The sequence below is a fragment of the Alligator mississippiensis genome, chromosome 14 (assembly GCF_030867095.1).
Source record: "Alligator mississippiensis isolate rAllMis1 chromosome 14, rAllMis1, whole genome shotgun sequence".
In the NCBI taxonomy this organism is placed as follows: Eukaryota; Metazoa; Chordata; order Crocodylia; family Alligatoridae; genus Alligator; species Alligator mississippiensis.
In genome coordinates, this window is record NC_081837.1 from 16,789,972 (window position 1) to 16,860,840 (window position 70,869).

The 70,869-nt window shown below is 50.2% G+C and overlaps 1 protein-coding gene and 1 long non-coding RNA gene across 2 annotated transcripts; one reads left to right on the plus strand and one right to left on the minus strand.

Annotated features, from left to right (window-relative positions):
- Nucleotides 1–8,130: 8,130 nt before the first annotated feature.
- On the minus strand, nucleotides 8,131–11,446 carry LOC102576195 (uncharacterized). Its single transcript, XR_362791.4, has 3 exons — nucleotides 11,290–11,446; nucleotides 10,627–10,738; nucleotides 8,131–9,177 (listed from the first exon to the last, which is right to left on the minus strand). It is a non-coding gene; the product is annotated as an uncharacterized LOC102576195 (long non-coding RNA).
- Nucleotides 11,447–22,210: 10,764 nt separating this feature from the next.
- SSC4D (scavenger receptor cysteine rich family member with 4 domains) lies at nucleotides 22,211–50,289 on the plus strand. Its single transcript, XM_019493253.2, has 10 exons — nucleotides 22,211–22,351; nucleotides 23,167–23,472; nucleotides 38,070–38,141; nucleotides 38,860–39,174; nucleotides 42,729–42,809; nucleotides 43,458–43,532; nucleotides 44,038–44,349; nucleotides 45,204–45,281; nucleotides 46,260–46,606; nucleotides 49,236–50,289. Exons 1-9 carry the CDS (start codon nucleotides 22,282–22,284, stop codon nucleotides 46,574–46,576), a joined length of 1,626 nt encoding a protein of 541 aa, XP_019348798.2. The 5' UTR covers nucleotides 22,211–22,281; the 3' UTR covers nucleotides 46,577–46,606; nucleotides 49,236–50,289.
- The last annotated feature ends 20,580 nt before the right edge of the window (nucleotides 50,290–70,869 follow it).

Sequence of the window (70,869 nt, forward strand, 5' to 3'; positions counted from 1 at the left end):
AGATCAGCATGGTTGGCAGGCAGCCAGACTACAGCCCAGGATCCTTTAATTCTGTTCTTGACTCTGCTGCAAAGTCAATAGGGGAGTTGGCCAGGCTGAAAATGTCAAACATGGTTTCTGCATCATGAAGGTGCTAGGTGCCAGTATTGAAATGCTTGGGAGCTGGTTTTTAGAGGTGCTTGGCCCCTGTCACTCCAGCTACCATCAATGGGAGCTTCAGTGGGCTCTGCCACCACTTTAAAGAAAGCCCAAATGACACCAGGCACACAAAAACTGAGACAACCAGACAATCCTGGTGTAAGTGACTGGACAAGGCCATATGTCAAGTCGGGGGTGGTCCCAGGCTGAGAGACAAGGCCGCCTGATCCTATGCACTCTGTGCCTCGGTTTCCCACTCATACCATAGGGTAATGATACAGGATTTGGAGGTGTTTGGGTGAGAAGTGTTAAGTGCAGTGTTTGGGGGACATATATGATCAGCTGGCACAAATTTGCCCCTGCTGCCTTCGAGGTTTGAGTCAATGCTGGTTCTGGAGTCGTGTTCCAATTCAAAAGTGCTTTCTCTACTTTCTTTTCCCTGTCTCAGTGCTTTTCCCCCCCATCTCTGTTGTCTTAATTTCCTTTCTTGTTTGCTGCTTTGTGGCTGACTAATGGCAAATATCCCTGAGTTTGCATTGTGTGTGTTTTGCCTATTCCTTTAATTACCCAGAAGCATGCAGGCTGTTGTGTCAGTCCTCTTTGGAGTGGGGGCTGGGAACAACTTGGATTTTAGCTGAGGTTTGATCTCTTATCCAAACTAAATCCTGCCAGAGCTGTTTCAGCTGTGTCTTGCTGAAAATGCCTGCCATCTAGTGTGCAGAGAGCTGCACTGCTGCTCAGTGTGCAAGCCCCATGAAAGCAGGTTGTAGAGCAGTGGTTCTCAGCCTTGTTAGATCAAGGCACCTGCAGAAAAAGCAGCTCTTGGCTTTTACTTGTTTTTTGACTACAGAAAAATTATAAAGCAATTATTCTGTTATAGGGAGCTTAGAAAGACCACAACAGGGCAGGATGGTTTTTGACACTATGGATTCCTATTTGAAATCTTTAGATTTATCTGGTCAGTCATGTGTAGGCGTTTGCATGCCTAAATAGTGCTACTATTGCGTGGCACCCTATAACACTGTTAAAAGGATCTCATGGTACACTGGCTAAGAATCAGTGCCTTAGAGCCAGGCTGATGCGAGGAGCAGAGGAAGGCCAGCATGTTCCAGTTAGACACTAGTGAGGGATCATGCAAACCTTCTGATTTTCTTTTACCGTAGGTCTGCTTACAACCCATAGCATTTTCATAGGTGGGTTCAGTTGAAGGCATTTTGCTGCATCTCAGGAGGTAGCAATTCAAGCCTCACTCAGGCTCTCCCCACCAGCACAAGTCCAGAGCCTCCCTATATTTGCTTATCACCTCACACTTCCTAGGGCATGCTTCAAAGGATCTCATGGCACCCCAGGGTGTCCTGGCACCCTGATTGATAGTTACTACTCCACTGCTGGAGCTGAAATAGATGATCTGAAGGTTATAGGAGGTTTATCAACCTTGATATATGGCTAGAGAGAAGCAGGAGTGAGGAATATGCTGAGCCATGGACACATCTGTTCTGCAAAAAAAAAGATGAACTCTCTTGGGGTGTTTGTTCTTCCCTACAGCTCACTGGTAAGCAAAAGCAACATGCTCACAGTAAAGGAAAACACAGCTCAAGATAAGCTTTTGCTTTCCAGTGTTTTGATCCTCCTATAAACACAAGGAACACTTTGGTAGCAGGAAGCTGCTTGGTCCCGGCTTTCACCCCTGGTCACATGCTCCTGAAGGGAAGCACCACAGGTGCAGAGTGAGCCCGGTCAGACCTGCTGGGTAAGAGCAACTGATCCCCAGAAGGCAGTAGCTCTTAGTTCAGCCCAAGAGCAGGACTGGGAATTCCTTGTCAGCAGGGGAAAGGCACGAATTGGTGCAGTCATGAAGCCCAGGGAGGGCACAGAGGTACAGCTAGCCCTGGCACCAGGTCAGGTGACATATGGACAAAAGTAAGAGGGGGCTGGGCTATGGTCCCTAGGCAGCAGAGGCCTCTCTCATGATGTCCCAAAGCACCAGCCAAGATGATGGGAGCTCGGTCTCTCTCGGATGCCCTTGGGGAACAACTGAGAATCCTGCACTGCTGTTGGGCTAGAGATGGGGAAGGGAAAGTGCTGAAATCCTCCCCAGCTTGCCTGGTATCAGATGAAACTGCAGCTGCCAGTGGTAAGCTCCTTTCAGTGCTCAGGTTCCACATGGGCAGGACCTTAGGAGTGGGGGGAGAGAGAGGGAGAGACCCCTGTGCGTAGTCAGAGCCTGCTGCAGAGAGCAAGATGGGAGGTCAAGTCCCTCATTTATGCTAGACCTTGACCTCTGGCTCAGACCAGAGCAGAGCAGCATAAATGGCTGCTCTGCCTTCCTCCGCTGCTGTGGGACAGCCTATGGGCTGTTACATCATGGCCCGCTAGGAGGGGGCCCAGCATGGCTGCTGTGCCAGGCAAGCAGATTACAGCAGCTTTGTGCCAGACTACTCCTTGCTACTTTGAACAATGAACAGCTCCAGCTCAGGTTTCTCTGGAGTGTTTAGACCTCCGGTGTCTTCTTTTCCATGAAGTGTCTACTTAAGAGGATGCCGCAGCCAGGAGCAGTCTATAGAGCAGTCTTCCTCCAGCTTCCCCTTGGGATCCTGGATGTTTCCAGCCCCTCGTCTTACCCCATCTCCTGTTCCACCCTGCAGCTGGCACCCGAGATCACAGCCTGGCACACCTGACCATCCCATCCAGGCAGCCCCTTTTCAACAAGGCGTCCTTGGGCTGCTCTCACTCACCTGCCCAGAGTGGTTTCTGAAGCACATTCCTGTCGGGAAGCAGATTACCAGGAGCAAACAAAGGGGATTTTGTTTAGGAAGGGGATGGGCACCTCTCACCGAACTCCTTCTGGCTGTCCCATGCGCAAGTGCTGCTTCATTCCAGAGCCTCTACCTGCTGCTCAGATTTGCTTCTTTGCTCAGTCTCTCCTTCCATCTATGAACTAAAAACCTCCAGAAAAGGCACAAGGATGCAAGTACTTCCATTTATTTGTGACACACAAGGCTAAATTCTTGGGGCTAAATTCCCAGCTTCTAGGTGTTTACTTAACCCAGAGGGACAGCCTTTCATCTTCAGCTCCCTCTGTGCAAAAATGAAGCAGTTTATTTCCTACCTATGGGGACTCTTTACCATCTTGTACCATCTATAATTTTTCTAGACCCTGACAAAGGGACTTTGATCGAAAAGGTGGCAGAAAAGGACACATTTCCTTGCAATTTCCGAGTTGGTCTAATAAAAGGTATCATTTTGGAACCAAGAGTTCTAGTTTTTTTTTGTACAGCTTCTAGGTAATTTTCAGCATGTTTGAGCAATGGGGGGGGGGGGGGGGGCATACATGGCTTCATGCCACCTTTCTGCCTCCTTCCCCTCTATCCTAGGAAACTGATGCGAGCCCAGTCAGTCCCAGGTGCACGCTGAAACAGAGCAGCCTCAGGGTTAACTTGAAACAAGAGCTAATGGATCCTAAGGAACTGGTCTCACTGGTCAGGATTGCCACAGTGCATTGGCCTGTAGCTTATGGGCACTTGTACATGTGACAGGTTTTTAGTCCGTAGGGTTGCATTCTATGCCCCCTGAATTGAAACAGTGGATTTTATTTTTCCGGCACTGTGTATATGTTATTGTCCTGGTGGCCACAGGCACTTGCTGAAGGCAGAAGTGGGGAAGGGCTCAATCCTTTCCCCTCTGCCCTGTGTTGGGGAAGGAAGGGGAAAAAGGGAGCTTGCCCATCTTTCCCACAGCCCCGGGGTGGGGGGGGGTAGTGGGAGAGCATTATTTTGTGCCATTAATCTATCAGCTCACCCCCTGGCTGCCAGAGAGGCTGGAATGTTCCCCAGAAAAAACAATCTGCCTTCAGCAGGCTCCTGCGGCCAGCAGGATGCCTGAGAACAGGTTGGATTGCCTCTGGGGCAATGCAGGAAGAGGGCAGGAGGGCAGCTGGGTGTGCTAGCAGCTATAGAAGGTGGTGGGGATGGTACATGGGGCCCTGGAAGCTTGGGCAAATCTGCTAGCTTCCCTGAGCCAGGGGAACATCCAGCTGCCCTCCTGCCACTTCCCTGCACTGCCCTAGGGGCAAGCCAGCCCATTCCTGGGTGGCCCCAGGTGTCCTGCTGTCTGCAGGAACCTGCTGAAGGCAGAAGCAGTGAAGGGCCCAATCCTTTTTTTCTGTGGAGCCTGCCTGCCTCTCCTGCAGTGGGAAGGTGAGCTGACTAATGACTGCAATATTGCAACTTGCAACATTGCAGTCAAACTCATTTAAAACACCTAAAACTCACATAAAAGTGTAATGTGTGATGCCATTAAGCCACATGTAACAAGTGGGAACTCCCTGACCAGCATTGTGCTGGTCACCTACCTGCCTTTGGCCCACCACCCACCTACCATGCCTCGACCAAAGATAATTATGTTGGTAATTAGGTGGCAGGCTGCCCTTCAAGGGCCCTGATGTCTAAGGGCCAAAATACATATTCTGGCCATCTCTACACATATCCCATGCCTCGCAGATGTTGCTTACAGCCATGCTAAGCTCTTGTCATAGTATTGAGTCTCTCACATGCTGCCCTGCTAGGGCCACACTCATACTGCCTCCATCTTACTGAGGCCTCTCATACTCCACCAGCTCTCACCCAGTCTCTTGCATCCCACCCTTCCTGGGTCTCACTCATAGCGCCTCTTCTCTCCCAGGGACCACACTCACCCTGCCCTCTCCCAGAGGGTCTTTAGGCTTGCTACTCTTCACTCCCCAGCCAGAAAGCATGCATCCTTTTGGGCATCTCCTGTTATCCTCATCTGTATGAGTACTGGGCAGTTCACAAAATACTGTGTTGCCAGGTAACTCCCACAGCTGCTCTCCAAAAAAGGCCGGATGACTTGCCCCCCATTCTCCCCATGGCTCCTCCTCTGCCACCCTCCAAATGGCTTCTTGCCCACCTGCAGCCTCAGGTCCCAGAGGCTTACCTGTACCTAACTCCGGCCCCCACTCAAGCCCTTCACTTACAGGGCTCCACAACTGCCACTCTCTATTCCAGCCCCACACTCTGGGGTCAAACACCCCCACAGACTTAGGTGCCACTCGTTGGCATCCCTGGTTCACTCCTCGCTCCCTCAGTGGTGACGCCTAAGGGATGCACAGGGGTACATGTGCACCCTGAGAGCACTGACGCACCTCCTGACAGGCAGCATTCCCCACTTAGGCAATGGGGGCAGATGAGAGCACTGGTACCCCCCTGAGTGAACCAGCCAGGGAGCACAGGTGCCAGAAATGATCCCCGTGGTGCCCCCCTATGGCTGACACTTCCAGGTTGGCATGATCAGCCATGGGGGTGGGGGGGCAAGTGCCTCTTCTAACTCAGGAGACACCGGTCACCCACGTGCTTCCTCTCACAAGGGCTTCAACTGCTCCTTTTACAGGATCTTCCACCCCTCCAGGCTTAGGCACGTCTCAAAGCTTACCTAGCTTCCACCACACCCCTTTGGGGTCTTGCAGCATAGTGAGCTCAGGTGTCCCCTATGGACATCACCAGCCCCACTCCCCCCTCCAGTGTTATTACTGTAACCCACCAGGTGGTGGGGGCAGGAGTTTAGGCACCCCAAGCCACCTTTCACCAGGATGGTCCTCAAGCCTGGCATTTAAGTGACCCTGCCCTACCACAGGCAGGACCACAAGGCCTCCCTATCCTGGCAGGGTGCAGTTTTAGGTCATACCCAGGACCAATGAAGCCTCCTCCTTCCCCATAGTCTCAGCCTTCTCTCCAAGCTGGTCTCAAAGCAGCAGCAGCTCCTCCAGAAGATGTTGCTTCCACAGTGTCTGGCAGCAAACTGCTACCTCCAGTCCTGCTGGCCTGGGACTTAAAATAGCCACTCATCAGGGCTGAGCCGCACCTGCCTGCTGCCTGATCCAGGTTTTAAAGTGGCAGGGCACTTAAGGTGCTCTGACACCCACCTTCCCCCTTACAATTTTTACCCCAGAAGGCTTTTCCCTGCTGCTGCCAAAAACAGGCTCTCCCAAAGCCTGTGATAGCCCTAAAGTGGCGAGCACCCCACTGGTGCTCCGCCACACCACACAATGGGAAATTTTTGTCACATGCATCATGACAGCAGCATCGCCACATGTACAAGCACCCTATAGCTACATCTTAGCCTACCTTGGACCACCCCTTCTGTCTCCTCAGGATTTTTCTGCTCTAGGGGAAGCCTTGTTTGCTGCTATAGTTTGACAATGAAGGGGCTGAGGATCTGGCTGACTATGTGGAGAACACTGTTTCCAGGCAGAAAAAGTGACAGGGATGGAAAGAAAATGATCTGGAAAAAGTTATAATGGGATTGGAAAACCCACCCAAGCAAAGGGGAGATCCAAGAACATGTCAATCCTTCATTCCCTATGGCTGCCAGACACCTGCTGTGCTAAACAATGACATCCAACCCCTACTCACACACTGACCATGGGACTGGACCCTGCTTCCTTCTACCAAGTCAGTCCATTGGAAGATTGCCCGGGCATCAGATTATAGTCTGCTCCTGGGACATGGTGGAAATCCAGGCAACTAACACCCTATTTCTCATCTGGATAAATGTAAAGGTCTCCTTCTGGACATAATAATTTGGGCTGGTTCTTAATACTGGGTGCATGATTGTAATGCCACTGTACCAGTTCAGTCTTTCTGGTCCTTTCAGGCATTGCCCTGTTACTGAGATTGCCCGCATTCATTGGGATGGTAGTCCTGGTTTGTATCTGTTTTGCTAGCTACAGGCTTGAGCCTGCTACAAACACCTCCAGACTTTGGAATGGGGACAAAAGCTAGATTTAAATGATGTACAGCATGCCCCTCTCTATGGATCTCTAACTCATTCCATATGAGCCCGTTTGTGGTGTCTGATGGGAGACCTTGTGGTCCATCGTGACTCAGCCTGGGTTTGAATTGGTGACAGCTCTACAACAAGTTCCCAGAGCCACACAGTCTCCCAACCACAGTGATTCTCAGCCATTTCTCTTCTGCTGCAAGCACAGCACCATTTCTGCATGCTAGACTTTCCAAACTGCATACGACAGCCAGAAATAAACTCATAAACTCTAGATGATTTAGCTCAGCAAACAAAAGGGGAAGCCTATAGCTCATTATAACAACTCAAGTAAATGGCTCACAAGAGCAACCGCTGCCCTGAGAATCCGATCAGCCCCTATTTGTTTTCTCCAGTCAGCAAAAAACATGCCTGTTTGTTGGCTGGCAGCTTTTTGTATTGCACTGTTCCCTTCCTATAAATCACCAAGATAGTTCCTGGCAGTGTTGTATCAGCTACAGATTGCTTTCTCTTATTCTCTTGTTGTTTTCCCAGCTAATTAAAGAGGAAAGTCTCTTTTTGCAGAGGCACCGCTTTTCTTGAGATCACATGGCCCATGGCCTTTCTTCACCATGGTGTTGACTGCTCCTGGCTCTGGACATGGTCTGGACACAGCTGCCCTCAACCCCATTCTCCTTGCTTCATGAGTCATCCATAACAGTTGCCTGACAATTTAGCATGAAGCTTATTCCCCCAGTTGGTTGGGGACATCTGTTACCAGCCTGACATGAGAATTGACTTGATTGTTCATAGAATCCTATTACACCCAGAGATTCACCTTGCTGTTGGGTGCCTTGGTTATTATCAGAGGCCAAGGTATTTCCAGGCAGCAGGGTCAATATACGAGTCAAAAAGGTTTTTCTTTCTCCTAGCAAGTAAGAGCAAAACAGTTTTCCCTGTGTGATTCCACAGATTGCATATCTTATACCAGTGGTGCTCAACCTTTTAGTCCCATGGGCCAGATGATTGGGGCAGGGCTGGTCCAGAGGCCAGATCCCTCACAGTGTTGGGCCCCATACACCCAGATCAGGCCCTGTGCTGCCCTGACCAGGCCCCATGTGCCCTATCTAGTTTCAGGGCCACACTATCTGCCTTGCTAGGCTCCCCATGAGTCTGGAAATCTGGCAGCAGGGGAGTAGCAATTAACACTGCCACCACTCCCTCAGCACCACATTATCAGACCCCTGGGGGCCAGTTACATGACATGGCTTGTGGGTTGGGGTTGAGCACCCCTGTCTTGTACAGTAGCTGCTTATATATGCCCTGTCCTATACGTGCTACCTGCTGATCCAAAACTATGGTGGGCATGTCCACCTATCAGTTTCAGTGCATGGCCTGGTGTTGCCAGATTAACCAGCACCAGCACAATGGAAATAAAGAGATTAAAACCAGTGCAGTCATGATCCACTATAAATGACCATAGAAATTCTTTCACGGGTCCTTAAGTGACTGATGGCCCCAGGAGTGCCGACTGTTTCAGAGTGCTAGATCAAGTCCAGTACTTCTGGATTTAAAAAGAATTGGTTAAGGGTGTTCAAAATCTGATCCTCAGTCTAATTTTCATGTGGGATATTTGTAGCCCTCAGGCTCCCTGCAAAGGGCAAGTAGGACCAGGAATGTATTTATTTATTTATTTGTGTGTGCATGTATGTATATATTTATCTGTGCAATTTATATGCCACCTTCCCAACAAAGGTTTAAACAAAACAGACACAAAATGCACCTCCAAAGCTCTTACATTTCTGAGCTGCCTAATTACAGCTCTTGCGCTCCTAGGAAACAAAATTAAAAGCCTAATTGCTAATTACCAAGTCCACAGATAAAAGTAATAACAGAGGGGTAGCAGTGCAATTAGTGGCTCTTGCATTCTTTTAGTCTCCTTTCTATGGCAGAAGAAAACAAAGACAAGGAATTTAAAGGGAAGAACAAACTGGGTATTGGTGGCCATGAGGCCATTCCTATATCTCTTGAAGATAGTGGCAAAACTCCCACTGAAGGCAATAGGTAGGATCAATCTCATGGACCATATGAAGAGCAGATTTTCTTTTTAGGTGCAGTCAGTTTGGCATCTGTTGGGCTCATATCTCACAGATCTTGGCTGTCTCCAGCATTCTCTGGTTCCTTATTTCAGAGTTTCCACATCAGGATGTGAGATATTCTGCACCTGTCTTTGAACATCAGGTCACTTCAAAGCTGCTTCTCCCTCTGAGGATAAAGTTTAGATTAGATCAGTTGTGTACCAGGTTTAACTCTTTTCTCTGTTACATACCTCTTGCTGAATAAGCAATGTGTTTGCTTTGCAGAGGCTGTTTGTGAGTGACTGAAATCAGCTACTAGCCTCAGGCTCCTGGAGAGAAGATTTTTTTTGTGGGTGCCAAACCCAGCTGAGTTATCAGGGTTGGGCACAGGGGAAGGGGACAGTAACAGGGCCCCTACCTTATTACTGAGAAGGGGGAGAAAACCCTGGGGCCTGGCAAGCCCCCAGGTGCAGATTTAAGGGTGGAAACATCTCAAGTGAACACGTACCACAGAGCCAGCAGTGACAGAAACATCAGGGTTGGGGGGTTGCACAGAAACATCACAGGGTCCAGCAGCAAGTGGCCTCCGAGCCTGCTCCAGCAAGCCCACAGCGGCAGCCCACCCTCGCCCTGCACACAGATCTTGGGGGCATGAGCCCCCCATGCTTGCCCAGGAGTGCACAGAGCAGCAGGAGCCACCCTCCCCCCATGCCTGTGCCCCCCTCAAACAAGCCACTCGCGGCTCCACCCCCCCAACCACTGCTGACTGGGCAGTGCCTATTGGCGCTCCTTCACTTCTGCGGTGGGGGGGAGCAGCTGCCCCACTCGCCACCCCCCCTTGCTATGGCACTGAGTCCCAACAAGCATCTATAGGTCCATCCCCCACACCCCAAACACATAATTAGCCTGCAAGATGGGCCTTGTACCTGGCCAATCGCGCATTGCCCATTAGCAGTCAGAAGAGCCACATGTGCAACTGGCCTTGGGAAAGCAGTGTGTGGCAGTGTGGCGGATGGCGGCGGCAGCTGCCACGTGCAAGCTCCCCATCCCCCCTGTGTCCACCCAGCTGGGCAGTACCTATGTAGCCTGCAGAGGGGCGCTGCTGCCCTTGCCCCCCGGTCCTGCTCTTAGGAGGTGGCAGTGGGTGGCAGTGCTCTGTCCCTGTCTGCCCATGCATACCCCCTAGGACTTTTCCAAGTGTACCCCTATGGTACACGTACACCCAGCTGACAACCCTTGCAATAGGTTACTAGCACCTTGGATATCTAGTACATTGGTGTCTTCCCCATGTGGTTCCAGCACTTCACACAGATGTGTGAGCCAGGTTGAACTTGGCCCAATACCTCTAACACAAAAAAAAGAACATTAGTTAAGGTGTCCCCATCGCCTGAGAAGATGGTCAGGGGGCTCTACAGATACTTAAAGTATAAGTAGTGCTAATAAAGCACACTAGCCGTATTAAAGAAAGGGCCCAAAAAGAGTCCACGGAAATATGCTGGAAAATATACTGGAATTTTCTATACACCTTTTGAAAAGATTCTGCATTTTCCATTGAAAGCTGTTCCCATTTTCACAAAATAATCTAATGGAAAAGCCAGTCTTTCCAGAGAAAAAAATTGTGATAGAGAATTCCCACCTTGCTCTGCTTCTCAAATGCTGCTTGAACCACATGCCTCCAGCAGCTCCAGAAACAGCCTACTCGGGAGACTTGGAGGCTGGCTACTGGTAAATTTGCTCCCAGAGTGTTGCTGAAAGAAAGCATGTATGAAGACAGAATGAGGTGTGTGAGAAAAGGACATAACTGAATGTACACAAGGGTAGGCCCGACTTACTTCACTCAAATAAAACACAATTGGCCAAGAAATTCAACAGTGTCCAGCCTAGCAGCCAGAACCAATATGCTGCAGCACAAAACTCAGTCTGGGGAACATACTGATTTTAAGCCACCTCTGCATCCTCCTAGTCCTGAGCTGAGTAGTGTGACTGATGGTGGATCACTAAAGGCTCCAGCCCCAGGCACTGACTTTGAGGGGGTGCCAGAATGGAAGCTGCTGCCAGCCTGGCCACCTGGTACCCGGAGCCTGCCTGTTATGTCTCCGCTTGGGCTGTCATGTAGGGCGGAGAGGCCTCTGGTACAGGTAGCTCTCACAATGCTGCATGGGCCATAGCACTGTCCAGAATCACTTTACTGCTGTGGCTATACACCCAGCATCCCCTGTGACCCTCATCCCACCTCAGCAGGGCTCCTGTACAAAGGACTGCCCATCTTTCACAGGTGCTAGGGTGGAGGGAAACTTACCTCGCTCAAACGGTGGCTTTTCGAGCCCCTTTTCTCCATTCTGTCCCTTCTGTTCTATGTAAAGAGGCGGGAGGTGGAGACGAAGAGCTCACCCAGGAATTTGCTGTGTAGTGGGCCCACTGACCAGGTAGCCCATAAGCCACCTGCAGAAGGCAAGAGGCTGTTAAACCCTCCCCTCCTACAGCATCCCAGCTGCTGGCTACTTGGAGGGGAGGTGGCCAAAATACTTGCAGCAAAGCATTTACTGCAGATTGCCTCCCAACGGAGGGGCTTTGGAGGGGTGGAACTCACCTAATTCCCCAAAATCTCTTCAGGAAATGTCTCCCCCCAATTAAAACGGTGCATCAGTCTCCACTTGCCATCACCAGAAGCACTGAGTGAGAGCCCAAATTAAGAGTGTATCTCTTGCCTGTCGAGCTGAAACCTGAGCCACTCCCCATCCCATTATGTCTCCTTAACGGTATCCCTTTTTCCCTCTCTCTCTCTCTTCTTCTTTCTCTTCTCTTTTTCTTTTTTTTTTCTTCCTCCTCTTCTTTTTCTTTGGTGCTAATCTATCCCAGGATGCGGCACCCTGGGACTATTTTCATATCATAACCAACTTCATATCCAACAGCAGTAACTTCCATTCCCCAAAGGTGGCAGAGATGACAGACTGGAGCTCTTCGGTGGATGGATGAGACTTTGTTCCTCTTCCTTCCTATTTTTTTTTTAAGTTTCAAAAAATTTCCTGTCTTTCCCCCCATTTTCTGTTTTTCTCAGTGTCAGAGGGAACTAGTGGCTACTTCTAGTTCCTTTTTTATCCCTTTAATGCAATAATCAGCTCTTTATTTCAAAAGAAAAGATTTATTTATCGGATTAATATATCCATCATTATACTGGAAAGAGAATCCCAAACAGGTATGTGGCTTTATGGCATGTTTCTTTTCTCAGTGTGATAATTACAAGTACCTAGTGATCTGGCAGGGAAACAGTTCAAAAGGATTTTGGGTTTTCCTAAGCTGGCTTCACTTGTTTAAAAACAGAAGAGGCATGGCTACTGAGTGGAATAAATCCTAGTACAGTGAAGCACAGGTTTGTTCCTGTACCAAATATGTTTCAAATTAAAATCAGAGGGGAAGATTTTTTACATCAGCTGCTTTACAACTGTTCTGGCATGATGAGTGGCGAATGATATTTATGAATTGGTGTAACAACTGTGATGGGACTTTGATGGGACACTGTGCAGTGTCGATGGTGCTTTGCTGGTGTGTACCTGCAGATGCAGTGTATAGGATTCATGTGAGGCTCTGTAGGTTGCGCTACTCCATAGACTGTATAGCCATGTTTTTGAGCATTCAAAGTCATTACCAAGGGGAAAAGACTTTCATTTAAAGGTATGTTCCTTTTTCAGTTCTGTAATGCATGAGGTTCATAAAACATCCAAAACAAATTGGCAGTGTCATGATAACCTGTAACTGGATGAAGCTGGTTTTCAGTACACAGGGATCCAGAAAAACAGCCCCCTCCTGGTTTAAAGATCAGTATATGAGGGATGTAATATGGAATTTGGGACTCAAGGGGTGGGGGGGGGGGTTGTGGCAGATGAGGGAGTGGGGGCAAAGGGTAAGAAAGGTGTAGTGCTGTATCCATGAAGTTAATTGCTGTTTTGTCACTTGTGTGGCATTTTAATGGTTAAAACTGGCCACTGCCACTGCCAAGCGCAGTTGATCTGCCTGGCTCTTTCCCAACAATCACCTATAATACAGAATGGCAGGGGAACCAGAGAGGGCTGGGTGCCTTACAAATGCCTGCTCCTCCTCCTTGGTCAACCTGCATTGGAGGGAGGGAAGGCTGGTGGATCTGGAAGCCAGCGGTCTGTGGGAGGGGGAGAAGGAAAGCCTGGGATGATTCCTTCTGAGCACCCAGCCTTGCGAGGGAACAGGTATGTGCCACTGGCCCATCGCACGTTCATCTGCCATCTCTCAGCCACTTGCAGCGTGAGGATGGGGAGGGCCCAGCAAGACAAAAGGAGACATTATTCAGAATGGAGCCTCTCTGCATTGAGGATGAATGGAGTATTGAAAGCACAGCATTATGGACTAGATTATTTTTCATCCCTTCATAACTGAGCTATTTGTCTGCTGGCAGGTTTCCGCCAGAGCTTGGTCAGCAGGAGACGAACAGCAAGAGTGGGACAAATCAGCAGGTCTCAATGGTGGCACATCCCATAGGTTACAAACATGCACTTAATTGCTTATGCTGCCATCAGAGCAGCTAGGATCAGGCCCATGCACTGTTCGTAGCAAGATCTGGCCTGGGCCCTTCAAATGAAAGGGGTGAGGAGGTGGAAGGTCTACTATTAAAGGCTGCAGGACTCAATCCCATGCCTGGGAATGGTCATCACACCTGCTGGGGTCACTGGGCCTTTGGCCAGGCCTGGTTCTCAGGTGGCTGCTTTGGAGCTGTGTAGCCAACAGCTGTTGGCTATGGATGCCCCATGGACTCCAGTACAGTGTCTGAGGCCACATTTAACCTACTGTAACCCACTATAACTCTTATAAGATTTGCCTGGACATACAGGAAAATAGGGCTGGACTTGGGGCTTCAGAATCTAAAAAGCCCAAGCACCTACTGCCTGAGCTAACAGGTCACCTTAGATCCGGAAGCAGACTCCAGTGCTTGTGGGGGACAAGGCACCATACTAAACTAGCATAGGTTACACATGCTCTTAGGACAGAAGAGACAACAGTCATCTTGGTGGCTAGTGCAGGGAGCTGCCAGTGGGTCATTCCCTGCAGTATGGTGCAGAAGAGGTGGGTTTGCAAATGAAATCATGATGACAGGGAAGGTGAGCAGGCACTTCCTTCTGCCAGCCACAATAGCTGCCTAGTTCTGCCTCAGGCAAAAGAGACGAGAGGCAGTAGGATTGAGGGGAGCCCAGGCCTGGTACAGTGGGTATAGGATGAGCTGAGTCTCAGAACTGGACAGGGACATAGTGAACAGCCTGGAGGCCCAGCCAGTGGAGGGTGTTGGATGGCACAGAGCCCCTGATGTGCTCGGTGCTGGGCATGCACAGGACCCAGTGTCAGAAGAGATCAGCTGTGTAAACAATGTCACCAGCTTGTCATCTTCCATGTGCTGGGGAGTCACAAAGGTACAAGGCCCACTTCTTGTCTTAGCCAGTATAAATCAACTGAGCCCAGTATAAATCAACTGCAGTAGAGCTCATTCAGAGTAACTGTGAGCAGAGCCTGGCCCCCCTTCCATTACAGGGCTTTAGCAGAGCTGTAGCAAACTGGCATTGCTTGCAAGCTAGCAGGTGCCCTCCTTGACAGTAATTTATAAGGAGAGAGCAGCACACAGGGGAAATAGCATCTAATTATCTTTAATATCTCCCTCATTTTCTCTCTGACATTTTTCTTCTTCCCTCTTGATCCTGTCCCACTTGGATCTGCTTTGGCTTCTGTCCACTGGTGTATAACTGTCATATCAGTTCCATGCTCCTATCTGCTCCTGTCTTCTTCTGCATTGCTGAGGTGAGTTTATTCACAAGAGAAGAAAGCATGTCTGGTGGCTGGAGCCTACTTTGACTAGATCTTAAGGGAGAGTGGCTAGAGCAGGACAGGTTGGGGAGCCAGGACTCGAGCAGGAAAGGTTGGGGAGCCAGGATTCCTGGGTTCTCTTAGATCTTCAAGGAGAGGGAAACAAAGTCTCTGGTGAAGTGGATGAGGACACTTTGGATGCATTAGCTAATCACAGGGTGACTAAAGACATAAGCTAACTTCCTCCGGGTTGTGTGTGGGAGGGCTTCAGTGCAACATACACCATCCACTCGCCTACTCTGCATATGCTTGCTCTACCAAATGAGGCAACATAGAGGCACCTTAGAGTAGTGCTGAACATAAGCCCTGCACTGTTCGTGGACTCCTTGTCTTGGGATGCTTATTGACTCAGGGCCAATCAAAGGTACCATTACTGTTCCCTTTTGGGGATCAGGCACATATGGAGCAGCATGAGCAGATGGAGTGACTCCTGGTGGTCCTCCCAGGCACGAGGGAAGCAGAGTGGATGTGCCCTAAGGGCCAACAGCACAATTCAGCTGTGAAACAGGATGGGTAGGAAGGAGGGGAAGAGCCCAGTTTGCATAGCTCAGCACCAAGATAGCTGAGAGGGGTCAGGGACACATCAGGGAGTAAAAATCGGGAGCTACAAAGGTTTTAAACCCTTAGAAGAATGGAGCCCTGGAACAGCCTCCCCGGAGGAGCAGTGGATTCAAACCATCTTACTGGTCAGTGCTCAGCTGCTATATGTTTGCAGGCTCTTGGGCCCCATGATAGCAGGAGTTGGGCTCAGTGGCCAAGAAGGCCCCTTCAATCCTGTGCTTATTTGGCATAGAGGTCTGGGCCCTTGTGCTCTACTCTTGACTCTGCTTTGACTTTAAACAAGTCATTTAAGTTCTTCATGCCTCAGCTTCCCTGCAGCATCAAATATACATTAGCAGGACTTGTATGCCAGAGCCAGGAAACACCTGAGCAACGTGCTCCTTAGAAAGGTTGTGTTGTTATCATGGGTGTGCAGAGCTGTGCCAGAAGGCCTTGCAGATGGGCACTAATCTGCAATGTTTGTCACATAGACTGTGAGCTCTGGGGAGCAGTGGATCCTGCAGCTGTGCAGAGGGGCTAACTGGGCAACCCTTGAGGTCCCTTCTTTCCCCGTGATTCTATGGGGGAAGAGAACATGAACATTGCTCTGCTCTGTACAGTGCCCAGCACAATGGAGGCCTCGTCCGTGCATGGGGCTGCAAGGCTTTGCCATCACAGTTGCTAATGTTTGTACTGAATGTTCCAGGTGTGGCCTCTCATCTTCTTGAGAGACAGTCGGACGATTGCCTGTGGGACGAGGGAGAAGCAGAAATGAGAATTGGTCCCTGCCCAGTTCACAAGCACAGAGTGTGGAGACCAGGCCTTTGGGTACTGACCACTTTCCTGATCTCTGCAGCACTGCTCCTCCTCCTCGGCCCCCGTGGTGAGCCATTTCATGGTATGGGGCTGGGAGGCAAGGTAGGAAGAGAGCTTTGTCCACCAATAAGAAGTTGATCCTATGGCTGGAGGATTGGGTGGGAAATGCAATTCCCTCCATCAGCATCAGGAGCCTCCCGCCAGCTGCTCTGGGTCTGAGAGGTGCAAGCTGAGGGAGTTGGTGGGAGTGCTGTGATCCCACTTAAGTGAAGGAAAGTGCTTAGTACACCTTCCTTGAAGACGAATAAATGTGTATGGGAAGCTTAGCCAAGCTTCTGGACTCAGCCACCCCAGAATGGAACTGGGGCACAGCGTGGCCTTGTGGAGAGAGCCCTCAGCAGGGACATGGAAACCCTGGCTCTGCCATTGGCTTGCTGGGCAAACTTCAGTCAGTCACTTTCTCTCTTCAGACCTCAGTTTCCCAATTGGTAAAATGGGGATAATGATACTGAGCTGTGTGGTAAGGGGCTGTGAGATCTACTGATGGAAAAGGATCCTGAGAGAGACAGATCCAGACTGGCTGACTGAGGGAAAGCGTGAGCTATCTAATCCTCCCTGAAGTGATTGAGGGAGGCAAAGAATGGGGTGGGGGAACAAGTAGGCAGTATGCAAGCAGGTAAAAGAGTACAAAGGAGACTTCCAAGATGCCAAAAGTAGCTGGATCCTCAATTTCCCAGTAATGGGAATGAGAACTGTGCATCTCAGTCCCCTAGTTGCATCCTAGTCAAGGTGGGTGGTAGAAAGCAAGGGGCTCTTCTACCAGCATTTGCACAGCTTGTTCAGATTTACAGCAAGAGGGGACAGCTCAGCTTGAGCCACAGGTGTAGGTATGAAATGTGCCAGTTTCCCTCCATCAAAGTATATGGAGGCTATCACTGGCTTTTGCTCATCCATTGTTTAGCACCCTGCATGGGTGTAGATCTCAGTGAAAAAAGTGTCCTTGGGCAGAAGGCAGCATTAGATCCATGCACCTTGAAAGGGTTTAAACAGGACTCCAGTGGTGCTTAGACTCTTTGAGGAACCAGGACTGAATTTCAGCAGGAATTAAGGCAGGTTGGCTTGGATTTGTTTAGAGATGGGCAGAAACCAGTATCCAGACATTCCCAAACTCTGTAGGAAGGAGATCAAAATCCAAGTCTGAAATGTGCCACCCTGAGCCTATTTCCAGTCTAGGTGCCCAGGTACTTCAGTGATAAGCACAAACTAAAAACAAAGGTTTACTTACCCAGGTAGTTTGCACCAGCATAAGCTATGGTGTGAATTTCAATACAGTTATACCATGATAATTTCCTTGTGGGGGTTGGGGGGTGGTACATTAATTAGAACAGCTTCAAGAGATGCCCTAATTAAAGCTCTGCAGTGTCTTGTGTATCAGCATCCCTGCATTTCAAAATGGTAGTGGAGGTGCTTGAATTAAAGCTTGTTCAACAAGCTTTAGTTCAAACATCCCTGCCACCATTTTGAAGCATGGGGACACTGATACATGAGACATGGAAGGCTGCTGGAGCACAGTAATTACCACACTCCAGCAAACTCAGTTGACCAAGTCTGCTCCACAGCACTGTAATTCCAGTGCACCAGAGCAGCCTCTGCACTTGTGTACAGGCACCCTCTTATACCAAAGTGTGTGCTTTTTCAATCTAGTTTATGTCGCTTTGGAAGAGGTTAAGCTAAACCAGAAAAGGCCCCCCTTATTCTGGAATAGAAATATGATACCCATATAATTCTGTGTTGATTTTATCGGTGTAATTCTATTGATATTGATATAATTGTGTTGATTATTATAGGTAAACTTTCCCATGCAGACATGAGGGATTTTCATAGAGAGTTAGGCCTGCAACTGCCTCTGCCCGTCACTGGGATTTGGGGCACATAAAGTCTCTTAAACTCTTTGCAAAAATCTTACTAAACAGGTGAATTTGATGTCTGTACTTAACTCAGAAATAGTTCCAATTGAAAGCTTCTCAGCCAGAGCGGCTGAGGTTGGGGTCTGTAATAAAACTCCAGCAGGGCCTCGACACTCACAAGGCTGACTTTGTTCTGCTTAACTATTGACTGGGGTTGATGCGGTCCCTGCCAGCCTCCATGGAGATGCTTTATTCATGAGCACTCTGGCACCTTGCTCTGATATGCAGCAAATAGGTGCATGCTGGCACCTCTCAGCTGAGACCAGCTTGCCTTGATGCAAACAGTTCATTTCTCACGGATGGATTTGGGTGTGGTTGGTAGTTTATACTACAATTGGCAGTTTGCTTTCTCACAAGCCTCCCTCTCTCCTGGTACATTGCTCCTGGGACACATTTCTGGGGGATCATTGGGGACAGGAACTATCACACATTTTGTCCTTTTGTGTTTTGCTTATTTCTCTTCGTGAATGGGCCTCGGCTGAGTTGCTAATGAAGAATTATTTGTCCTCCAGGTTGGTGGTTTAAATTTTAAAAGTGTCCAGAAAAGGATCTGATTTAAATAGGTTCCTCCTCCTCCCCCCCCCCCCGCCATTTTTAATTTTTTTAATTTTTTGCTTTGTTAAGATCATTAGAAAAAGCCTAGATGATTTTTTCCCCCTCTCAAAATACCATTTTCTGCTGGAAATTCCAGGTGTGTGAGGTTTTGGTCTTGCTTGGTTTTCCTGAAAGTTGCTTCAGATAGTTCAAATGTATACTTCAAGTTCCCATACATTAATTTAAGGGGATCTTAAACAAATATGTCCTCTCCAGCAAACATTTTGTAGGTACTGGGGACAAAATCATAGAAAGGGCTGGAAGAGACCTCAGGAGGTCATCTAGTCCAACCCCCTACTCAAAGCAAGACCAGCCCGAACTAAATCATCCCAGCCAAAGTTTTGTCTAACCTCCAGGGATGGTTATCAGCTCTCTGGATAACCTATTCCTGTGCTTTACTACCCTCCTAGTGAGAAAATTCTTTCTAATATCTAACCTAAACTTCCCTTGCTGCAACTTGAGACCTGGCCTCTGCTTTAGTTTCCAAGTGGAGAACTGAATTCTTTTGAACATCTGGTCTGAGTTGTGTGCGCTGAGCCCTTGCAAACTGCCCCTCAGATCAAGAAGTGGATCTCTCTGGGCCTCCTGCCTATTTAACTTGTAAGTGCTTTGGGACAGAGATGGTCAGGTTCTGTGTGCACACAGAGCTTCATGCAATGCCTCTGTCCTGGCCAAGGCTCCCTAGGTAATAAATACAGTAGTAATGATAACAACACTGTCATTTCACCACTTTTTTGGCCCCTAGGGTGGAGAAATTTTGAATTTCTCCCATCATAAAAGCCCTTTTGTGACTGACTTTAAAACCTTCCAGGACATATTTGTAACCACAGCAAAGCAGGGGCTTGATGAGTTTTACCCCATTTCAGGTCACCTTTAAGTTACTGTTAAGTTACTGTTCATGACAGCAGCTTCAGTGTTTCACAGGAGCTGATGTTTCTGCATCGGCTATAGATTGGCATCTTCCTGTGCTGGTTTAGGAACAGTGCATCCTGTGTCTGTGCAGAGGGCTGGACATGTGCCCTCTGGCACCAGCTGAGAGGATCCATGGGCACTCCCACCTCTGTGTACTGCCAGAGAGGCACAAAGAGTCCCATAGCATGGTTCAGCATGGGTTCATCCTGCTTTTCTAGGGTGTAGATAACTCCTTAAGATGCAAGATGCAGGGCTCAGCATTGTGGCCATTGACCACCTTATCCTCTGGGTGTCACTGTTGCATTGCTTATACAGGGGCCATCAGTCACATCTTACAGCTACTTGCAGGCAAGGTTTCAAACAACCCTTGTAAAGAGTAGTGCTAAAGTGATGTTGTAGACACAGTAGTCCAGGAAATATGCTAGAGGCAAGAGTTTTTTGTGGGAGTTATCTTTTTTGGACTATCTCCATGGTTGGGACAGACTTAGAAAAGCTTCCAAGTATCACAGTACCTTTCATCTCTTATAAATCAGCCAGTCTTAAGGTCTAAGCTGCCCTGCCTCATTCTGCATGGAGCCAAGACATGGGGGGACAGTTTTGCAAGGGCCCTTGCTCAGATCCAACTAATTTGTTGTTGAATAATTCTCCCAGCTTTCTCTGCTGATATTTGCTCTTTCTGGGCACTGCTGTTTCATGCCAGTTAAGGAAGGCTTATAACTCAGTGGGTGTGTCTACATGTGCAATGAATGCATCTGAATTTTCTTTGCAGAAAATTCAGGCTCATTGAAGTGCTTCAGGGCTCACATCTACGTGTGCGCCACGCTCGGGACCAAATTGTGCCTGACAGGAGCAGCCCCGGTCTAGGTCTGCCCCTGCCCTGCTCTGCCCCCCTACAACAGCCAGGGGGAGCTCCAGGCTCTCCCGGGGGGGTGGGGCAGCCCTGGGGCTGGCAGGGGGCATGAGCGCTGGTCCTGATCCTCACATGGCTGGGAGAGCCATCTCCACTCATCAGGAACACTGCCTGCCAGGCACGTGGGGATCAGGATCCATGTGGGGATTGCTGCCTGCCAGCCATGTGACCCTCCTGATCCCCACGTGGCTGGCAGGCAGCATCCCTGCTAAGCAGGTAGCATCCCCCCACTTCTGATCCTCATGTGGCTGCTGGGCCATCTCTCCTGGCCACATGGGAATCAGGTCCTGACCCCAGCTCCACGTAGCTGGTTCACAGGAGTCCCACCTACTGGGACAGCTTTTCTGGCTATGTGGGGATCAGGACACGTGGTGGGGAGACAGCTGCCCCTGCAGCCAGCACAGCTCCCCCCACCAAATCAGGGCTTAGCCAGGCAGCAGTGGACCCTCTTGCTGCCTGCACAATTTGCTCCCAGTCAACAACTACACGTGTGCTACTTACTGCACAGTAGTTAATGCACGGTTAATCTAGTGCCTGTGTTTCCTGGTACTTGCAAACAGTGCATTAGCCTCATTTACTGTGCAGTAAGTCCTGCGCAAATGTAGATGGTGATGCTTTACTGCGCATTGGTTTAGTCTAATGCGCAGTAAAGCATCTTGTGTAGACACGCCCAATCTCAGCAATGCTAAAGCAGTTAGCACTTTGCCTTCCAATGTACCATACTGCACTCAGGGTGAGCACTGACAATGAAACTGCTGGAAAACAATAACTCAGATTCCTCCCAACACAGTTCGCACCCCTGCACCTTTGCAAGTGAGGCAGGCAATACAGTCAACACCACACTCCCCAGAACAGTGAGCTTGCTCTCCACCTGCTCTCTGAATGAACAGGATTGACTTCAAAGCAAGGAAATTAGGGTGGGGAGTGAAAAAAAATATTTTTTTTCATTGTCCCTCTCATTTACGAGCCTTTTGAAGTCTGGTTTTCCAGCTTTTCCAATGCAGCCAGGAGGGTTGGAAATGTAGGGGGCATTAATCCACATGCCATGGCCAAATTCCAGTGGTTCTCCAGTGGTTTGCACTTCTTTCTTGTGCCTTGTGTGGTTTACAGCCTGCCGCCTCACTCCCTAGAGGTGGCTGCATCCAGCAGTGGGCAAAGTGATCCATGCATAGTTAGACAGATTGCCAAGGTTACTGGCCTAGCTCTTACACAGCATTTTTCAACAGTAGATCTCAAAACACTTTATAAAGGTGCTCAGTTTCATTATACCCATTTCGTAGACTGAGAAGTAAAAAAATCTGCTTTTGTATGTTCCCCCGCCCCCCTTTGACACCAGCTGTTCTCTCCCTTTCAAAATCTTTCTCCCCTGTTCTTTTTTTCAGACCTCAGAGCTTTGTGGAAAAGGGAAGAGACAGGTAAGTGGATGAGTCAGGTGCCCTGAGATTCTGAGACCAGCTCTTGTGCCTTGTTTAAGGCAGGAGTGGCCAACGCAAGGGTGACGTCAGTCTATGCCACCAATCAACTGCTCTCATTTGGGGTGAAGTTCACATCTCTGCAGGGTCAGCCCAGTGCTCACCTCTTTCAGCAATCACATGGTTCAGGAAGAGGCTATGAAACAATTGGGTGTCACTTGTCTGACAACCTTCTCCCCTCTCTGTCCTCGCGGAATACAATGGATGGCTTATCCCTTTTCTTCTTAATTTCAGGCAACATACTGGAAACTACCCCACTGCCGTTTCCAGGTAAGACCTGATCCTTAGAGCTATGATTTCATGGGGCATCGCTGACCTGTGGGATTTCATCACAGATTAAATGAAAAAGAAATGTTTGGCAAGGAAAATTTGAGTTTCCCCCAAGTGGGTTTTAAATTGAAAATGTCAGTGAAAACCCATGTTTCTTTGTGCAAGGGAATAATCCTTTCCTGAACAGTCCCGCTTATTATTACAAATCAGAGGGGAATTTGACCACTGTTGCTGGCTTCCTGAAAGTGAACCAGGCTGTGTCTGATGGACAGCACTTTACTGCAGGATCCTAATGAATGAATAAGCTGGCAGTGCAAACACAGAGCCATTTATACAGATGTGCTATCTATTCCCACTGGCTTGAACAGCCCTTTATTTGTGACTGATTTCAGCCTGGGGATTATCCTGAAACGGGTTTGCTAAGAGTATTAGCAAGTTGCTGATGGCACCAGGTGACTTGTGACTAAAATCCCATGACACAGTTTTTCTTCTCTAGCTGGATAAATTCCTAATCCCCTGGGAGCTTTGAAGATGCGAGGGGTATGCCCCCTGCAAACAGGCATGCCAAGATAGATGTGCATAAATGTTCACTATCCTTGCTTAAAAACCCACACACCAGGATCTAAGCCAACACAAACATTGATATCAGAGTACTGCTCCTCATAGCTACTGGAGTTGCTTCTTTGCCTTAAGTGGCAGAGGCCTATGATTTGGTGCACATTTGGTGGTTATATTTGCATCTAATTAGTCAAGTGCCTAGGCTGCTGCCCAGTGGCCATCTTGTGGTGACCTTGTCCCTGTGCCCTTCCTTGCAGAGGTGCGGCTAGTCAAAGGGCAAAGCCGCTGCCAGGGGCGTGTGGAGATCCTCTACAATGGCTCCTGGGGCACAGTATGTGATGATGACTGGGACATCGTGGATGCCAATGTGGTGTGTCGCCAGTTGGGTTGCGGCCATGCTGTCGCCATGCCAGCTACCCTCACCTTTGGCCAGGGGAGCGGGCCCATCTTCCTGGATAATGTGGACTGCAAGGGGAGGGAGGCAGCCCTGAGTGAGTGCGGAAGCCACGGATGGGGCATCCACAACTGCTACCACTATGAGGATGTGGCTGTCACATGTAATGGTAAAAAGTTTTGGTTCCATCCAGTGGTGGGAGAGGGGTTAGTGATGGGTCATGTGGCCTCAGCTGACTGGCACACTTACAGGCCCACTGGCTAAGGCCCAGCAGCCCTCATCTCACATCTCGGGTCTTTCTCTTGGGTTTTGCTTGACTAAACTGACTTTCCATATCTTCCTTTTCCTCCTTTCCCCTTTAGTCTCAATCAATCCAGGCCCATCTTCTCATTCTGCTATTTCAGCTCTATGTAAGGAGAAGAGCTCATGGATGGCACAGAGCTGAGAACATAACAAGAACATAAGAACTGCTATTTATTGGGTCAGACCATAGGTCCATCTTGCCCAGTATCCTGTCACACAGTGGCAGAGAGGGGATGCTGAAATGGAGAGTGAGCAGGGTATGGCCAGGGCTTGTTTCCACTGTTCCTCTCTCACTTGCAGCCTCCAGCATTTAAGGTCTAGGAAGTTCTGATTCAGAGGCTATGCCCCTCACTCCCATGCTCAATAGCTACCAATACCTCTTTCCTCCAAGAATTCGTTGTCATTAGAGGTGCACCGATACATTGGTCCAATATCAGATTGGCACTGATATAAAGATGATTGACTGTATCATGCTTCAGTTAATGTGCATTAAATCATTGCCAGGTACTAGGACAGGGGTCAGCAACCCCTGGCACACGTGCCGAGCATGGCATGCAAGGCCATTTTCCTCGGCCTGTGTTGGGGCCGGGGAGGCAGCAGGTGTTTGCAGCCTCCCGGCTGCAGCCAGCCCCAGGTCTGGGTAGTTGCTGCCAGCCAGGAGCCCAGGCTGCTCCCAGCAGGCAGCTGGGATGCTGCAAGCTCTGCTGGGAGCAGCCTGGGCTCCGTGGCTATCAGTAGCTACCTAGAGCCAGGGCCAGCTGCAGCCGGGAGGCTACAAACACCTGCTGCCTCCCCAGCCCCGGCCCCAATGGGTGCAGTATCGGCACCTGCTCCCTTCCTGGAGCCCAGGACCAGGAGAGGGCTGGGGGCGGGAGGGCAGCAGCTGTTTGTAGCCTCCCGGCTGCAGCTAGCCCCAGCTCTGGGTAGCTGCTGATAGCCATGGAGCCCGGACTGTTCCCATAGAAGCCCTGCTGCAAGCAGTCCGGGCTCCGTGGCTATCGGCAGCTACCCAAAACATTGGCCAGTTGCAAACATCTGCTGCCTCTCTGCCCCGGCCCCACCTGCCTTGCAGCCCCAGCCCCAGGGTGGCAGTACATATAGGCAATGCTCCCCACTGTGCTGCATTCACTGGTTCTGCAAAGCACCGTTGGAACCCGGCATGGAGGGGCACAGTGGGAGGCACAGAAAGCTGCCTGGTCTGAGCTCCCCCTGCCCTGCCACACTTCCCCTGCAGGCAGGGGCAGCAGTGAGGTGCACAACCCTGTGCTGCTGCCCATGCTGCTCCCGTGCACACAGGAAGTGTGGAGCTTGGAGCAGGCAGCTTTCTGTGCCCTGCCGTGCTGGATTCCAATGCTGCTTTGCAGAAACGGCAAGGACAGCACAGTGGGGAGTACTGCTAGTATCTGCTGCCTCCCTGGAGCCTGGGGCCAGGTCTGGGGCTGGGAGGCAGCTGGGGCCAGGGCTGGGTTGGAGAGACAGCAGATGTTTGCAGCTGGCCCAGGTTCTGGGTAGCTGCTGACAGCCACAGAGCCTGGGCTGGGGGGTAGGGGCTTTGGGTGGGAGGCAAGGGTCATGAGCAGGGATGGGGGGTAGGGGCTTTGGATGGGGGGCAAGGGACAGCAGGGCTAGGGGCAAGGGCTTTGGGTGGGAGGGTCACGAGCAGGGCTGGGGGGTAGGAGCTTTGGGTCAGGGACAAGGGGCAGTAGGGCTGGGGGGCAAGGGTTTGGGGTGGGGGTGTTACTAGATTTGCCCATCACTTTGGGGGGTTCTCATTTATTAGGGATACGTTTCTAGGGTCTTTATAATTCTATCAATGTGCTGCTTGTGTTACTTGTGTTTCTGTACGGAGCTATATATTTCCCTTCTGCAAGTTCTCACCCCTAATGGAGCTATCTTGCAGGACTCAGTTTCAATGGGGCTGGGTTTCTCCAGTCACCAAATCAGTCATACACACAAACACACAGATTAACGTGACACGCCTGACCCAGCCGGGTTGATCAGCATAGACAGGCTGACACCTTCATATGCCAAGAATCAGTTCATCAAAGCAACAATAAACCGCAGTCAGATACAAGCACACAGGTAAACAGAATACCTCTCAATCCAGCTGGGTGTCCAGCTGACACCCTCATGGGCCAGCATTCAGTTCATTAGGGCATGTCTGAGCCAAACTGGGTCAATCACTCTGTACAAGCTGATCCCCTTATGTGTTTCAAACTCAGCATGTCCCAATCTTTAGCCTCTTGATGAGCAGACCCCACAGTATTTTGGGGCTTCACAGGGATCTTTAGCTTAGGTAAAAGAAGCGTTGCTGCAGAGCAAGTGGGGAAGGAGAAGTAGAGAAGGAAAATATACCCAGTTACTACCAGTTTGACTATACAAGTTATTTATTGCTAAGTATATGAAATATATAATGGTACCAGTAGTAATAGCCATGCAAAGGAAAACAAACACAAACAATTACAATACTACCCTGGTTTCACTAAGTATTTGGGGAAACATAGCTCAAGCTTAACTAATACAGTTCAGGTTCAGAAATCTATGCCTAGAGAGAAAAAAAGAAAAAAGAGAGAGAGCAAGAGCTGGGATCTCACCAGTCCAAGGCACTCGGGTTCCAATGCTGACAGGTAAAGTTCTTAGCACAATCCTTGAAGGAAGACTATCTGTTTCTTCCAGCTTCTTGGGAACAACAATGGATGGTGTCAGAGAGACTTCTCATCTTGAAGCACACTTTTGCTGCTCTTTTTTACAGATATTTATACCCTCAGTTGAGTTTCTTCAAAGCATTCTTAATAGTGTAAATAATTGTCTTTTCTATTGACAAGGGGTTATCTGGTTTGGAACATCTCAAGAAACTGATTAATCACCAGGAAAAACATAAGGTTAAGGAGTAACCAGACACTTAGGAGCCAGCTTGAAATTCCTATGGATAGCAGATATACTGGATGGGATACTTCATTGTTTCTTCAGAAACCATAGATAGCTTGCAGCATCAGGGTTTTGGATTTTTACCTGTTGTGAACAAGCCTCAGCTTAGCATGACTTTTCATAAGTTTTGTGAGGAGGACTTCCACCAGTCGTCTCGGGAAAAGTATGACAACACTTGTGGTCAGGGCTTCAACAGGCTGGACGCTGTGATGAACCCCTTTACCATTGTTCAAATGTTGCCCATACCCCGTCTGACTCGGTCTCTTTGTCTCAGCATTCCATAACCCGGCAACTGAGTTTTAGTCAATCAAGTTTAAGTAGGACTCCCATAGTGGGACCGGGGAATGTACGGCCCAAGATGCCTATTAAACTTTACTTCTGCTTAGAGGGGTGTGTGTGTGTTTGGGGGGGGGGGGGAGGAGTCCTTTGTAAATCCAGATTAGAATTGTTCTGATAAATGCTGAACTGGATGTGTGTAAATGTGGGTTGATTAGCATTTGGAGCACAGATTCCCCATCATGCAGTGCTCCCCTGCTTCTCTGATCCCAGAATTCACTACGGTCTTTGCTTTGGGCATTCTGTTCTCCATCTTCCATGTAAATGAATTGTCATCTGGTTCCATCTTGCATTCAAGTGAGACCTAGGGCAGTTGTTTCACTCTTGTCACCCTTATCTGGAGGGCTTTAGGTATGTCTCCCACTGCATCTTCATTGTCTGTCGTAATCAGGTCTTGTTCAGGTAGAGGAGGGGAGGGTGGGGGAATTCTTTGTCAGTCAGACAGGCTGCATCCTGTGCCAGGGTTCCCCAAGAACACAGAGCCGAGAGGTAATGGGACAAGGGGCAGCAGGGTTAGGGGACAAGGGCCTTGGGTGGGAGGCAGGGGTCATGAGCAGGGCTGGGGGTCAGGGGCTTTGGCTGGGGGTAAGGGCTTTGGGTGGGTGGCAAGGGTCATGAGCAGGGCTGGGGGTCAGGGGCTTTGGGTGGGGGGCACAAGGCAGGAGGGCTGGGGGCAGGGGCTTTGGCTAGGGGGCAAGGGGCACAAGCAGGGCATCCTGCCATGTACCCCCTGCCCTCAGCTTGTTTTTCTGGCATGCCAGCACTCTGGCACCTCCCAAGGTAGGCATTGTGGGGGTTTTCAGCGCTCCGGCCAAAAAATGTTGCCTACCCCTTTACTAAGAGAATGTGCATTAGCCTGTCTTAATGTACATTAACTAAAGAGCATGGTTTTTAAGTGATGCTTAATGCACATTATCCTATTTTAATGAGTATTAGCTAATTAGCACCACTTTTAGTGATGCTTTAACGAGCATTCATAGATTCATAGATTCATAGATGTTAGGGTCAGAAGGGACCTCAATAGATCATCAAGTCCGACCCCCTGCATAAGCAGGAAAGAGTGCTGGGTCTAGATGACCCCAGCTAGATACTCGTCTAACCTCCTCTTGAAGACCCCCAGGGTAGGGGAGAGCACCACCTCCCTTGGGAGCCCGTTCCAGACCTTGGCCACTCGAACTGTGAAGAAGTTCTTCCTAATGTCCAGTCTAAATCTGCTCTCTGCTAGCTTGTGGCCATTGTTTCTTGTAACCCCCAGGGGCACCTTGGTGAGTAAAACCTCACCAATTCCCTTCTGTGCCCCCGTGATGAACTTATAGGCAGCCACAAGGTCGCCTCTCAACCTTCTCTTGCGGAGGCTGAAAAGGTCCAGTTTCTCTAGTCTCTCCTCGTAGGGCTTGGTCTGCAGGCCCTTGACCATACGAGTTGCCCTTCGCTGTACCCTCTCCAGGTTATCCGCATCCTTTTTGAAGTGTGGCGCCCAGAATTGCACGCAGTACTCCAACTGCGGTCTGACCAACGCCCTATAGAGGGGAAGTATCACCTCCCTGGACCTATTTGTCATGCATCTGCTGATGCACGATAAAGTGCCATTGGCTTTTCTGATGGCTTCGTCACACTGCCGGCTCATGTTCATCTTGGAGTCCACTAGGACTCCAAGATCCCTTTCCACCTCTGTGCCACCCAGCAGGTCATTCCCTAGGCTGTAGGTGTGCTGGACATTTTTCCTCCCTAGGTGCAGCACTTTGCATTTCTCCTTGTTGAACTGCATCCTGTTGTTTTCTGCCCACTTGTCCAGCCTATCCAGGTCTGCCTGCAGCTGTTCCCTGCCCTCCGGCGTGTCCACTTCTCCCCATAGCTTTGTGTCATCTGCAAACTTGGACAGAGTACATTTCACTCCCACGTCCAAGTCGCTGATGAAGACATTAAAGAGTATCGGTCCAAGGACCGAACCCTGCGGGACCCCACTGCCCACACCCTTCCAGGTCGAGACCGACCCATCTACCACGACTCTTTGGGTGCGACCCTCTAGCCAATTCGCCACCCACCAGACTGTGCAGTCATCCACATCACAACCTCTTAACTTGTTCACCAGTATGGGGTGGGATACCGTATCGAAGGCCTTCCTGAAGTCCAGGTATACGACATCCACCCCTCCTCCTGTGTCCAGGCGTTTCGTAACCTGGTCATAGAAAGAGACTAGGTTGGTCAGGCACGATCTGCCTGCCACAAACCCATGCTGGTTTCCCCTCAGCATAATTTGTCCTGCCGGGCTCTCACAAATGTGAGCCTTGATAATTTTTTCAAATACTTTACCAAGGATGGAGGTGAGACTGACCGGCCTATAGTTGCCCGGGTCCTCCTTCCTCCCCTTTTTGAAAATGGGGACCACGTTAGCCCTTTTCCAGTCCTCTGGGACTTGGCCCGTGCGCCACGAGCATTCGAATATTCCCGCCAGTGGCTCTGCAATGACATCGGCCAGTGCCTTCAGCACCCTCGGATGGAGCCCATCCGGGCCTGCCGACTTAAAGGCATCCAGTTCTTCCAAGTGACTCTGCACCACCTCAGGATCTACGCATGGAAGTCTGGCGCCTTGCTGCTGCCTCTCTACAACCCCAGTGAGAGACTTGTCGTGCCCCTCGCTTAGGAACACTGAGGCAAAGAACTCGTTGAGGAGTTCAGCCTTATCCCCCCTATCTGTCACCAATTGTTTCTGCCCATTTAGCAGGGGTCCTATTCCTCCCTGGGCCTTCCTTTTACTCCCTATATATCTAAAAAACAATTTCTTATTGTCTTTTACTTGGGTTGCCATCCTCAGCTCCATGGTAGCTTTGGCCCGCCTAACTGCCTCCCTACAAGCACGAGCAGAGGAGGTATATTCATCTTTAGTGATCTCACCCTGTTTCCACTTTTTATGTGCTCCCCTTTTGGCCCTTAGGCTGCCCTGGATTTCTCTGGTCAGCCATGGAAGCCTCCTGGCCCCTTTCCCTCTTTTGCCTCGCTCGGGGATCGTCTTGCTTTGTGCCCAAAGGATCGTTTCCTTTAGGCACAGCCACCCTTCTTGGGCACCCATCCCATCAAAACTCCTACTCTGCAGTGCTTCCTTGACTAATCGCCTGAGTGCAATGAGATCAGCTTTCCTAAAGTCTAGCACTTTCACCCTACTAGTTACCTTACCCACTCGCCATCTTATGTTGAATTCTATTATAAGGTGATCACTGTCTCCCAGATAGTTACCGATCTGGAGGTCCCCTATCATGTCATCTCCCGTTGCCAATACCAGATCCAGTATAGCATTCCCCCTAGTGGGACCATGCACCTCCTGTGTCAGGTGGAGGTCCTGTACACAAGTTAGAAACCTGCGTGAGCGATGGGACCTTGCTGTCTGCGTCTCCCAGCAGATGTCCGGGTAGTTTAGGTCCCCCATGACTACCGCCTCTTTAGCTTTTATGGTCTCCGAGAGTTGCCTCAGGAGCCCCGCATCTATTTCTTCCCCTTGATGTGGGGGTCTGTAACAGACCCCTACCTCCAAATCCCTTTCTCCTTGCCCCCCATGTAGCCTAACCCACAATCCTTCTACTTCCTCAGCCTCGGATTCTGTCTTGATGAGGGTTGATGTATATTGCTCACTGACATAAAGTGCAACCCCCCCCCCCTTTCTTCCCCGACCTGTCCTTTCTATACAATCTATAGCCCTCAATATGTACCGCCCAGTCATGGGATGAATCCCACCAGGTCTCTGTTAGCCCCACTAAGTCATAGGTGTTTAGTGCAAGCAGGAGCGCTAGTTCATCCTGCTTGTTCCCCATGCTCCTAGCATTAGTATATAGGCACTTGAGCCCTGCGACTGGCGCCTTTGCTGCCCCCCCCCGCTCCCAGTCCCATGGGGCCCATTGTTTCTTACCTTCTTGTTCCTTACCTGTTCTGTAGTGCTGGCCTCCCCATGGCTTTCAGGTTCCCAATGTTCTCCTTCTTCAGGCTGGGCTGTCCTTGTGGGTGCCACATGGTTTGGTGGTCCACAGCTTCCCCTGCCCTCGTACTCCCCTCCCCCCGACGAGCCTAGTTTAAAGCCCGCCGGAGGAGATCCGCCAACCTAGAAGAAAACACACGCTTACCTTTGGGGGACAGGTGAAGCCCATCCTAGCTGAGCATGTCCCTCGTCGTGATGTGCGGGTCATGGTCCAGGAAGCCGAAGCCTGCCTCGAGACACCACTGCCGAAGCCGCCAGTTGGTCTCTCTGATGCAGTTCTCCTGCTGTCTTCCTCGTCCGGTCACTGGTAGGATGGAAGAGAAAACCACCTGGGCACCGAACTCCTTCAGCACGCCGCCCAGAGCACAGTAGTCCGCCATCAAGTGATCGGGGGGTTCTCCTGGCCGCATCATTAGTACCCACATGGACTAGGACCATGGGGTAATAATCGGTGGGCTTGATCCTGGCCTGGATTACCTCCGTCACATCCCGAATCTTTGCTCCAGGGAGGCAGCATACCTCTCGTGCTGAGGGGTCCTGGCGACAGATGGGTCCTTCCGTACCTCTCAGGATGGAGTCTCCTATGACGAGCACTCGTCGCCTCCTCCTCTGGGTCATCGTGGATCTCTTGATCTGTTTGGGGTGTGAAGAACATTAATAGAGGTTAATGCGTATTAAAGTACATGTGTAGATGCACTCATACTTGTTTACTTTCTCTTCACCATTTAGTATTTTGTAAACCCTTATAATGTCCCCCCTTCAAGCATCTCTCTTCTAAATTGAAAAGGCCTGGTCTCTTATTTTCACCTCATATACCCCTCCATACCACTGATCATCCTTGTTGCCTTTCTCTGTACCTTCTTTAGTTCTCCTATATCCTTTTTGAGATATGAAGACCAGAACTGGGCACAGTTTTTAGGGTGTGGATGCACCATGGATTTATGGGCATGCGGATACTTTCAGTTTTGTTTACCATTCCCTTCTTAATAATCCCTAATATTTTGTTTGCCTTTCTGACAACTGCTGAGCACTGAGCTGATGGTTTTTAGCAAACTGTCCACAATGATTCCCAGGTCTTTTTTCTGTGTGATAATAGCTAATGTAAAGCCCATATCCTAGTGTAGGTATAGTTTTTTTATTATTATTGCCCATTTTTGTTATTTTTGGCTATGTGCATCACTTTACAGTTATCTACATTGAATTGCATCTGCCATTTAATTGCCCGTTCAGTCAATAGTGCCAGATCCTTCTGTAGTTTCTCACAGTCCAGCTTGGTCTTTATCATGTTGCATAATTTTGTGTCATCTGCAAATTTGGCCACTCCCTTTTCCAGATCATTTATGAATATGTTAAACAGCACTGGTCCCAACACAGATACCCACTGTTTACTTCAAGAGGAGGGTCTTCAAGAAGAGGCTTGTGGGTCTTCAAGAGGAGGCTGGACAGATATTTGGCTGGGGTGTTATGACCCCAGCACTCTTTCCTGCCCGGGGCAGGGGGTCGGACCTGATGATCTGTTTAGGTCCCTTCCGACCCTAAGCACTATGAAACTTCTTTCCAACCTGAAAACTGACCACTTATACTCACTCCTTGCATTCTAACTTTGAGCCAATTTCTATAGCCTTTTTTAAAATATTGGAGTCACATTGGCAGTCCGCTGGTACCAAGGCTATTTTTACCAATAGGTTGCATACTACAGTTAAGAGCTCTGCAATTTCTGATGTGAGCTCCTTCAGGACTGTAGAGTGCATGCCATCAGGTCCTGTTAATTTGCTACTATTTAGTTTATCAGTGTCAACCCTTTCACAAAGGGGTGCAGACATGTGGCTGTGGTGACTCAGTTCCCCCCCATGAGTACCTCAGTTTAACAAGATGGTACAAACAAGTCAGATTTATTTATACCCATAGGCATTAGAACTGCATCGGTAATATAACCCACAAAACCCAGAAACCTGATAACAAAATTACCCCTTTCGATCTGTTCACGGTCCATCGCAAGGCTGACAAAACAGATACCAAGCTCAAAGCCTTAGACTTCAAAAACACAAATTTTAATGAGCTCAGGTCACTAGTAGAGAATGCCCTGAGAGACCAAGGACCACAGGTAAAGGGAGCAGGAGAAGAATGGTCGTTCCTTAAGGATACAATCTTTAAGGCTCAGAGAAAATCCGTTCCCTTATGGAGAAAAAGTAGCAGAAGGGGCAAAAAACCCTCTTGACTAAGCAGGGAAGTTGTAGCCCTCCTACAGAAAAAGAAAGAGGCGTACAAACAATGGAAGCTTGGGACAGCCTCTAAGGAAGACTACTTGACAATGGCCTGCACTTGTAGAAAACAGATTAGGCAAGCTAAGGCAGAAACCGAACTAAAACTAGCTACAAGAATCAAGAACAACAAGAAGTCCTTCTTTAGCTACATAGGGAGTAAAAGGAAAACTAATGGGAGTGTGACACCTCTGCCCCACACTCCCATTAGTTTGGATACCTGGCCACTACCACTCAGGAAAAAAACGGAACTCCTGAATGACTACTTTGCCTCGGTCTTTCACAAGACCAAGGGAAACAACATGCCAGGTAGGACACAGAACAAGCAGGGCAGGATTGATGCCGTTCCCACCATTGCCATAGCACTGGTGTACAATCAGTTAAAGAAATTAGACATATATAAATCAGCAGGACTGGATGAACTCCACCCAAGAGTGCTGCAAGAGTTGGCCAAAGTAATTGCAGAGCCCCTGGCAAAGGTCTTTAAAAAATCATGGGTCTCTGGAGAAATCCCAGAGGACTGGAAGAGGGCCAATGTTGCACCCATCTTCAAGAAGGGGAAGCGTGAAGACCCAGGAAACTACAAGCCAATTAGCTTAACTTCTATTCCAGGCAAAATCCTAGAAACATTCATCAAAGAGGCTATATGTGACAAGCTTGCAGAAGGTATGATACTGAATGACAGCCAGCATGGCTTCGTCACGGGCAGGTCTTGTCTCACCAACCTCATTTCTTCTATGATCGGATGACTTGTCACCTGGATGAGAGAAAAGCAGTTGACATCATATACCTCAACTTCCAGAATGCCTTTGACCTGGTCTCCCATGAGGTACTGATCAGAAAACTGGAAGGTATCAGGCTCAACTGTGGGACCATCAAGTAGGTGCAAAACTGGTTGTGGAGTAGGACACAGTCCAAATGAATGGATTGGTGTCATCCTGGCAAGATGTGGGTAGACGTGTACCCCAGGGGACGGTACTTGGCCCATTGCTGTTCAACATCTTCATCAACAACCTGGATGAGGGGATGAAAAGTCCATTGGCCAAGTTTGCAAATGACACCATGATATGGGGTGTGCAGACACACCTGCAGAAAGGCTGCAGATACAAGCAGACCTAGACAGGCTGGCGTGTTGGGCAGAACGGAACCAGATGAGGTTCAGCGTAGAGAAATGCAAAGTGCTACATCTGGGAAGGAACAACCCCAGCACACCTACAGGCTGGGCATCACTAACCTGACCAGCACTACAAATGAAAGGGACCTGGCAGATAACAATAGAGCCCAGAATGAATATGAGCCAGCAATGCATTGCAGTAGCCGCTAGGACCAATAAAACTGGCATGCATCAATCGATGCATCTCCAGTAAATCCAGAGAAGTGATTCTCCCGCTTTACTCAACATTGGTACAGCTGCAGCTGGAGTATCGTGTCCAGTTCTGGGCACCACACTTCAACAAGGACATGCTAAAGCTCAAGAGGGCCCAGAGAAGGGCCACCCTTATGATCAGGGACTTGCATGGCAAGCCTTACGAGGAGAGGCTGAGGGATCTTGGACTCTTCAGCCTAAAGAAAAGAAGGCTGAGAGGAGCCCTGATTACCGCTTACTGCTATATCAGAGGCGTACATCAAGGTCTCGGTGAACACCTGTTCACCAAGGCGCCCTGGGGAAAAACTAGAAACAGCGGCCACAAACTCCTGGAAGACAGTTTCAGGCTGAACATTAGGAAAAATGCCTTTACAATTAGGGTGCCCAGACTATGGAACAAGCTCCCCGCAGAGGTGGTGCAATCATCTACCCTAGAGGTCTTCAAGGGAAGACTGGATGGTCACCTGCCTGAGGTCATCTGATCCCAGATGTCTTTCCTGCTCATGCAGGGGGCTGGACCCGATGATCTTTTGGGGTCCCTTCAAGCCCTATTATTTTATGATTCTATGATTTCAACAATACAACTCGCTCAGGCCCTGCTCTGTTGCAGCAGTCGGATTCTTTCTCTGCTGGGGTTTCCTTAGTGGGGAAGCTGTTCCTTCTCCCTACTGCACTCAGATCAGGCTCCTCTGCAGTCTCCCTGGGGCCTCTTCCAATGGTGCATGGAACATGTTAGATCTATATTTGACACATTGGTAATGTGGCCCTTCTGCCACAGGGCAATGGTATGGAGCATGTTGGGGAGCAAAGCCTCACTCCTGCTCCTTCCATGCAGCTCTGGGCAAATCTTGCAGTTCCTCTTTCCCACTTCCTCCCCTCCTAGCCCTTAAAAATAAAATAAAATAAAAGTCTGTAGATCAACCCAGCTTTCTGGGTCCAGTTATATCAATTTCCTCTTTGACTTCATCCATTAAAACGTCAATCTGAGTCAGTTCCACTGACCTGTCCGTAGAGGAGAGTGGATCTGGTGAGGGAATCTCCCTAACATCTTCCACAGTGAACACTGATGCAAAGAATGCATTTCATCTCTCGGCAATGACCCTGTCGTCCTTCAGTGCCCCTTTTACACCCTGACCATCCAAAGGTCCAGCTGACTCCCTGGCAGGTTTTCAGCTTCTAATGTACTTTAAAAAAAATATTGTTACCTTTTGTGTGTCTAGCAAGTTTCTTCTCACATTCTTTCTTAGCTTGTCGTATTACAGTTTTACATTTGAGTTGCTAGAGTTCATGCTCTTTTCCTTATTAGGATTTGACTCCTACATTTTGAAAGAACTCTTTTTTTCTGCTCATTGCCTCTCCAACTCTGCTATTAAACTATGCTGACTTGCTTTTGGTCCACTTTCCATTTTTCTTGATTTGCAGTATGCATTTGCTCTGTGCCTCCCATATGTTATTCTTAAGCAGTTCCCATGATGTTTGAATGTTCTTCACCTCCTTAGGGCCCCTTTAACTCCTGTCTAACTAGTTTCCTTATTTTGGTGTAAATTCCCTTTTTAAAGTTCAAGACTATTATGGTACATTTTCTCCTTGTCTCCCCTCCTACATGGATGTCAAACCCAATTGCGTTGGGGTCACTATTGCGGAGTGGCTCAGTAACAGTTGTTCTTTACACACAATTCTGTACGCTACTTAGGACTAGGTCAAGAATGACCTTTCCTCTTGTAGGTTCCAGGACTAACTGCTCTAGATAGCAATCTTAAAACTTCAGATTTGGTCTCTGCATCCCGACCTAATGTTAGATTGACCCAGTCTATTTGTGGATAGTTGAAGTCACCCTGAGGTTCCCTGCGGGGCCTGTTTTGGATTCCTAGATGCTTACAGACCAGGGCAGTTCCCTCTCGCACCTTCTTAGCATGATCATCAGGTGGAGAGAGTATGTCTGGGAGGCCCGGAGCTGTGGCAGCTTGCAAACAGCAGACAGGATGGAGCTGTGATTCCCTAGGAAATGAGGGGCAGGAGGATGCTCTGGAAAAGGTAGGTTGTTGGGTGAGTTAGCTGGTTAAGGAAGGGATCCAGGCTTGACTGAGGAAAGGAAGTACTGTGCCAGCTGACCTGGGGGGCAAGGGATCCTGACTCTGAAGACACAGCCACAAAGGGTGTGTAGGAGGGTTTGGTGAGGAGCAGGGAGCTTTGTGATAGGGGTAATTAATAGGTATTTGGGCTGAGCTGAACTACTCAAACTTTTTGGAAGTATGTCCCTTCCTGGTTGATGAAGACAGTAAAGCAGAGGCCTGGAGCTGTATGAAATAATTAACGGCCTGTGCTTTGAGGTGGGGTTCCCTGAGCAAGACAGGCTTTTGACCTAGAGCAAAGAGTTACCATTCTGCCTGACAAACGCAGCTCCTTCAGGTGAACACTGTGATATTCCTGTCTCTTCAGGGAGCATCCCTCGCTCAGAAATGTGGCAACAGAGAAGCAAACGAGATGTACAGAATGAGATAAAAGTAGCATAGAGGCAAAGCTGCTTAGCTAATAATGAGTAACCAGCACTCTAGCTAGCACTGGTGGGGAGGAAAAGGTGCCCTTTACTGTACCCCAGAACAGTGCACCCGTTTCTGAATCATCCATAGTCCTGCAGCTCTTCCCTAAGATTAATTAATTGCTCCCTAGAAACACCAGCCTGGGGTAGGAAGGTAAATGTCACTATCCCCATTTTGCATTGGAGCAAGCAGAAGTAGAGAGGTTATGGGGTTTGCACAACCTTGTGCATTGGTACTGGAGACGCAAGTAGATCCTGAAGGGTCATTCTCAATGTGCCAACATCAAGGTTTTAAATCGACTCTCACAACATGTGCTGATTTCCTTCAGGCCCCAGCTCTTGAAGTCGTGTCAGCTTTCCCTTTATGAAGTAAGTTTCCAGTCCTCACTGCTATGGTGAACATCTTGAAAATGTGCTGGTGTTCACGTAGTGTCCCTGTTGTGTGACCTAGAGGCTCAGAATGAAACCAGAAGGCAAGTACAAGGATTCCCAAATGATTATGGATTTCCTAAATCTAATGATTTTTAAGCTAGTCTCTTGCTCATGGGCATCTAGCTTATGTTTCTAGAGAGCTCAGTGCTGCAGTACTGTTGACTCCTAGTTATGCGATCACTCCACTGGGCATTGAACATGGTCCTCACTTGGAGCATATGGAGGGAGCGCTCGGGACACTGCCAGCCACCAGCTGAGCATCTGGCTCAAAGTGCCTTCTCTTCACGTAGAGCAGTGTTAATATGAAGGGTGGGGGGGAATAACAAAAAGAAATAGAACCCTCTTTTCTCAAAATATTCACTTTCAAAAGTGCATTTTGCTTCTAGTCACGTTCCACAAGTGTTTGCTTCCCCACTGTGAGATTTGCATGCCTACAGTCTACTAGGCATGTGTGCATGGCTACAGCACTATCCTATGTGTGTGTGGTACACCGCTGCTCTCCTGGTGCACACGGCTTGGCTGGTGACCATGGTGGGTGTATGTACACACAGCACACATATTCATTACAGTGTGTCTGAGAGAGAATAGTGGCAAAATGCATAGACATTCAGAAATTCTTTGATTTAATTTGCAGAGCTCTTGCCCACGCAAGCAAGCAGAAGACCAACCAGCAGGACTGTAACAGCCTCACTACGAAATGGGAAAAGTAAGCCTTTTTGAGCATCTCCTCCCAGCCACCCCCACTGCCTTGGAAGCCCTCATGGTTTAGTGTCTCTCTGTCAGTGGTCGGTAGAGGGAGCACAAGCTATGCTGTAGACTCTTCTCACATACTTTCACCAAGCCTTGGTACCTCCTGCAGTCAAAGATTATTCCAGTGAGGTATCAAGGAGCAGATCTTCTTGCTCTGGGACATGGTGTCTCTAGGCCCATTGGCATGTGTTGCTGCCCCGTGAAGATTTGTGCCTGACTTGCTGCTTTCCATCACATCTATGCTGCTTTCAGCACAGCCTGCTCTTGTCACTCCCATGTGACTAAGCTCAGTGCATGTCTGCCCCCAGCCACCATGCTGCACCCAGGAGCATTGCTGTGAAGCCTGCTTTGAACGCTCTCCCCTGTCCCCCATGCATCAGATCCTGGAAGTGAAGCCATGCAGCCACCCCAGGTGCTGGGCTTGCACCCGTAACCCTGCCTGTGACAGTGACTCTGGCACCTGCTCACTACTGCACATAGCTTTAGTGTTGACAACTGGCAGCTGCAGAGCAGAAATATGTGGGTGGGACATGCCTCAGGTCAGCGCTGCTTAGCATGGAGGCTGTGCAAACATGCCTCGGGGGTCACCTGGAGCCCTCCTGCCAGTGAGGTATGATCTAACCAAAGCAGGGGGCCCACGGGGAGCACTAACCCTCCTCCCTCTTGTCATCCAGATGATGGGAGCATTCGGCTGGTGAGCGGGACTGACGCTTGCCAGGGCAGAGTGGAGATCTACTACCAGGGGCACTGGGGCACCGTGTGTGATGATGACTGGGGGCTGGCCGATGCCAGTGTGGTTTGCAAGCAAGTGGGCTGCGGCCACGCCCTGGACTACAAGAGCAATGCCTACTTTGGCTATGGCACAGGGCACATCCTCCTGGACAATGTGAACTGTGATGGAGGCGAGCCCCACCTCTCAGCTTGCTACAGTCTGGGCTGGGGCGTCCACAACTGTGGGCACCATGAGGACGCAGGGGTCATCTGCACAGGTAGGAAAGCAAAGCAGCATGGCTGCTGTCTTTGGATTGAACAAGGGACCCCAGGAGCTACCACAAGGCTCTAACAACCCCAGTACTTTGTGGCTCAGGTGCAGAGTAGGGTAGCAAAACACCCTGATGAAAGGGCTACTTGTGTTGACCAGCTGTTCTCAGGAGACCAGTGAGAATTTTCCCCTGCAGACTGGCACCTCCTTGGGGCAGAAACTGTCTTTAAGGCTAGGGACAGACATTCAAAAAGCCCAAGTCTGAATTGATTCATTCTTTGCAGGTTAGTCTAAGCTGCACAGCTTAAACTGATTAATAACTGGACAGACATTCTCTGTTAAACCAGGAAATGCAGCTACATGCCTGCAATGGCTCAAGCCAGAAGCTGGGGTGCTAGAGCATGCCTGCCAGCCAGTGTCAAAGGGGAGAGAAGAGAGATGCTCTCTAGGGCACTCACTCCTCCTTGCTGGAGCAGATGGTAGACAGCAGCTGGGAGGCGGGGGGACAGTTGCTGCCAGACTGAGGAGTGGAGACAGGGAAAAAGTCCTTTCTCTGAAGCAAGCACATATTGAACACAGTAATTTGCAAAGCATACAACAGGGAACTACCAAAAATCTTTGCCTAAGCTAAGATACAGCCCAGTAAAACACAGCATATGCAACTTAGTCTAACTTAAAATGAAAACCGGGAAGACAAAAATTAGTCTTACTAAACCCAAGGGCAGTGTTTCCTTACAGCCAGACATTCAGAAAGGCTTTGCTTAGGCATTCCCGCCCTTTACATGTTCTGCTTTATAATGTAAATGTAGCTGTCTGCATTTTTGGGGGAAGCTGTCTGCAACTTCCCTTAACTACATCTCCAGCATGTGTGATGAATGTCAGGTCTTTGCCAACACTTCCCACCTCTCAGTCTGGTCCTGCAGGTCTTAGCTCTGGTCTCACAGGTGCAGGGTTTGGATCTGCACACATGGGACTAGCTGGCCTTTCTCCCCCTGCTCCAGGACATGCTGTGGAATTAATCCCCTCGCTGCCTGACTGCAGGCAAGTTGCAGAGACTGCAGCCAAACCCCCAGGGGCTTTGGGGGAGAGAGGGGACAGAGGAAAGAATTAACTCAGGGGTGGGCAATTACTTTGGGAGAAGGGCTGCTCACTGAGTTTTGGCAAGCCATCGAGGGCCACATGACAGGTAGCCAGGGGCAGATAAATATTAATTTTCTTAATTTTTTTAGGGGCCCTGTGGGCCAGACAGAATGGCTTGGCATGCTGCATCCCACCCACAGGCTGCATTTTGCCCACCCCTGAATTAACTCCATCCCTGCCTGGCTTCAAGCAAGCTGTGGAGATGTGGCTGGGGCTGGCAAACCCCAGCTGTGATCCCTAGGGTTTGCCAGTGGGGGCGGGAAAGAGGACAGAGGGAGAAATTTGCCTCAGGGGCCATGGCAGGCCAGCATCTAGCCACACGCTGCCCCTGCTCCAGCTAGAGAGCCCAGAACTGTAGGAAGACCAAACAGCCTTGGAAGCTGGGCAAAGAGGTCCAAGAGGAGGTCATTGTAGTAGAGGGTGAATCATAAGCACATAGGACTTAAAGGGGTGTCCTGGATCATTTAGTTTAGTCCCCTGCTATTGTAGAATTCCTTTCCTGCAGTGGAGAGTAACTGTGGCAATGGATGCCTGGCTGGATGAATGGGACTGGAAGGGACTATTGGCATTGGGGGTGAGGAGTGGAGCTAGGAGTTATAACATGAAAGCTGTTGGCTAGGGTGGACTGGCCACTGGAAAGGAAATGGAATATTGTTATAGCATACCCCAAAGTCAAGCTGACAGTAATGCCCCAGCGCCAGGCCCTTCTCCCATGCAGTCTGTAGCTCTCATCACCGCAGGAGCTAAGTGCCTCTCACTCTTCAGTGTCATCATCCTAACAACCCTTATTAGGCAGGGCAGTGCCACTGTTCCTCCAGACTGAGGCCCAGAGACACTAACTGATGTCCCCAAGGTCCCACAGGCAGAAAAGGGGACTGAGCCCCAATCTTAAGTGAGGGGCCTCCACCAGACCATACATCCATCTGTCTTTACCTGCTGGCACTGGGGAGATCTTGAATCTCATAGTCAAAGGCAGGGGAGGCTGGAAAAGCCATTCCTAAGGGAAAAGATTATCCTGCCTGCTATTGCCCAGATCTGCTGGGTGGAAAAGAAACTGTCTGGTCTGGAAGTGAAGGATGAGCTGTCAGCTGAGCTGTCTGTGGGCCAGTGCTGAGCAGAGCCTTCTCCCCATCTTTACATGATGTATTTCTGCCATTATCTGTTGATTACCATTTATAATGTTAATAATCCCCTTGAATTTCCTTATTATCATGGCTAATGACTGGAGCACTAAGTGCCGTCACTTTCCCTTTCCAACTATTAACTAACAAAGAGGATGATGCTGTGAGAAATGAGCAATTTTCTCATACTGCTTCTTTCTCCCCAAAATATCTGTCATTTCTCTTCCCTGCTGCCAGGGAGAGGGAAATACTGGTCCAATAAGGCCATGAGCCTGGGGGGACAGCTAGGAAGGGCAGGGCTATTCTAGATGGGTCAACAGAGGAGTCTTTGAGGGGGAGCACCAGTATCAATCCCAGCCCATTGGGTGGCATAAGTGGCTGGTTGAACGAGAGTGGTTGCTACTATGTAAATAATGGACTTTACCTGTGATATAGGGTGTAATGTTTGCTTAGCCCCTGTGAGAGACAAATGCCCTTAGAGCAGCAGGCCCCTGCAGCAGGCTTTCAGTGATGGACAGAGCTGGGCTGGGGTGACCAAATAGGGGGACTTCTTACCAGGCTGCTGGGCACTCTCATACCCTCTGCTTTTCTCTGTGCTGTGTACCCCCCAAAGGAAAATCTTGGTTTGAACCCACGAATTATGGAAGGGAGCTGTTGGCTCACTTAGGTCAAGTTCTGGAGATGACTTGGGCCAAGTCTCTGTTCCAGCCCTCTCCCCACACAGCCTCGCCCCCTGCCAGCCCTCAGCACAGGGGTATTCCTACAGTGGGAGCTTGGCCACCTTGTCCTTAAAGCAGGCAGCAGAGCCCTCAAGGTAGGGGGAACTCTTTGCTACCAGCCTCTGGTCCAACTCCATACACCCCACTCCACATAACCACTAATAGCAGGGAGCTGTGGATGAGTCATGGTGGCTTGATGTCACATACAGATCCAACTGGGGACCTCCAGCCTGGAAAGTGAGAGCTTCCTCACCTTAAACTAATACTGCAGGTTTTCTCAGAGAGAGCCCTAGCACAGCCAGGGCATCTAGGGATTAGTCAGAGCAACCGGGCACCTTCAATCAGGAGGTGATGTAGCTTCATCTGGTAGGACAGAAAGTGCTGAGCCCTTGTTCCCAAGGAAAAGGCTGGAGAAGGGGGAGCCAATAAGAGCAACCAGGAAAATATAGAATAACATACACATATTTCTTCGTTCTCCAGATGGGATCTCTTCTAGCTGAGCCAACTCTTGAAAGGCTTCTGTGCAGCCCAGGCAATGACCCTTGTTCATGTAACCTCTGCCCCTCTGTGTGTCCCTCCAGGGCTGGGGATGTCAACAGTCACACCATTCACCACCTCAGTCACCTGGGAGTATGGAAAGCCATTCACCGGCACTGCCACAGGTGAGGCCAGCTTTCCTGTTCAGAGGGGATTTGTGATGGACCCTGCATTCGCACTGTCACGAAGGCTTAAAGTCACAAGACTGGTGCCTGGCTTGTGGTAGCTACAGTTCTACCCCTGGAGTAGTATTCTTCTATTGAGAACACAGTTGTCATGCAAATCTGTTTGCTATTCTTATTGGATGTGGAGAAACATGGCTAGGATCCATGATCCTGGGTTTTCTCTTTGTCTTCTGCCTTGGAGTTACTCCTGGTGGTTATTACAGTGCGCTGGGGCAGCCTCCCTGCATGTGTATAAGCGCCCCATGTGTTTAAACAGCTGCCCCAGGGGAGCTGCTCATAGTAAAGCAAACTCATGGGCTGGTGCCTTGCAAAAGAAGCCTCTATTGGGTTTAAGCACTACTGACCCCTCTTGCTAGCTCTGTGCCAAGCAGGAAATTTCAGCCTTGGTACTACGTGCCAGGAATCCAGCAGGACTCATTATCTTTTATGTACATGGTTGCATTGGGCATAATCCTACCATGGTGCTTTTGCAAGCCATTGCTTCCAGAGAGTGAGCTGCCCTGCTACCCTTAAGTAGAGAACAGCAATGAGACAGCTTTATTCCTGGACCTTTCTTCTGACTCCTGACTCTGGCACTCATCTTCGCAGTCACTGATGGCAGAGATCAGCTTTCTCCAGAGACTGAAGTGATGACGACGGCTATTTTTGCGAGGGGAAAGAAAAGTAAGTATGGCCTTGCCCTGCCACTCTGCATGCACTGGGGCTCGTTGAGAGATTCTCTGCCAGGCCAGGTAGGCATGTGGCACTCGGGCGTCATGCAATTGAGGCAGGGCCAAAGCCAATGAAAGCCCTGAGGTCACACCTGCTTAGGCCCAACAGCATCAGCTGAGCCCCTACTCAGTCACGGGGGATCCTGCCAGTCTTGCCAAATGCAGCGTGTTGCACCGTTAGATGGTAGGACAGGCATTGGAGATGACAAGACCCAGCATGCAGCATTCCACAGAGTCTGAAATGGAGCACACTGGGACACACAGCCTCCTTGGGCCTCACTTGGCATTGGAGATGAGGGCAGCAACAAAGCACTTCACAGAAGATAGAGATGCCCTGGGCCCAGGAACTGCACTCCCCTCCTCACCCCACGCTGACCTTCATCCACAAATATTTCAGGACCCCCCAGCTTCCCCTGCCACCCTCACTTGCCCTCTTTCTTGCTCTCTTTGGTCACCAGGTGGCAGCATCCGGCTGGTGAGCGGGAACAGCAGCTGCCAAGGCCGAGTGGAGGTTCTGCATCGCAGCACCTGGGGAACAGTGTGTGATGATGACTGGGATTTCGCCAACGCCCAGGTAGTCTGCAGGCAGATGGGCTGTGGGTCTGCAGTGGTGGCCACGGTCCTGGGGTATTTTGGCTACGGCACTGGGCCCATCCTCCTGGACAACGTGGATTGCATTGGCACAGAGACCGACCTGGCGGATTGCTTTAACTTGGGCTGGGGGCAGCACAACTGTGGGCACCATGAGGACGCCGGCGTTATATGCAGAGGTGAGATGTGTGTACAGACTGCAATGCAGCTCGGGATGCCCCAGGCCACAAGATCATGGTCTCATGGTACATGTGGTTTCAGGCTGTATCCAGCTCTCATCTGAGATCAGTCAGCTAAGTGCCTGGAAAGGGGACAAGAGCTTTCCTGAGCCCCAAGGAGCTCTCTTATCAGATGCAAGGGTAGAGTTGATGGCCCCTGCAGCGAGCGCCTTTCATGCAGCCTGGCCTTGCTCTGACCCAGAGCCCTGAGCTGTGCTCACTTCTCTGCAGCTGTGCCATGGTTTGGATGGGGTTTGGATGTAGTCACATTCAGCCCAGGGTTCAGGCTGGCATTCAAGAGCACTGGCATTTCCCAGCTCTGTCTGTGAGACTCTGGCCCAGCACAGTGGGAACCCTGTGAGGTCACCTTTTTGTGGAGGTGCCAGTGGGACCCAGAGGGAATTGCTTCTGAATTGCCCCAAACCAAGATGTCAAAGTCAGACTTGGGAACCAAACCTACACCCCTGACAGTTCAAAGGGGCTTGGCCGGGAGGTCCCAGGTTGGGCCCAGTGCCTGGTTTGGAGGCACAAAGCATACTGCACCCACTGGGTGTACTGCTGTGGCACATGATGGGTGGGGCCTGCAGGCAGTGCCTGTGGATTTCAGTGTCTGCTTTAATGGGGGACTTGCCCATTCTTGCCTTAAAAAGGGCAACACCCCTCAGCTCCCTGTAGCCCACCATCTCTCCCTAGCTTTTTACCTGTGCCTGTCCTTTCTCTGGCGCTGGTCACAAGTGCTATGTGACTCCAGCCAGGAGCCTGAGAGCAGAGATTTGTCCTCATTCTTTTTTCCCCTCCCTCCTTTGCTGAACCAGGCATGGATGACTCAGGAGACCATTTCAGAGAAGATACATATGCGACTACAACCTCAACCACAACTCGCCCCAAGGATGGTATGTACTCTGTGCAGCCAGTAACTCCTTCCTAGGTGGCTTCAGGTAGCCATGGTTCTAATACTGGAGAAGTGCTCTGGGGTCTGTCTTGGGTAGCAAATCAGACAAGAAAGTTTTTAAAGGTTCAGACCAGTGCCTTTAGGAGTCACTACTGACGCGCTGATCAGAACCAGTGCAACTACCTAGGGGTAGCACTCATTGCTCTGTTGGCTCCCTTGACATTTTTCAGCTGTGGATTTCAAAGCAGCTTGCAACTATTCATTATAACCTAGCCACACACTATCCCCCTCAGGAGGACAGGGCAGTGGTAGAGGTGATGTGACTAGACAAGCTCACACAGCAAAGCCAAGCCAGGAATGGAGCCCAAGTTACTTGATTTCCAGTTGGATGCTGTGTCCACTGGACCATTCTCTAGATTCCAGATAGATGGCCCACTGGCTAGGGCAGAGGAACACATTGCCTTTCATTTCTGGGTACCTGTAATAAACGGAGGCGTTACAAGTGTTTCCACAGCCATAGCTCCCAGAAAGAAGGGAGGCACTTCCCAAGTGAGCAGTTGAAGCACAGGAATGGGGCTCAGGGCCACTGTGTCTTGTGCAAGCACATTCACCTCACTGAGTCCAACTGACCTGTCTGGACCACAGCAGCAGTTACCTGCAGCCCTGGGTGCTGCGAGACATCATGAGTGACTGTACTGCTGGGAGGTTTAGGCTAGAAGCTACAGCCTACGGTCACTTGCTGTCCTAGCAGTTGTGTAGGCTGAGTGCTACTTTCCTCTGCTAACCAAGATCAATTAATTAATTAGGATCAATTAAGACAGTCTCCCATGAAGCAGCAACTGCTTCCTAGGCCCATCTCTCTGCAGTGCAGTGAGACACTGGGGTGATGAAGAGGACCCAGGTGGGGCTGCCAGTCAATCTCAAAGCTTAGAGGTTCTGCTGGGCACTGACCAGGTCCCCCCGTGCTCCCTGCCCCTAGGATTCCTGCGCCTGGTGAACGGCAGCCACCGCTGCGAAGGCCGCGTGGAGATGTTCTTCCTGTCCCAGTGGGGAACAGTGTGTGATGACGCCTGGGACCTCAAGGATGTCAAGGTGGTGTGCCGGCAGCTGGGCTGTGGGCATGCCGTGGCGGCCTGGGGGGAGGCACACTATGGCCAGGGCATTGGCTACATCTTCCTTGACAACCTCAAGTGCAAGGGCAACGAGGCCTCGCTGCTGCGCTGCTCCCACATCCACTGGAACGTCCATAACTGTGACCACTCGGAAGATGCTGGCGCCGTCTGCAGCCTGCTATGACCCTGCCAGCCGGGAGAAGCTGTTGCTCAGGTACTGCCAGGCAGTGCGCCAACCCCTGGGCACTGCCCCCCTACCCCTCCCTGTTGGGCTGTATAAACCCATGACAATAAGGTTCCTGAATTGGGGCAGATGGTGCCACTGTGACATGTCTTCAGGGTTAGCCACTCCCTCTATTGACAGGACAGCAGCCAGTCCCAGAGCTTCTGTGCTCCAGCCTCTGTGCTCATGGACCTCCCTCCAGTGCCATCCTCCCCCTGGAGCTCTGCCTGCATCCTCCATCTGTTTCCACTGTCCCCTCATACTCACAGGGTGGTTGACATGTGATCCCCAGGCTGCATTTTCTGCTTCTGTCATGCCTGGAGCCCCTCACCCATGCCCATTGCCCTATACTCAGGCTCACTGCCTGAGCATGACTGGGAGTGCCTGGTAGACTGAGCCCTGAGCACATAGAGTATGGGAGAGATGGGCAGGAAGGAAGCATAAAGGGTATAGGAGGAGGGGTAGAGTCTAGCAAGTCTGGGTGGGGTAGGTACTGTGGGCCAAAGTGAGGGTTTCTTTTGCTTCTCCCTTTCTCAAGTGGTGCCACAGGACAGCTCCTCCCTCCCCTCCCCAGAGCTCTCTGCTGGGCTGACAGATCTCCCACCTGACCACAGCCCATTCACTTCCCTTTATCAGAGGTGGGCATCCAGCAGAAACCCCCCTTGTGAATTGTTAAAAAGCCATCAGCAACACATCCAGCCTGCTGTGAAAAGAGCAGCTGCAAATAATGCCCCCTAATGCACCTTCAGGGTTGGGCCAGCTTAATGGGGCAGTGGAGTTACAAGGAGCCAGACCTAACAGCATCCCTGAGTGGCTGGGGGGGTGGGCTGCCAGCGGGAGCAGGAGCCTGCTGAGTCTGATCCGCCTTCTGTGATGGCACAAGACCTGCCAGTGCTTGGGAACTGTTCCCAGCAGAGCACAGAGCCATGCAGGGAATGCTGAAGCCATGAGTCTGGTCTGCAAGCCAGGGAGAACCCTTGGCAGAGGGGGACTTGACAGCTGCAATTTGCTGGACTATGAAGAAAGATTAAGAGGTGCCTTGATTGCAGGGTAGAAACAACCTCATGGCAAGAACATAATGGAGGCAAAAGGGCTCTTTAATTCAGCAGTGAAAGGCAAAACAAGAATCCAGGGGCTGGCAGCTGATGCACAGGGGTTTGGCTCAGAAATTAGGCACAGATTCTTAACAGGGAGGGCGATTCCACTGTAGAACAGACTCCCAGAGACAGTGGTGGAGCCTCCAGCTGTTGATGGGCTCATATTAAGGCTGGGTGCCTTGGTGGAAGAGGTGCCTTAGCCACACACAGGTACAAGCTACTGGCTCAGTACAGCGGTAACTGCATGAAACATAAAGGGCCTGTGAGAGACAGTGAATCAGACCCACTGATCTGATGGCTCCTTCTGAGCCTGAACACCAGGAATCTAGCAAGATCAAAGTGTGTCAGAGCTACCAATTTATCCTCATCTTCAATGCTAGGATCAGGGGCATGAATTCATAGGACAGAGCTGAATGAAGAGTTGCAAGGAATAACTTAGTTGGATATTGGACTGGAGCTCATGGCAGCCATGTTCTGACAGCAGTGCTGCCACTGGCCTGTAGAGTGTTTCTGAGCAAGTCACTTTGCTTCTATGCCTCAGTTTCTCCCATCTGTAAAATGGAGACAGTAACTCTGACTTCTTGTATGAAGTATTTTGAGCTCAATGGACAGGAATTGCCAGCTAAGAGCCAGACATCCTCATTTAGAGTTGGGCCTGAAATTGCTGCTGAAATACTTTTCTGTCAGATAATGCCACTTTGAGATTTGCCTTTTAAAAACAAAATATGAATTTAAATAAAAATCTGATTTACAAATATAGAAAAACCTGTTGAAAATGTCAAAACTCCCAATGTGAAGGTTTTTGGGGATAAATGTATTTTTGAAGTGGCTTTTAGTCATACGACTGACTTAATTTTATATCGTGACTTGGGACAAGAAAAATTAGAATCTCTATTTTTCATGGGGCAGCAAATCTGTTTTCCAACCATAGCTAACTGTTCCTGAGCTGTCCATGAATGTGACTCTGAAGTTCTTCAGCAGACTTGTTCTCTGCCTTATCTGTAAATTTCTTTCTCAAGCAATTCTCTGTGGATCAAGCAGGTATAATATACTAAGAACATTCATAGATTTGTATCACAGAATCATAGAAAAGTAGGGCTGGAAGGGACCTCAGGGGGTCATCTAGTCTCTTATACAACCTTGCACTGGGGTTTCATCATGATGATAACTCCTAGAAACTCCAACCAACCAAGAGGAGGACTGCATTGTTTTGGGCACTGGTAAGACCTACAGTCCCTGCCCCAATGAGTGAGTGTGGAGGAGGGGTGCTGTGAGGTACAGCTGAGTGTGGAAGGGATGGTGGGGTGTGATGAGTGTAGTGGAGGCACATGGGGTGCTGTGAACTTGAAGGGGTAGGTAACTAGTGCCCATGGCATAGCTTAGAGCTGCTTCTCTCCATCTGCCATGTGCCAGGGCCAGAGGAGTCAGGATCTCTCAGACACTCCCTGCCCAAGTTGCCTCATAGATGATCCAAGCTAGTGGAAAACCCTAGCTCTGAGCTAAAGCTCCTGTTTGTCTTTCAGACTGAGGCTGGCCCAAGCTGCAATGGATCCCAGATGCCAGTGGCACACGGTGCAAGGTGGGATGGTTCCCAGCAGTGCCATCCACAGGATGCGAACCACACGTTCTACACACCTGTGTTCCCTGTACATCACTGTATATAGCACAGGGCTGTATTGAGCAAGGAAGCCCTGTTCTTGCTGCCATGCCCTGCAGACCCTTCCCCTTTCACCTAGCCATTTACCCAGGCCAGTTCCAGGTGCCTGGCTGAACAGGTGCCAACCAGTGCCTCCTGGTTGCCTGATATCCCAGGGACACGGAGCAGAGCTGCTCAGTCCTCTGGGTTGGTTCCATGGCTACTCCCTATGGTGGGCGAGTATTGATCAGAAGAAAACCCTCAAAGCAAGAAGGAAAATCACTGCCCAGTAGAGTCTCACTAGGAGAAATGGCAGACACGCAGGTGCCCAGCAACCAGAGCCCATGGAGAATTCTGAAAACTTGAGTATCATTCCAGCATGTGTCAGGGGACTGGGATATCTGCAGAGCCCCCGGAAGATACATTTTTGTTCAGACACTAGAGTGATAATAACCACATCCAGGCAGGCTCCCAAGTGACTTAGGAGCCTCAATACAGCCCTATTGTAAAGATACTGGAGTACCCTGAAGCTGCAGGATGCAGCGATGTGTCTGTCTAGCCACTTGGTCATGTATTTCACTGTGCTCTGCTCCTGTTCTCAGACCATGCTGGAAACTTTGGGGTCTCACCCTGGCAGGCTCCTTGCTGTCTGCTATTCACCTTTGGTCATTTTTCTGCCCTGGAGACTGGTGCAATGTTGTCCCTGGGTGTGAGGGAGGGGAAGTTTTTGCTTACTGACAAGGGATTCACTCCCAGGACTTGCATGCATCTGCCTGGGCCATGTGTTTGTGTGATTCCTTTGTTAATCGAGTGGGCGTGTCCCAGGGTTTTTCCACTTTTCTGACATGTTTTTGTGCATAAATAAAAGCCCTTTTCAAGTGTGCTCAGAACCAGCAGGCTTGTCTCTGAAAACCACAGCTCAGTTAGCTGCGTTTCAGGCGCCGGTGGTGACAGATGGCTTATGATCCCTCGCTGTCACTAACAAGTGGAAACAGAGGGGCCCAGTGACCCAGGCCGAGTCCATGGCAACTCCATTGATTTGGGTGGAATAGCTCAGATCCATGCCTAATGGGATTTTTTTCCAAAAGCACCTAGCTAGGTGCCTAACTCCTATTGGTTTCATGGGGATTTGGAGCCAAACTTGCATAGACATATCTCAGTAGATGCCTCTTTGTCTCGTGAGGATCCCAAATAACTGGCACCATGTGTTAAAGGGTATATGAAATTCACACTGGCCAGGAAAGGGCCAAGTCCCAGCTTCCTCACAGGATAGCTGTAAAAGGTATCAGATGCTTAGAGACAGAAGGCTGCCTGAGGATTGCTGCTGCCAGGGCCTCCCGAGGAAGGTCTGAGAGGCAAATGGCTTCAGGTAGTGAGATTGGGGGTAATGAGGATCATGCCCCCTTTCAGATGGTGTGAAAAGGAGCCAGACTCTGAGCCCTCAGCTCTGAGAGCAGCATTACAGTGTCTGTCCCTGTCTTATCCCTGAAGTGGGATGCACTGGGTCACCCTGGTTGGCACGCTGACTTTACAGGAGATGAAGCAGGCCTGGTAGCATCAGTGTGGTGAGTCTTAGACCCCAGTCACTCTGAGCCTGGCTGTTACTCCCAGGTCCAGTGGGGACACCTGCCATACAAACAACCATGCATCCAAGCAGGAGGAAGGGCCTGGGCTGCAAGTATAGACCAGCTCTGTGAAGAGCTTTCACTGGCAGCGGGTCCCCTCCCTTCCCTGCTTCTCAGCATTCCCTTCCCCAGCGTGGAACCAAAATGGGTAGAGACAAAAGACCAAATTAAAAAGTGTGTACAAAAACTCTGGGCTTGCTGCATAACAACTGGAATCATACTGCAGTAAGTGAAGGCAAAACCAGGGGAGCTTTGTCTGAAATAAAACAGCTAAATTGCCCCAGTTTAGCATTCATTTACCATGGGGTAACTGGGTGCATGGAATCAGCTGCTCTACTGTAAGTCCCCACCCCCTACATTGCTCATTTATCTGTGCCCTTGGACTCCAATAGCTTAAAACCAGTGAAGGCTGGTGATCATCTCATTGACTTCCTGCATCATGCAAGCTCCATCACTCAGCAAGGCAGTAATCAGGGAAGCTGGAGAGAGCCTCCGGCCAAATGCCAGCTCCAGCTCTTCCTGGCCTCTGGGTCTGAGTACCTCCATGCTGAATGGAGAGGGGGGAGAGATGTTTTTATTCATGACCTCATGCAGTGCAGAGTTAGCCCTGCCCTGGAGCCTGGCATTGTGAGTAGAAGCAGGCGGATTCTGGTGAAGGGGAAATGCTGCACTGCAAGTCTGAGGCCAACGCCTTTGGGCTGTCATCATCAGGAAGCTTATTTTCAGGGGGATGATGGTGGAAGCACTTTCTGAGAGACAAATAAATAGAGCTCATCAAGCCCTAATCTGGGCTGAGGAAAGGGCCCCATTGTGTGAGCACTGGCTGAATCTGATTGATGCCCACAGAACAATCATATCCCACCTAGGTCCCTTTGTACTTGCCTGCATAAGCATTCCCTCTCCCCACCTCCCCCTCCTTATTTCTCCAGTTTTTGCCTGGAGCAACTGCAATTCTACATAGATCAATACCATTGATTAGTTCCTTTCTTCATCTCTTAAGAGGAGATGGTGGTGCAGGGGTTGGAGAGAAAGAATAAATATTTCACAAGGCCTGGGCAAAGGCTGCAGTTATTTTGGGTTTGGATTTATGGCCTATTAGGAATAAGGAATGAGTCTCTGCCGGGAGAAAAAGACCATTAATCCAGGTTGAAGGAGCACAAATGATCAGGGGAAATGGAAGAGTTTTAATTATTTTGCTGAGTTCCAGGACAATACTCAGTTTCTAGAGTGGGCATCACCCAGGTGCATGCAGTTCAGTAGGGTCCGCTTCATTGCAGAGGTGGAAAGTGGGGCATAGATCACGCAGGTCACTTATTGGGTACCCATAGCAGAGCTGGGGAGCTAGGATTTCTGTGCGGAGGGCAGCCTCACAGCCACAGCCACACTAGCAGAAAGAAATTGGTTGTCAGAAAGAAGCAGGGCCAAGTCAAGGTGAAGTGTTTTTGTAGCAGTATCTGGGTGCGTTTCACCTTGGTCTTGCCCTCTCTTCTCTCCTTGACTCAAACCACAGATAAGCTTTAACAGCAAAGTCCAGACACAGAGCTGGGTCTTCTCAAGGCTCCGCAGACAAGGGCTTGGGTGAGAGGCTTACACTGAATCCCACCTCTAGCTCATATGTATTTTGGATCCCGGGGTCGGGGGGGTTGATGCACTGGGCCTCTAACAGCAAAATTCACCCAGCCAGAGATCTTATGTGCTCCTTGAGCCAAGACTTTAAGTGGTGGCACTGTCCTAAGTCTTCTAATGGCTTTCTGCCCAGGATGAATTTCAGCATACAGTGGATGCATGATTAAAGAAAAGGCATTAAAAGGGAGATGACTCAGTAAGCTTCCCTGGTGCATCCTCATCCCCCGTCCAGACAGAAGGCTGGTAAAGTGGGGAGGGCTGCACAGGAAGTCTTGCTAGAATGAAACCCCACCACACCCCACAAGCAGGATAAATGCTCCCCCGCCTGATGGCAGGCGCAGAGTTCCTTGGAAACAGGAGAAGAAGCTGTCATCCCAGCCCAATTCACCCTGTGATTCATTATATGGCTGGGAGCCTGTTCAGATGATTCAGATGGGCATCATTAGCAAGGCATTCATAATTCAGCACTTGCAAGAGGAGACTGTGGAAGGACAAGACATAAGTTTCTCATGGAGCTTTCTTCCTCTGCTCCTCCTGGGCATGGTGTGATGGTGGCCCATCAGCAGGGCATACCTGAGAGCCTAGCACTTAGAGGAGGCATGTTGCTAGGGAAGAGGTCAGTGGTATCAAGAAATGGCCTTGCCCTGGACCCTGGAGAAGGAGTGCAGGCTGGCCCCGTGCGGCTCCCTGGGAGGCTGAGTGCTCAAAGCACAACCGGGTTCTGAAAAGGAAGGGTGTTCTCCTTATCCCTGCCAGCTGTGCACCTGGCAAGCTGCTGCCCAGAGTGGCTTGGCCTGGGAGTACTTACAGCCCAACACAATTAACTTCTATCCACTCATCAGGGGTTGAGAGCTAATAAGGGTATTCATTCCCAGGGGTTTCTGGAAGGCCTCTGTATGGCTGTGCAACTGCAGTATTGCACTATGTGACCACACCAGGCTATCAGCATGCCTAAAGCCAAGGCAGGAACTTTGCACACACTGATTTTGTCTGGTCTGTGTCAGCACAAGGGCAGCTGAGAACATGAGTGCCAGCTCCCCTGTCTCCCTGTGCTCATGCTGCTTGTCATGCCCAGTCACCATAACCTTATTGTTTTCCCTCACCCCCACGTCATGACTACTGCCCAGCAATGAGGAGATAGGGGGTAGGGAATAGCAGGTTAACGTGCTGCTGTCCACTGCTGGGGTCTTCCCTCATTCTCTGGTCAGTCCTGGAGACAGAGCAGTAGGCTGGATCGGTTTTAGATACCACATGCACTCAAACTCCTATGCTCCTGCCTGCTCCCATGAGATTTCAGCCCCTGTTGTCCAGGTTGTTTGCTGTGATCTGTTGCTGGCAAGAGATTAACTCCACGCTGCTGGCAAGATTAGCTTTCAAGCTGGATCTGATCCAGAAACAAGGCTCTTGGCCCAGGGATCTCACTGTGGGGTTCAGTCTTAGCAATACCCAGGACTTGGGGGTGAGAATAGGGGTGGTGAATCACTCCCCTCCCTTCTATTGAAGTTCAGGAACAAATGACCTTGAAGTTCAGGGGTTAGGGTTAGGGTCCAGGCCCAGCTCTCCCCACTTAGGCAGTGTACTGGGTCCATACTGGGTGTGTTGGATGTCAGTGGGCTGGTATCTGGGCCAGGTGAATCCTACTGCAGGCTGCATCAAGGCTAATGGGAACCACAGCAAGCCTGTAGAGAGGGAAACATGTACCGACTCAGTGAAGTGGGCCAAGAGGGGAAAGTTTGCACTCCCTTTTGAGGGTCTGATGCCCCCAGGCCTAGCAGGGATGAGCCCCCTGGTTCAGGCTGTCTGCAAGGGGAAGGACACCTCTCTTTCCTCTGTCCCCAGTCCCCACCCTGGTCACTGAGAACTCACTCCAGCCTCGTGCAAGACGGAGGGCTGGGCGAACCACATGTGGCTGCCTCCTGTTACAGAGCCCACCAGCGAGCACCAGACACCAGTCCCCTGCCTGTGAAGTGTGCAGCCTTGCTGAGCCACGTGTCAAACATGCTCAGGGCAGCAAACCTGGCAGTCCCACTGGGCTCCTGAGAGACATGCTGTGGCTGGAGCCAGGCTGGAACAACCACTGCATTTTATCCCACACGGTGCCCCATACTGTGTCATCTCATCAGAGCTCTCCTAGATGCACTGCATCAACTTTTAAAACAGCCAGAAGGAGGAGCCTACCCCAGCTGGCCTGGTTGGCAGCCATGGCACTCTGGTCACTGGTTCTTCTTAGCACTGGTATGCCAAAGGCCTGGCCCGTGCAAGGTGCTCTGCCTCCAAAGCCTGATTCTAAGCCCTTGGTGGGCCCAGGGGGTTGTGCTGCTGGTTGCAGGTGGGGCTGCGGGTATCACCTTAAACTACTCCCTTGCCAATGGCACTTGGTTTTCTTAAAGGGGGCTCCTTCTCCACCCCCCAGGGGAGCTTATTGGTACGACTGGTAAGGATCAGGGCAGTAATGACGGAGACGCAGCCTGCTCCTCTCCCAGTCTGATGTTGGATCCATGTTACTCTCAGGCCTTGGAGTGGGTGCATCTGTCCAGACCTGTTTCTGCACTGGCAGGCCATGTGTTTGCCCTCTCCCCTCCCCTGGCACTCTGCCACAGCATGTCTAGGCAGAGTCTCTTTAAGGCAATCCTGCACTGTGCCTGTAAGCAGAGAGGCAAGGCTGGTGCTGGGGTGAGTCACTGCTGCACAATCAGTGGTCAAGCTGGAAGTGGCTGCTGCAGCTCCGCCAGGAAACAGGCTGTGTCTGGCTGCAATCTGGATGACCTTGGGCTGGTCACTCACCGCCCTGCCCTGTTCTCCCCCTGCCAAACCTCAGTTTCCCCTTGCAAGCCTGCTCCCCGCTTGCATCCTCCTGGGCATGGTAAGGGCACATGTTGCAAAATCCAGGACCCCTGCTCCAGGCCACACTTCCAGCTCTGATGCATGGGCAGCTACCCTTGCTCAGGTGGATGTTCCCCGCAGGCTGGGTTGTTTGCAGTTCCTAGTGCACAGGAAAGGGAGTGTGCAGACCCAGTCTCTACCCCTTGCTCTGCTTTCTTTCTAGCATTAGGCAAGTCTCACTCCCTTCCTGTGCCTCAGTTTACTCATCTCTACAGTGGGACCTGCAGTTCTGGCCCTCATGGGATGAGAGGTGATGGAGTGAGCATTTCTAAAGCTTTGGGACATAAAAAGAGGCCATAACTCAACAGTCTGGGTTGTTTTCAGCTACAGTCCCCAGCTTTCAGGCGTACTGTGCACCCATAGACTTCTGGGGGAACTGCTGGTGCTTCCCAGGATTGGGTCCATTATGGATGTGCCACTAGGTATTTTCCTCCCAGTCAGTCTGAGGAGTGCAGGGTGGGGCCGCCTGGCCCCACAGGGCTTTGCTCCTCAGCAGTGTGGCAGTGCCAACAGCCAAAGGACCCTCGCCGGTCTGCCAATGGGCTATCTGAGCCGAAGCCCCTGTCCCTACCTCCTGCATGTGAGGGAATATTTGGCCTCTCTCACCCTGAGCTCTGGGCTCATAATGCCAGCCTGAGTGCTGGCCACAGGCTGAGTGCTGGTCACCGCTGCCCACAGCACTGGGCTGTGCCAAGATCTCAGTGAGGTCTCCTTGAGGTCCCCTCCAAGCCTGTGACTGTCCAAGGTAGGCTCCAGCCTCTTCTGAGGTGCCAGCTGTGCCAGGGCTGCTGTGTGATGTGGAAGATAGGAGCAGGAGTGGAGGGCAGCTCCCTGAAGATGCTTCAAGGGGCAGTGCCATGTACAGGGGCACAAATGAGCTCCACCAGGCCTCATAATGAATGAGCTTGCAGTCTGGCTGGCCAAGAAGGACTGAGGGGCAGAAGAAGGGAAGGCTATGATTCCCCCATTGTACATATGGGGAGCCAGGACCCAACGAGACCAAGGCGGGAATATTATCCCCCAATGTGCCAACTTCCTGGAAAATGTAACCCCTCCATGACTTGACCAAGGTCCTCCAGGGAGTCTGTAGCAGAGGTGGGAATGCATTCCAATCTACGGTTGTACCACAAAAGTGTCTTTCCTGTCTGGGCTTTACACCACCTCTCCAAATTAAGCAGCCCTACTGATGAGATGATGAGCTATTTTGGGAACTGCAAAGTCACTTTTTGAATCAGTTAGTTGGCAAAGCAGGGCACAGCATTTGCAGGCTCAGTCACTGCTTCTCTGTAGTTTCTCTCCACCCCTCTGGCAGGGGTTGATGGGCATCAATAACACCAAGATTTGTGCCTGCTCTTGTGCTAGAAGTTCCAAGGACTCCTGTCAAGATGGTAAATATCCACATTTGCAAAATTTCTCATTAATCATCCCCCCCTTTCTTCTCCCCACCCCCAGGAACAATTTCCCTGTGGACCTCAATACTACAGTGAAATCCTTTTGGCAGTTGACTTTGCAGATTGCACTGCAATCATTTTTATTTACAGAATGGCCCAAAAGCAATTAACTTGCAACAATGCAGGCAAGGAGTAGTTCATGCCAATGTCCTTCCCTAACAGGAGTCCTTAGCTCGTGTCTAGGGGAGGTGGAATCCATATCGCTTGCACTAGGTTAGAGCTAAGTTAGAGCTGCTGCTATTTGTCAGAGTAGGATGGTTTTCCTCTTCTAGGCAAGGAGCCATTGTGGGGGATTCATTTTGTCTGTGATGCTTTGACTAAATCATCTCTGGCTGCGTTCCCAATTCAATATCTTTAAGGGCATCCATCCATAGCTCTCCCACTTTCCGAGCAAACTTCCGATGGTCTGGTTATTGCTGGTTGAGAATTTTTCAATAAAACCCATTTTTAATGGAAAATGGTGATATGTGAGAGCAAAATCTTTTGACCAATTTTCCATTCTTAACTATTATATTTTTTGGCCTCATAAAAACAGGCAGGCTTGGCCATTCTCCAAACAAATTCCATGTTGTTTGTGGTTCAAAATGACTCCTTATTTCAAAATTTTATGTTAATTTGTTGGGGGAAGGGGAAATCACAGCCCAGCTGTTACTGCAGTCACTCTGGGCATTGAGTAACTCTGTGGATGCTCTTTTTTCAGCTAAGCTAGGTGGGAAGTGGTTAACTCCAGTGGAGACCACCCAGCTCTGAAGTAAAGATACAATCTGGGGCTCAGCTCTTGGTTCCCCAAACAGGCTCTTGCAGTGGGTCCAGGTGAGTTTGGCTCTGTATGTTTAAGTCAGAGCTGTCTTCAGTCTAATCAAACTGAAATGAATGGAGAAGGCCTCTGCTCTGAGGGAGGAGACGTGTGGATGTGCTGCTGGGTATCCCCTAAGTGCAGGCAGGTGGAGACCAGCTGCAGGGCTGGGTCACAGTCTCCTTCCCTCCAAGAGGCTGGGCAGGAATGTGCATTGAAGACGCTCCCCACTCAGGGGCATCTCCATGCTGTGGGGCTGCTCCTGGAAGGCAAGAGGCTGGAAACCCGCCTCTGATGATTGGGTCTGTCTCAGTTTTTATGCCATGCCCTCTGCCATGATGGCTCAGCATGGAAACTAGGAGAAAAGAAGACTTAGTGTTGTGGGCTTGGAGTCCAACAGCTCCCAAACTGTCCCTGGGGCAGCAGGCAGAGCCTGGAGTGAGGTGCCGGGGAACAGCAATATGCCACAAGCTCCACCAGTATCCTAGCTCGGGGCAAGCCTGTGGAGAGGGCCTGGGACCCTCATTTGTGTCCTGCTATTGTTCAGCATGTCCTGCTACTGTTTAGCAGGGCCTGATGAATCTGCTTCAGTGTCCCCTTTGTGCGCCTGCTCCCTCCCCCCTTGGCACCCAGCTCTGAGTGACAGAAACCCATCTGTCTTCAGGCTGGGGTCAAGGCCTCTGCTGCTGTGGGTGTGTGAGAGGCCGAGTGAGGCAGGTCCAGCTACGCATGGCTAAATGTCTCAGCTGCAGGAGAGATGTTTTCTCCTTGTCCAGCTTTGGCTATACCATCAAATGCTGCTGAAACCAAAAGCGGGATGGAGCCATGACAAAAGAAGCCATTGTTCCACACAAACAGGCTCTCTTCTGCCTTTCACAGGCTGCTGCTGCCTGAGGCCAAATCCCCAAGGACCTGTCACAGCCAGAGTGGAGCAGTCCAGCCAGAAGAGCCATCTCTTCACTCAGCCAGTTCCCCTCCACAGAGGCCCCTTTGCTGCACTCACATTCCTGAAAGACCTTAATGCAAAGCCCCTGAGACAAGTCCTTGTGCTGAGGGCTTGTCCTGAGTTGGCTCAGCTCTTCGCATAAGCTGTGCTCCAGGTCCTTGCAGAGGGATTGTGTCTGGAGTTGGTTAAGGGGAAATAGTGGGAGACATGATCGGAGTGCATGGTTCTCAGCAACCGGACCAGGGCACCGAGTAGCACAGTGAGGAGGTTGCTCTACCATAAACTAGAGACCAGCCCAGCCCAGTCTCTGGCTGCTCCACAACACAGGGTATGTCAGAATAACCTTGTCTTTTTCACCCACCTGCAAGAATGAAGGGACTGAGAATCAGGATCCAGGTCTCCTCACCTGCGCAGCAAACCCAAGTTAAATCCCTGTCTTGTCTCCATTACATTCACAAAATGCTGGGAGATGATGGGGAGCCAGAGGTGTAACGGAGGGCGGAACTGTCCATGCTGCCTCCAGGGAAGACTGACAAGGATTTAGTTTATATCTTCTTCTGATCCCTTCTGCATGGGACTTGCTCACATGATCTTAATCTTCCTCTTGTCACAGGGTTCCCCAAACCCTGGTGGGGTCTTATGTCTTCTTCTCTTATGCCGGCAAAGCTCTGAGATAATCCTGCTGTTTTTGGAGTCAGGATTTGGAAAAAGCATTGTTCACTTTCCAGCTGGGTCTAGCACTTGCTTATTTTGAGCCTCAATGAAAATCAGCCCTTCCAAGAGGCTGCTCAGTCCAGTCCTGCTCCAGGACATGTAGGCACACACTATGGAACATCATCCCCATCTTGATCAGGGCCTTTGTATTTTTATGGTCACCCTGTGAACCTGACCATAAACTGCTTGGTTCAGCCCTGAAGGAGCACCGTCTCTGAAGCATGGCTCAGATTACACCGGCCGTTTCATGCACATTGTGCCTCGTCCAGAAAAAAAAGGACACCTGTTGCTGACACTCTGGGAAATCTGTGATGGACAGGGCCGATCATGGCACACAGATCAAATTGAAATTGTGCATCTCACCCTTGCTGGTCCTTGATACGCTGCATCCCAGATCCCTGCTGCTACGCTTGCAAAAATTTAGGCCATTTCGAACCACACTGGTTGTTCTTTAGCAGCTCTTCCCTGCACAGAACAACCAGATCAGTTTGCCGTAAAATAGCTTTGATGTTTAGAGTGAGCATAATCACAAGAATGGAAAACTGTTAAGTTCCCAGCAAAGACAGTTTGTGCTGGATGGTAATACCCAGACACCTACAAAGCCTAAATTTGGTCTAAAAAATCACGGGACTGGCTTAAAAACCATGAGACGCTTATAAATGCTGCAGTTATGTTCTTGAACTTCTGCGTTTTTTTCTATTCAAACTCTTCTCTGCTACCAAAGAGGCTAGAAACTTATTTAAAAAAATACACGAACACAGATTGTCACAAAGTCATGTGAGTCTGGGTCTTTAAGAACAAGCAGAAAATCTAACCAGGCTCACAATAAGTGTAGTAGACAGTGAGATGCTGTGCATGCCTCTATCGTAGCAGCTTCCAGGAATGCCTGGGAAGTGGCTACTGCTCCGCACAGGGAGATTAAAGGTTGAGAGTATGAAGGCACAGCACTTCGCAAACAAGTGCTGGGCTCTCAAGAGAGGGAATCGTGAGAGATCAGACAAGGGTTTTTTTATCTGTAGCTCATCATCCCCTGGCATCTGAACACACAAAAGGTTTGGAATGAAGACAGGTGGGTACCAGTGTTTATCCTCAATATTCAGCTGCTAGAAATCAGCATCCCCACCCTGAGATCAGCCATCAAGACATACTTGCCCAATAGATAGTGACAGGCTGATTCAGGTGACTGGGAGACTGTGCAGTGCATTATTCCTGTGGAACACTATTATTTCTAGGGGAACCCTACTGGCTATTCAGTACATAGGACCAGCTAGAAGCTTATCCTCTACCTAGCAAATGCCTTCCTTGTTCATTGCTAAAAGATCCTTACACAAGACCATCACCACCTCCTTGTTTATATAGGGGAAACTGAGACACAGAGACTTGCCCAGCATCACCTACTGGGACTAGAACCCAGTAAGAGTCCAGATTCAGCCTGCTTTTCTACCCATTAGGCCAACAGCCTTAAGCTTTTAATATGATCTGCTAAGGAAGCAAAGCAGATCATATTACATGATCTTGCACACATGTGCTTCTGTGCTTTTTCTGAGATCCCTGTCAAGTCTGCCCTGGGGTCATTTCTGCCCCTAAGCTGAGCTAGAATGCATCCACCGTGGCGTGGAAAACAGCTCTGTGTTCCAGCATGGCCAGGGCTGGTGGGGGGAGCAGAATGAAGGCAGGGTACCTTCCCCTTTTGAAAGCTGGAAAGATTGGCCCTGGTGCTTGGAAGACTATTGCAAACCTCTAAGCAGAGCTCAGAGGCTTTGACTGGAGGTGCTGAGTCACTCTGCAGAGCCATGCTCCAGACAGACTGCAGTAGTGGAGCTGGCTGAGATGCACCATGCCGGCTGCTCCTAATGAAAACTAATGTGACAGCTGATTGTTCTTTACAGCTTCTGTGCTTTCTGCTTACTGGATAGTTCTTGCTAAATCCATCTGCAGCACAGGGCTGATTGGAGGGGCAAGGGGGAAGGGCTTGGTGTCTGCAAAAGGCCCTATTCTTGGCCTCCAACTGCAGCAACTGGAAGGGGAGGGGGTTGCTTATGGCTCTTTCCTCTCAGTGCCAGCATGGCAGAATAGTGCGGGGCTATAAAGACAAAAAGCAGCGACTTGGGACCAAGGTGAGATTGAGCTATAAAGGATCAATCCACTTACAGGGTAGCTCTAATTGGTCCAGTGCATCCACGGGACACTGTTCGATAAGGAGATAGTGGGAGGCCCAGCAGGGAAGGGAATTGGGGTTGGAGGGGTCCTTGCCTCCCCGCCCATTGTCGTATGCATTGTAGTGTACGTAGCCTGCATCAGCAGAGGGGATAACATTGCTGCTGCACAGCTATGATCCTGAAAGCCTGAGTGTGACAGCCCCTGTGAGGAAGGGGTTGAAATCTGCCCTTGCATCTGGGGTTTGTAGACCTTTCTCACTACAACCACCTGCACCCAAAGAGGCCGTAGTTGGCTGTGGGTCATGGATCAAGATCCAGTTCTTACTGCATCTTCAGGGGAGATGCTACATTGTTTGGGGCACTGGTAGACCAAGAGAGCGGCCTGGGTTAGGAGGTATGGTGTAGGTGGAGAAGCTTTTGCATTCAATCCATCGGTCTACGGCAGTGGGTTTCAACCTGTGGTTCACAGACCCCTGGGGATCTGCAGGCTATGTCTAAGGGGTCCATGCAAGATGACTATGATCAATCAAAAATATGTGAATACCCACACTTACTATTCAAAGGGATCTACACCTCCATTCAAAATTTTGTAGGAGTCTGCAAATGAAAAAAGGGTGAAAACCATTAGTCTAGGAGAAGGAAGTTCTCTGTATCTTTGGGGCTTTCTTCTTTACCCCAGTGCACACACTGGACAGAGGGCCTCTGGGTGGATCCACTCTTGACTCCATCCCTCCTGAGGCAGTGGATGGTGTATGAGGTTCTCTGCTAGTATTGTCTCACTTGGACCAGAAGACCCTTTCCTGCTATTTAATTTGTTTGTCCTTGAATTTGGTGGCCTCCTCTGAGGGAGGAGACAGCCCCTTGGAGGACTTTACGTGCCACACCAGGGTTTAAATAGCTTGGTACTGGATCCTCAGACTTCACCCCTTGTTTCTAGCCTTCCAGGAATCACCCTGTGTATTTATTTGCTCTCTGTGTCCCTCTTTCTCAGGGGAGGCTCCTGTTTGGTTCTGTGATGAAGGCCTCCAACACACAGTTCAAGTAGACTGGCACTAATTCCTCCTTAAACCCAGTGAAGACATATGCACTGGACAGGGGTGGTGCCAAGGGCTATGCCCCCAGGGGACACCTGCTGTAGGTTAAATTGCCCCTTTAGGTTGCAGCACCATATGCTACTCCAGCAGGGAGGCAACCAATTGAAGCTCCCCTCAGGAGATGACCCTGTGCAGAAGAGGAAAGGGCACTCAAGGTCCCTTTTGGTTTCAGTGGCAGTGGCTGGCTCTGCCAGGAAATTTGTTTGCCAAATGGAGCAGAACAAGCCAGGGCTATTGTTAGGGTTGGGAGCTGGGCAGGAGGGTGTTTTGCTACCAGCACAAACATCATGTAAAAGGCACTTGGCAGCTGTCTGAGAACAGGCTCCAGACTGGCACAATGGGAAAACTATCACAGCGTATGTCCGCAGGGAGAGGGAGTGCTGGAGAGCACAAGGAGTCCCTTTGCTGGGAACAGCATTCCCAAGTGGCTGCTTGGCCCAGTATCTTGGTTATGGGAGATGGAGCCTTATGCTTTGGGGAGATACTGCTCTAGACCTGGCTCCCGGTGGCAGGGATTTAAAAGCCATTTGATGGCTGATTGTTGGCCTCTGTGAAATGAGCTGTGGCAGGTCTACATACAGCTAAGGGCTCAGCCCACAGTGGCAGGAACCCGGACAGAATAGGGGCCTACAGTCGCCCATGTTCACATTCAAATGAGGATAGATCGGAGCAGATTTGATGAGAACTTGAGATTCCAGTTAGAATGCTCCAGCATCACCTCACCATCAAGTGTATTAAGCCCCCACGTATTTCAAACTGGCTGTGGGGGCGCTTTATCTAAATCTCATTGAACGAGCTTTAGATAAAGCATCCCTAGGGCCATTTTGAAACATGGTGGGACTTAATGCATGTGACAGTGAGCCGTTTTAATTAGAGCAGCTGTCTGGGAACTGCTTCAATTAAAACACCCCCCCTAACCACCTCCAGGCACATATACAGGCAGCCAACAGGTCCATGAGAGTGAAGTACCTTGTTACACCAGTACCATGATGTGTGGTGTGCTGAATCCTGTGCACACAGTGAGAGATGATCTTCATCTAAAGAGCTTGTGGCATCCATGGACAATCCCTATTAACAGACGGGAAGCTAAGGCACCAAGTGGCTTACCCAGGAATATATTTTTCTGCTAGTGGTACTTCTGCGGCTCCCACCCTTCTCATACTGTGTTGCTCAGCTGGTACTCAGAGGCAAGATCTGGCAGGATCTGTCTCATTCTGAATGATTAATGTGGTGTAACATGAGCTTCTGCCTAGCACAGCAACCTGCTCTTGCCAGAGCCTCTTTAAGGTTCAGTTCCCCGTGGGATCTGAGCATCCCAGGGTCTTTTTTGAAGTTCCCTTTTGCTACCCCCAGTGCTATTAGCTTTAGTTTGGTGTTGGGGAGCTGGGGTGCAGGAGCGCCAAGTGATTTGCCAAAGGTCATACAGGGTGTCAATGGCAGAGCATGGACTTGAATCTCTGGCTCGGGGCTAAAAGTTGATAACTGAACCATCCTTTCTAAGGCAGGAGTCAGGGTATAAGAAAAAGGTCCTTGGCTATCAGATCAGAGGCCTGAGGGTCTGGAACAGCTCTGCAGTAGGAGTAGGGGGCAAAACAATCTAACTGGATTTGAGGTTGCACTTGATAAACTGATGAGCAGGCCTATGCTATGGTTCCCTAGGATAGCAGGAGACCAGACCCACTGGTCCTGGTGATGTTCTCCAGCACCATGTTCCTGTAATGGGACTTCGTACTTCATCTGTGATATACCCATTCCATGACAAAAAGAGAACTTGGCCTCTGGGGTCTTGTCTCCCCCCATATTTGCACTGATTTCACTGAACTGCTTGAGAAACAGACCATGTGTGATTGGCATGTGCCCCTTGCGGGGGATGGGGGGGAGGGTTAAATTAAAGCACCTTGCAGCCATTAGCAATGGACTTAAAGTAAATAGATGCAAGAGCATCCACACTAGGGAACCTGACCCGATTAAACTCCATGGGTTTCTAAACCAGTGTAGATTTTGTTTGCAAACCAAGCCCTGGGGAGCTACTGATCCAACACCACAATGATAGTCAGGTTCATGAAAGACTTCACAATCCTGCTCCCTTTTCCCAATGCAAATTCAGTGCAAGGAAAAGCCTTCCCCCATTTGCATCTGGGTTAAACAAAGATGCCCGAGGTTCCATTCAAGGATGGCCTTGGGACTCACAAACATGCCCAGAAATCCTCCTGACTCCTGCTCCTGGTCTGTACAGGGTAATGTCCTGGAGTAGAAGCTTAAGGAGGCCTTGTCTCCTTCAGAGAGGCATGTGCAGCTCTGACTCCTCCACAGTTGTTCCACTCATGCATGAATGCTCATTTCTGCAGAGCCCAGGGTGAAGAATAGGAGAAAGCAGCTCATGCTATTACTACCTAGGAGGTGATAGGAATAGGGGTGTGGTGAATCAAAGGCAGGACAGGGCTCAAAGTCCTTTGACTAAACCCTTGCTGTTGGTTTGAATAGAAGGACATCAGCAATTTAAATGGCAATGGAGAAAAATGAAGGGGTTTACTTATATCACAGGAAATTGGATTTATCTATCCTGTATATACCAATCACCCCAAAATACCCCTACCTGCTCACTGAGTGTATAACATCATCTGAAGATGCACTGAATTCAGTTAAAGAAGCATCTGCACCCACATCCTGGATCCAGGAACCCATAAACACTGGAAGGTTTGATACATGGGTCTGGATGTGGGTTTTGAGGCTCAGGTCACACCCCAGCCTTCCTTATGGGACACTGCATTTCTGCTTACAGTCTTCTAACATGGCACAGAACAGGCACCAAGGAGCTAAGGTTTCTCCCCAACCCCAAAGGGTTGACAGTCACAGAACCTTCTTGTTCTCTCTTCCCCCTACCTCATGTCAGACTACCTCAGTACAAAAGGTAGTTCAGGCCCAGCCTGAAGAAGGAGAACATTGGGAACCTGAAAGCCATGGGGAGGCCAGCACTACAGAACAGGTAAGGAACAAGAAGGTAAGAAACAATGGGCCCCATGGGACTGGGAGCGGGGGGGCAGCAAAGGCACCAGTCGCAGGGCTCAAGTGCCTATATACTAATGCTAGGAGCATGGGGAACAAGCAGGATGAACTAGCGCTCCTGCTTGCACTAAACACCTATGACTTAGTAGGGCTAACAGAGACCTGGTGGGATTCATCCCATGACTGGGCGGTACATATTGAGGGCTATAGATTGTATAGAAAGGACAGGTCGGGGAAGAAAGGGGGGGGGGGGGTTGCACTTTATGTCAGTGAGCAATACACATCAACTCTCATCAAGACAGAATCCGAGGTTGAGGAAGTAGAAGGATTGTGGGTTAGGCTACATGGGGGGCAAGGAGAAAGGGATTTGGTGGTAGGGGTCTGTTACAGACCCCCACACCAAGGGGAAGAAATAGATGCGGGGCTCCTGAGGCAACTCTTGGAGACCATAAAAGCTAAAGAGGCGGTAGTCATGGGGGACCTAAACTACCCGGACATCTGCTGGGAGACGCAGACAGCAAGGTCCCATCGCTCACACAGGTTTCTAACTTGTGTACAGGACCTCCACCTGACACAGGAGGTGCATGGTCCCACTAGGGGGAATGCCATACTGGATCTGGTATTGGCAACGGGAGATGACATGATAGGGGACCTCCAGATCGGTAGCTATCTGGGAGACAGTGATCACCTTATAATAGAATTCAACATAAGACGGCGAGTGGGTAAGGTAACTAGTAGGGTGAAAGTGCTAGACTTTAGGAAAGCTGATCTCATTGCACTCAGGCGATTAGTCAAGGACGCACTGCAGAGTAGAAGTTTTGATGGGATGGGTGCCCAAGAAGGGTGGCTGTGCCTAAAGGAAACGATCCTTTGGGCACAAAGCGAGACGATCCCCGAGCGAGGCAAAAGAGGGAAAGGGGCCAGGAGGCTTCCATGGCTGACCAGAGAAATCCAGGGCAGCCTAAGGGCCAAAAGGGGAGCACATAAAAAGTGGAAACAGGGTGAGATCACTAAAGATGAATATACCTCCTCTGCTCGTGCTTGTAGGGAGGCAGTTAGGCGGGCCAAAGCTACCATGGAGCTGAGGATGGCAACCCAAGTAAAGGACAACAAGAAATTGTTTTTTAGATATATTGGGAGTAAAAGGAAGGCCCAGGGAGGAATAGGACCGCTGCTAAATGGGCAGAAACAATTGGTGACAGATAGGGGGGATAAGGCTGAACTCCTCAACGAGTTCTTTGCCTCAGTGTTCCTAAGTGAGGGGCACGACAAGTCTCTCACTGGGGTTGTAGAGAGGCAGCAGCAAGGCGCCAGACTTGCATATGTAGATCCTGAGATGGTGCAGAGTCACTTGGAAGAACTGGATGCCTTTAAGTTGGCAGGCCCGGATGGGCTCCATCCGAGGGTGCTGAAGGCACTGGCCGACGTCATTGCAGAGCCACTGGCGGGAATATTCGAATGCTCGTGGCGCACGGGCCAAGTCCCGGAGGACTGGAAAAGGGCTAACGTGGTCCCCATTTTCAAAAAGGGGAGGAAGGAGGACCCGGGCAACTATAGGCCGGTCAGTCTCACCTCCATCCTTGGTAAAGTATTTGAAAAAATTATCAAGGCTCACATTTGTGAGAGCCCGGCAGGACAAATTATGCTGAGGGGAAACCAGCATGGGTTCGTGGCAGGCAGATCGTGCCTGACCAACCTAGTCTCTTTCTATGACCAGGTTACGAAACGCCTGGACACAGGAGGAGGGGTGGATGTCGTATACTTAGACTTCAGGAAGGCCTTCGATACGGTATCCCACCCCATACTGGTGAACAAGTTAAGAGGCTGTGATGTGGATGACTGCACAGTCCGGTGGGTGGCGAATTGGCTAGAGGGTCGCACCCAAAGAGTCGTGGTAGATGGGTCGGTCTCGACCTGGAAGGGTGTGGGTAGTGGGGTCCCGCAGGGTTCGGTCCTTGGACCGATACTCTTTAATGTCTTCATCAGCGACTTGGACGTGGGAGTGAAATGTACTCTGTCCAAGTTTGCAGATGACACAAAGCTATGGGGAGAAGTGGACACGCCGGAGGGCAGGGAACAGCTGCAGGCAGACCTGGACAGGTTGGACAAGTGGGCAGAAAACAACAGGATGCAGTTCAACAAGGAGAAATGCAAAGTGCTGCACCTAGGGAGGAAAAATGTCCAGCACACCTACAGCCTAGGGAATGACCTGCTGGGTGGCACAGAGGTGGAAAGGGATCTTGGAGTCCTAGTGGACTCCATGATGAACATGAGCCAGCAGTGTGACGAAGCCATCAGAAAAGCCAATGGCACTTTATCATGCATCAGCAGATGCATGACAAATAGGTCCAGGGAGGTGATACTTCCCCTCTATAGGGCGCTGGTCAGACCGCAGTTGGAGTACTGCGTGCAATTCTGGGCGCCGCACTTCAAGAAGGATGCGGATAACCTGGAGAGGGTACAGCGAAGGGCAACTCGTATGGTCAAGGGCCTGCAGACCAAGCCCTACGAGGAGAGACTAGAGAAACTGGACCTTTTCAGCCTCCGCAAGACAAGGTTGAGAGGCGACCTTGTAGCTGCCTATAAGTTCATCACGGGGGCACAGAAGGGAATTGGTGAGGATTTATTCACCAAGGCGCCCCCGGGGGTTACAAGAAACAATGGCCACAAGCTAGCAGAGAGCAGATTTAGACTGGACATAAGGAAGAACTTCTTCACAGTTCGAGTGGCCAGGGTCTGGAACGGGCTGCCAAGGGAGGTGGTGCTCTCCCCTACCCTGGGGGTCTTCAAGAGGAAGTTAGACGAGTATCTAGCTGGGGTCATCTAGACCCAGCACTCTTTCCTGCTTATGCAGGGGGTCGGACTTGATGATCTATTGAGGTCCCTTCCGACCCTAACATCTATGAATCTATAAAAAGCTCTTGTGAGTTTCCCAAGGGTACCAGTTGAGTCCATTTGCTCAGTGTGATCTGGGCTGGCCAACATGCGGGGAACTGATGTTGAGGATGTAGGCACAGCCAGGAAGCCATGCTGGGAAACACAATCCTACTTGGAATACCTGGACGCCTACATGGAACCCAGGGTGTGTACTGTCTGGAAGCTCCATGCCCAGGTGACAGGAGTCCTTTTGGGACATGAGGTTAAAACAGGCCAATGTGCTTAATCTGGTCTTAATCCACCCCTGCAGGCAAAGGGCCAGATGCCTGGGAGTTAGGCATAGCTCCTGCTTGAGACTCCCCTTTGAAACTGAGCCCGTTTGCTGAGTCGGTGCCTGGAACTAAGTGGGGAAATGTTCTCAAGTACTGTCTGCAGCACCCACACCTGTGCATATGCCTTAGGGTCCCAATCCTGCTAAGGACCAAGCACCTCCTGCTGAGCTTCAAACTCCCTTGACTTCCACAGAGCTGATAGCACTCACAGTGGGTGCTTGAGGAAGGGGCTCACAGTAATGTTGGGTTTGCAATGCATTGCTTTAGCAAGACAGGTTGTTGACTGCTTGTTGTACACTATCAGGCAAATTAATTTTTGCAGCCACTAGTCAGTTGAGGAAGAATTATGTGCATTGAAAACCATATTTGGAAGAATCCTTTCTTTCCTTCTGGCTTGTGCTCAGGCTGCAGAGCAGAGGAGAATCTCTTGGAGAACGCACTCCTATTTCTGTGTAGTCCATCCCTCCCCCTGAAGTTCCCACCTGGTGAGTTTGTACTGAAGTCTGCAGATTTGTTTGATTTACAGGCACAGTCGTGGAGCTGCTTTGCAAGCTCTGGTGTGCACTGCAATGCTGGGCTTGTATTGCACTCCTGAGTTAGTGTGACTTGCAAAGCATCCCTGGAATTGCACTGCAGTCCTGGGTTTGCCTTGCAGTCCTGGGTGAGCACTGCTTTGCTAATGTGCAACAGACAGGCAGTCCTGTCTGCACTGCAGTCCTGGAGGAACAGGGACTCGGAAAGCAGCCCTGAGATTTCCCTGCAGTGGCAGGTTTGCAGCCCTGTCGCTTTGTGCATGGGCCTCAACTTCATTCCAGCTAGAACCAGGATTTTGTAACCAGTTAAGGACATGCTCTGCTCACTCAGAAGCACAAGCCAAGTTTGTGTCTCTCCAGGCTTGCTCCTTCTCATCTCTCCTGACTGCCCTGTTCCTTCGTCTCTGCTTGTTTTCTTTAATCTCTCCCTTTGCTTTATATTGATTACCGATTGGTGCTGCACACATACCAGCCTGCAGCAGCTTTCCCCATCCAGCATCCCTTGCACCGAGCACAGGATGATTTCCTGCTTGGTTTTCTTCATTTCATCTCTCCTGCCTGAGGTTTCCAGGTGCCACCTGGGCCTCAGCAGAACGCCCCCCAATATGACACAGGCACAGCTAGATCTGCGAAGAGCAAAGCATCATTGGAAGGTAATGTTGGGAGGTGATTTCAACCCTGTTCAGAGTACCACTGAGATACTGCTTGGACCCTCAAGGGCTGTGTTCCACCTTGAGCCAAGCAGGCCAGGAGTTCACCATGAGAGCACCATGGCATGGGGCCAGCGATTGGACAGTTCCTTTGCTCAAGGTTATAACTAGGATTCTCCAACCTTTTAGCTCTGGCTGTGAGAACCTAGCTCAGCTCCTGGGAACAGGACTGAGTTCTCCACTAGCTTCGTTGAGACCTTCACCTAGCTATATCATGCCTCCAAGGAGTTTGTTTCTCTCCCGGCACTACACAGCAGCAGTTTGCTGAGTACCTCTCCCAGAGCAGTGGCACGGCAATTGCAGACATACTCCGTCAACCCATGTGCTGGGTTTCCTCAATGGCTCAGATGCTGTCTTCATTGCAGCCAATACAGCCTTGGTCTCCTTGTCCAACCAGGTGTATTGTTGTGGCTTCTTTGTAGCAGGGGTACTGGGAGGTCTTGGCTCTCTGTAGTGCTACCTCCAGCAAATCAAGGTCCTACCACTTCAAACTGTCCTGCAGTTTCTGAATTCCACAGCAGGGTGAGTCCCCTGGTGAACCTTTAGCATTGCGGTAGAGTCCCCAGCAACGAGGCCTGGTATGTCATCTTGTCAACTGAGTTAGAGCACAGTGGACAATCTAACAGAGAACTACAGGAGGGCTTGAATTCCTGGTCCCAGGGGTTCACAGTGCCATCCCACACAGCAAAATAAATGGGCTTCAGCCCAGTGCTGCTGATGTGAATGCAGCAGAGGATCTGGCCTCATGCCTGACATGCTCTGCACCCGC

Coding starts and splice junctions, on each gene's coding strand:
- SSC4D (XM_019493253.2), top strand. CDS start 22,282: ATGGATGGCTTATCCCTTTTCTTCTTAATTTCAGGCAACATACTGGAA. Junction 42,810..43,457: donor ATTCACCGGCACTGCCACAG/GTGAGGCCAGCT, acceptor TCATCTTCGCAG/TCACTGATGGCAGAGATCAG. Junction 43,533..44,037: donor TTTTGCGAGGGGAAAGAAAA/GTAAGTATGGCC, acceptor TTTGGTCACCAG/GTGGCAGCATCCGGCTGGTG.